This window comes from Myotis myotis, unplaced genomic scaffold (genome assembly GCF_014108235.1).
Source record: "Myotis myotis isolate mMyoMyo1 unplaced genomic scaffold, mMyoMyo1.p scaffold_m19_p_32, whole genome shotgun sequence".
Taxonomy (NCBI): Eukaryota; Metazoa; Chordata; class Mammalia; order Chiroptera; family Vespertilionidae; genus Myotis; species Myotis myotis.
This window is the reverse complement of record NW_023416338.1, coordinates 1,119,153-1,180,100: the sequence shown is the minus strand read 5'-3', so window position 1 is coordinate 1,180,100 and position 60,948 is coordinate 1,119,153. Positions and strand designations below refer to the sequence as shown.

Here is a 60,948-nt window from a genome sequence, read left to right as displayed (position 1 = left end):
TTGAAAAGATAGTACAGGGAGTTCCCTTATCTTCTCCACCCAACAGTTTCCATTATTATTATTATTATTATTTTATTTTAGATGGGGGGACTGAGAGCTTCAGGGAGGAGCTGCAGGAGAACCTGACATCTAGTGCAGGGGTTCAACCTCACGTGGGGAGCATTAAAACATGCCATGCTTTAGGCCTGAGCCTGTGCCCAGGGACGCCGATGTCATTGATCTGGGGTGCCACAGAGGGAATCAGAATTTCCAAAAGCTCCCCTGGTGATTCTGAAGTCCTGCTAAGTTTGAGAACCACCTGGAGAGCAGGTTTGTCGAGGAGGAGAGTCCAGGCTGTATGCACAAATGGTTGGAATAGAAGTGGCCGCTCTCTGGCTCTCTCTTGGGCAGGTTACTGAACCCCTCTGAGGCCTGTCCCCTGATCTGCAACTGGGGGTAGTGATAACTACCTCATGGGGGTGTGCAGTTCAGATAGAAGTCAGCGAGCCTGCAGGGCAGGAGGCATACCTAACAGAGCCACAGGGGCCAGGGCAAGCATGTATGGATATTTATTAATTTATTTATTTAATATATTTTATTCATTTTGTACAGAGAGGATGGGAGAGGGATAGAGAGTTAGAGAGAAACATCGATCAGCTGCCTCCTGCACACCCCCTACTGGGGATGTGCCTGCAACCAAGGTACATGCCCTTGACCGGAATCAAACCTGGGACCCTTCATTCTGCAGGCCGACGCTCTATCCACTGAGCCAAACCGGTCAGGGCCATGCATTGATTTTTAAATCACTCGCGCGGCTCTGTGCTCACCTTTTAAAAATGGCAATGAGCTTACAGAGCGGCAGGAGTTGTGGGCAGCGGTGCCAGCACCCTTTGAGAAGAAAAGAGGGATCAGCGTGCTGGACAAATTACTGCTGAAGACAGTAGAGAATAATATTAATTACAATAGTAACAGGTATGCGCTTTAATCTCCTGTGGGGTCAGCAGAGCTAGGCGTTGTTTAGCTAAGGAGGCCAGGCTCAGAGAGGGAGAGGGGCTGGCCGGAGCACACACAGCGGCCCAGGCACACAGCCCCCAAGGGGAGCAGCGGGCCGAGGAGCCCACGCGCGGGAGCTGTGGTCACTGGGCCTCCCGCACCCACGCCTTCCCGGGGCCTCCGCCCAGGATGCGGACGCGGGCCGGCTCCAGGGGTGCCAGGAGCGAGTCTGGGCTCTCAGGGATGTCCAGGTCGCCAGGTCTCGGAGGGCTGGGGAGGCAGCAGGAGGCTGGGGCTCGGAGGCGCGGCTTTGCGCGGGGGGCGGGGGCAGGACGCGAGAGAGCCACCCACCCCGCCCACCTCAGGATCCCCCTCCTTCTGCAGACACGCGGTGCGCCCTCTCCTGCGCTGCAGCGGAGTCCGGGCGCAGGGGAGGCGGGGGGCATCCCTGAGGGGATCCCTTCCCCTCCCCCGGCCGCCCGGCGCCCCGGCACCCACGTGAGCGCACGGCCGGCGCGGATCCCACCGGCTGCACAGCGCGTCCTGGCTCGGCACCCGTGCCTCCGCCGCCCGGGTCCCCACGCCGGCACCGCGCTGTCCCTGCCGGGTCCCCGCTGCCCGAGCCGGGCGCTTGGCGGGGCTCCGGCTCCTGCCACCGGGACGCAGCGTACAGGCCGAGGCGCCGCTCCAGACGCGGGTGAGTGGGGACACCACGGCCCGCACGCGTAGGGACGGTCCCGGAGGCGCAGGGCAGGCGGGATCCCAGGCGGGTTTGGGCCACGCCGAGGTCAGGCGGGTGGGGCGCCATGTCTGGCCGCTCGTTCAGTTCCTCCCTGCCCCTTAGAGCCGCTGCCGCCGCTCACCTCCGGGTCGCCCTTCTGAGCTTCCTGCCGTTCGTTACCGAGCCCGGGTCTCCCTGCCCCCTCCCCGCCCCCATCCCGTCCCTCTACCTGTGGCCTCCGCTCCTGGGCAGGTTCCAGCTCTGTGTCTGATGCCTTGACCCCTAACAGAGCTCGTCCCTGGTCTATCAGAGGGGTTTCCTCCAACTCGACAGACCTGGCTGTGACCGAGACAGGTCACGGCTGCAGGGAGGCGAGGTCCAAAGATGGGTGGGCGGTGGTGGTGATGGGTGTGTGTGTGTGTGTGTGTGTGTGTGTGTGTGTGTGTGTGTTTGGGACAATTTATGGGGTTGCCTTCCCAAAGGAAGAGGTGTGTGTGGCTGGATATTTAGACGTGGGGATGAATGTGAATGTCTGAAGTTTTTCCGTCTTGTGTCCCAAGTTGTGTGTGTGTGTGTGTGTGTGTGTGTGTGTGTGTTTGGGACAATTTATGGGGTTGCCTTCCCAAAGGAAGAGGTGTGTGCGGCTGGATATTTAGACGTGGGGATGAATGTGAATGTCTGAAGTTTTTCCGTCTTGTGTCCCAAGTTGTGTGTGTGTGTGTGTGTGTGTGTGTGTGTGTGTGTTTGGGATAATTTATGGGGTTGCCTTCCCAAAGGAAGAGGTGTGTGCGGCTGGATATTTAGACGTGGGGATGAATGTGAATGTCTGAAGTTTTTCCGTCTTGTGTCCCAAGTTGTGTGTGTGTGTGTGTGTGTGTGTGTGTGTGTGAATTGTTTGGCGCTGCACGTCCGGAGCGTCATTTACAGAGGGGACTTGTGTAGGGCCGTGAAGGTGTGTGTGGGGTTGCGTGTTCGAAGAGGAATGGGGGGCTGTGTGGTGGATGGTGTGCAGGAATGTGGCAAAAGTGTGCGCACACGTATCTCTGTGTGTAAATATTGTGTGACTGATGCTGCATTGAGTGCAGTTGCATTTCTGAAGCTGTGTCTGGGGCTGTATGTCTGAACAGTTCTCTGTATGTGATCGTGTGTCTCTGTGTGGCGGCGTATGTGTCAGTTGCACACAAGAGGTGTGTGCGGTTGTGTGTCAAGTGTGTGCGTGTGAGAGATGTGTGTGATTTCCTTCTTCTCTTTTCCCTCACTCTTCCAGTTGGGCCAGCAGAGGGTTGAGATAAAATGTATGGAAAGCCATCTTGCTTTGTCTACCGTAGTTTGTTTCACCTTTAGAACATAAGAGACTTTCCTTTTCCCCTCGGCTCCGAGGGCCACGAGCACATCTCATCGGAGCCTGGAGGTTGGGGGAACCAGTGGGGAGATGGATCCTTGAATCTCTGCAGGGACATGGGGGACTAGAAGGGCCATTTTCCTGAGCAGGAAGCCTAAGAAACAGGGTAAGAGAACACCTGGGACCAGGAGAGACTAGAAAAGAGAGAAGCCAGGCTGAGGGGAGAAGCCCCAGGCGTCCAAGAGACACTGAGGAAGGCCCAAGTGGAAGCCAAGGTCCTGGGAAAACCATTTCAAGTCAAGTATTGCCTGACAAGTGATGCAGACAGGACTGAGAGAAATGGGGAGGAAGACATTCTCTCGCTTCAGCGGTTTTCTCTGTCCTCAATCACGAGTCTGTTGGGTCTCTGCTTTATATGAACCACAGTTGGCATCTATTTCATGCTCGCCAGGCGCTGTTCTCAGCATCACCTGAACTGGGCCGTCTAAACCACATAGAAGGACACCGGTTCCTGCAAGGCGGAGCCGGGTTTGAAATAAGGGCTCAGGGATGCTCTTCCAATAGGCCAGGGTTGAGCAAAGTTTTTCATTAAAGGGCCAGAGAGACTGACTGTTTTGTAGCCCATATAATCTCCGTCCCAGTAACTCACCTCAGACATTATAGCACATAGACAATACATAAGGAATGAGTCTGGGTGTGTTCCAATAAAACTTTATTTACAACAACAAGCAGGGGGCTGGATTTGGCCCTCAGGCTATGGGTTTGCCCATGCCTGCTCTATGCCATACTATTTTTTTGGAAAGAAGAGAAAAAAGAGGTCGCGGCCCACAGGTTGAGAACCGCTGGCTTAGAGAGTTGTTTTTTTTTAAAAAAATAGATTTTTTATTGATTTCAGAGAGGAAGGGAGAGGGAGAGATAGAAACATCAATGATGAGAGAGAATCATCGATCGGCTGCCTCCTGCACACCCCACACTGGGGACCGAGCCCACAACCCAGGCATGTGCCCTACCAGGGAATCAAACCGTGACCTCCTGGTTCATAGGTTGATGCTCAGCCACTGAGCCATGCCTGCCGGGCTTGGAGAGTGTTATCTAACAGTGAGGTGAATCTGGTGTATCAGTCAGGGGACGAGCACATTGAAAAGCGTTTAAGATAAGGACTATTTACAAAGGTCTGAGCAGGGTTAAGGGAAACCAGCAAGGCTGGTGTAGCACTCAGGGACCAGCATGAGTGGAGATTCGCAGGAAGGGAGCAGGAGAGGGACCCAAGGAGAGTGGAGGCTGTAACAGAGGCTGTAATTTTTAGAAATTGAAATATATTTGACAGATAACATTGAGAAAATTTAAGGTGTACTGCATGCTGTTTGGTACATTTATATATTGTACTATGATTGCCATTATAGTGAGAGTTAGAACCTATATTGCGTCAAGAGGTCCAAGAGCACCCATAGGGGAAAGGACAGTCTCTTCAACAAATGGTGTTGGAAAAACAGGATAAACAAATGCAGAATGGTGAAACCAGACCCCTGTCTCACACCACTCACCAAAATTAACTCGAAATCGGTCAAAGACTTAAACATAAGACCTGAACCATAAAATTCCTCGGAGAGAACAGAGGAAAGAAGCTCCTTGATATTGGGCAATGCTTTTTGGATATGACACCAAAAGGACAGGCAACAAAACAAAAAAAATAAACAAGTGGGACTACATCAAATTTAAAAGCTTCTGAACAGCAGAAGAAAGCATTAGCAAAGCAAAAAGGCAACCTGCAGAATGGGAGAAATTTTTTTGCAAACCATATATTGGAAAATGGGTTCAGATTCAAAATACATAAAGAACTCATACAACTCAGTAACCAAAGAAACCTCCCAAATCCAATTAAAAAAACGGGCAGAGGAACTGTATAGACATTTTTCCAAGGAAGACATCTGGATGCCAGTAGGCAGAGAGGATTGTCTGATGGGAGCTGTGGCCTTAGGTCGAGGAACACAGCCACTGCCAAACAGGGCCGTGGCAGGGGGAACGGGGAGAACCAACGTTCCACCCCCTCCCGCCCTCTACTCTCCTGTTGCCTTCCACTGGCCTGACCCAGCGGGGAGCCAGTGGGCAAGGGAGCCTGGGCCAATGTCATCTCTAGTGGTCAGCCTTTTACCTGGGAGTGAATCTAGAGCAGCGGTTCTCAACCTGTGGGTCGCGACCCCTTTGGGGCTTGAACGACCCTTTCACAGGGGTCGCCTAAGACCATCGGAAAACACATATATGATTACATATTGTTTTGGTGATTAATCATTATGCTTTAATTATGTTCAATTTGTAACAATGAAAATACATCCTGCATATCAGGTATTTACATTACGATTCATAACAGTAGCAAAATTACAATTATGAAGTAGCAACGAAAATAATTTTATGGTTGGGGGTCACCACAACATGAGGAACTGTATTAAAGGGTTGCGGCATTAGGAAGGTTGAGAACCACTGATCTAGAGGAATAACAGAATTCCAGGACCCACTTTTTTTTGCTGTAAGATCAGTATAGACAAGGCTGCCTATCCTTCAGGAACTGGAGGCCCAGTGCCCAGGGTGCATGAAGCTTTTAGGAACCCACAGAAATTTTTTACTTCTTTTAAAATCAAAAGAAAGAATTATGTATTTTAATACATAATATGAGGTGAAATCCACATAACAGAAAACCAACCATTTCAAAGTGGCAGTCAGTGGCATTTGGTACATTCACAATGTTGTACAACCATCACCTCTACCTAGTTCCAAGATTATATAGTCATCTTTATATCAATGCAGTTGTGAAATACAATTTTAATATATTTTTTTAATGGAGGAAGGAGTCCACAGAGGTAAAAGTTCCTCAGGCCCATGGAAGTCACAATTTCTAAGCTGCCCTATATATGTAAGGCAAGCATGTCAAACTTGTGGTTGTGGGCCACAGGCCTCATTTAAATAAACTCCCAAGCTGGGAGTTTGACATGCTTGATGTAAAGTGCTTAGTTGGTAAAAGGTTAGGAAGGTGTTTATTTTTATATGTCTTTTATTTAATGTGTATTAAGACATAATTAGCTGGGATAGGGGCAGGGGCGGGCTAGAAGAGGTCAGTGGGGAAAAGGGGGACATACCTAAGACTTTCAACAATAAAGATGAAAAAAACATGATTAAAGACCCAATATATCTAAAGTTTCCATTTGAGATACATTTATTTAGAATATAAATAAGATTATATGGATATGGCCAAATTTAAAGAGCAGACACAAAAGTCTGACGTAGGGAAACAGTGAGATTCTGAACATCACATTTCCCTTCAAAGGTGGCTCCTAAAGGACCACCGGGGTCAAGGATGATAACCATTTCCTTCCCAAGAGGCTCTTCTCCCGTCCTGTTGCTCACCCAGGCACTCGGCAGAGCAGCTGCATTTATTGGGCACCCACTGTTTGCCAGGCACTTGCTGTCATCGATCTTGTTGTTGAAAGGCCATTTGTGAGCATCTCCAGGCCAGACACCAAACCATGTTTAGGGCCCCGCATGCGGTGGCCTTGTTAGGTTGGCTCATTAGATGGGACAGCCACCAATTGCTTGTGATGATCTTACTGAATAAGGTCAGGGCTGGAGTCAGGGAGTGGCAAAAGAACCTAATATATCGCGGTCTCCTTCCCTGCCTCTTCCCAGACAAGCAGGGAAGCAATTCTGAGACCCTCACTCTTTTCTGCCAAGTCGTGACCCTTGAACCCTAGGCAGAGTCCTCAGGTGTCCCAGCCTGGGCACATCCCAGCAGATGCCCCTCCCCTGCTGTCTGGATTCTCTTCGAGTTTCTCACCCGCTTCCTCCACCCTGCCACCCTCCCTCTGCCCACATCCCACCCTGTCCTGTTCCTCACCAGGCCCAGGGCCCTCTGTTCCCCGCAGATAGACGATGAGCAGCCACGCCAACAGCCTGTTCCTGCGGGAGAGTGGCCAGCGGCTTGGCAGGATGGGCTGTCTGCAGCGGCTGCAGGATAGCATGCAGCAGAGAGCACTGCGCACGCGCCTGCGCCTGCAGACCATGACCCGCGAGCACGTGCTGCGCTTCCTGCGCAGGAACGCCTTCATCCTGCTGACCATCAGCGCTGTGATCATAGGTGAGTGGGCTGGGAGGGCGGGGACTTCAGGGAAATTCCTTGCACTCACGTATCTTCATTCCACCAACTCAGTCTCACCTGCACACATTCACATCTTGTCCTACCAGTGACCGTTCCTGTGTAGAACACACACACAGATAGTGCACACTTATGCAAAAACAGCTCTGTGCCCACACAATGTCATATGTATGTGTGCACATACATGCGCACACTATACAAACACACTTTCTACATATGAATACACAAACATGAACACATTAATTTATGCATGCACGGAACTTACATTTGCAAAGACGTAAACTCACACAGTTGCACACAAACTGGAACTTGCATGCACATTCACACACCACACACACACACACACACACACACACACACACACATTCCTCTGCACACACTCTGAGCTTAAATACACATACACTTCCATGGAGCCGTGGGACCTGCCTCTGTGCTGCACACGCAGCATCAAGCCCCCGCTCACCCATGTGTGCCCGCTGCGCACACAGCCTTCTGGTGATTGCTCGTTACAGCGTGAGTGTGTCACGACCACATAGGCTTTTATTATATAGGATAAGTCACACCTCTATACACACATGGGAAAAACATGTGCATGGGTTCACATATACAAGTACAGACACATGCACAAATGAGTGTATGCTGTCACATATGCATGCATGTGTGCAGATCTTTACACACAAATTTACACAGTATCAACATAACATAAACCCATTCATTTTTACAATGTACACACACACACACACACACACACACACACACACACACACAGAATGTTTCTCTTTCTCTCACCTCCATCAACACACACCCTTCTTGGGATGGATGGCTCCTGCTTGGGGCTGAGTGACCCAAACTCCAATCCCTAGGGGTCAGCCTGGCCTTTGGCTTACGCCCGTACCAGCTCACCTACCGCCAGATCAAGTACTTTTCTTTCCCTGGAGAGCTTCTCATGAGGATGTTGCAAATGCTGGTGCTGCCGCTCATCGTCTCCAGCCTGGTCACAGGTGAGAGAGCCCAGGCCAGTGCTGGCCTCCAAGACCCACCCTGCAGCCCAAGCTTAAACCTGGAGCCAAAGTGGTCCCAAGCATGGGACCACCTCCCTAATTTAGGACCTCAAACATGGAGTGTTCACCTAGCCCAGAGTTCTTGGCCAAAGCCCAGATCCTGATCAGACCCAGGTTCTGGGCCCTGTCTTACCTATACCACTTATCTCAGTAACTTTTCCATACTTTTCACTGGAGATAAAATACCAGCATGCCAGGAGCTGAGTATCATGCAGAAGTGAAAGGAAGGCTGTGGTGGGACAGCCAGGGAAGGTAGGGGGGATATGGCATGGATGGTCAGGGAGTGTGACTTGGATCAGGTGTTTGAGGTAGAGGTGACAGGATGGTGGGTGAGGGTGGGATGGACTATGCAGGGGTCAGTACATTTTTTCTGTAAAGGACCAAATAATAAATATTCCTACCTTAGGGGCCATATGCTCTCCTTCGTGACTATTCAATTTTGCCATCTTAGCGCTAAAACAGATGCAGATGAATATGTGCATAAATGGGTGTGGTTGTGTTCCAGTAAACCTTTATTTACAAAAACAGGGAGTGGGCCAAATTTGGCCCTTGGGTGGTTGATTGCCAATCTCTAGATTTTGTGATAGGCATGAAGACGAAGGCATGAAAAATGCTTTCTTGGGTTGGGTTTTCTGGAAGTAGAGCATGAGATATTTGCACAAGTAATTTATTCAGGACTGCTTTCAAAGAAACCTATGAGGAAGTGAGGGAAGAGGGTGAGGTGAGGAAAGAAACTAAGCCGAGAGGTTCCAGAAGACTGGCCTCTGGAGGGAGCTCTGGAGCATGAGCCACACCACAGAATTGTTCCTCTTAACTCTGGTCCCATTGGAGTCAAAAGAGCTGAATTTTTGAATCCTTGTACCAGACACTGACTGTAGGTCTGCCTTGGGGCCTTTCTGAGCACAATTCTCAGGGGAAGGGGGCAGCATGAACTGTTAGCAGCCCACAGCTATTTTTATTTTATTCTTTTTTTGAGGCAAAAAATTGAATGGAGAGTGGAACAAAAGTGAGGTTATAGTACACAATAGGGGTAAATGGCGGATGGGATGGGGTTGAAAAGGTTAGCTTGGAGTAGAGGGAAGCTTGGTTAAGTGGTGCTTGGGTAAAGGATGGGGAGGAAGATGTATATGGGAAATAGAATGGGGGTTGAAGAATGATGATATGGGTCAAAAATGATGGTGTGGGTGCTGGGTGGGTGTAAGAGGAAGGGATGCTTGGTGGAATGGTCGAGCTGGTGGTATGGGGAGAGAGGAGTGGCTGGATGGGAGAGTGGGTGGTGGGGTGTGAATGGAGATGCTTGGGTCTGTACCACCTGTCCTCCAGGTATGGCGTCCCTGGATAACAAGGCAACAGGGCGGATGGGGATGCGGGCAGCTGTGTACTACATGGTGACTACGGTCATTGCGGTCTTCATCGGCATTCTCATGGTCACCATCATTCATCCTGGGAAGGGCTCCAAGGAGGGGCTGCACCGTGAGGGCCGGATTGAGACCATCCCTACAGCTGATGCCTTCATGGACCTGGTCAGGTGATGTCCTTTCTAATTTCGATGGGAATTCTGGCCCTATGTGCATCAATGTATACTCAAGGAGAGACAAAGGGGACAGGCTGGCCCAGCCTGAAAGTGCAACATCCAAGTTGGGCCTAGTTTTATTGATGTCCATATTCTGGCTTGGAGCTTTGCACAAATTCTCTGAGAGCAGCTGACTCCTAGGATAGGATATTTTGACCCTTAGCTTAGGGAAGCTATATCTTGGGATAGGCTCAGGACAGACGATGTTTGCTGCTCCCAGGATCTGTTGGAGGGTGAATGAGTCTCTGAGAACAGCAAGATTTTGCCAGCCTAATTAAGGCTAGCCTTAGTTCTGCCCTAGCTGCTGACTTGGGGGGAGGTGGAGGAGTGCAGGAGCTGAATGGTTTATTTTATCCTTTTTTGAGGCATCACTGGCACATGTATATGAATTGAAATCCCTGTATATGAATAGTGTCCTACTATAGGATTTAGACCGACCTGAGATGGATTTGAGGTCCATCTGTATGCCTTAGCAGCTATGTAGCTTTGGGTAACTTACATAAAATATTTTGTTCTGTGTGTGTGTGTGTGTGCGCGCGCGCGTGTGTGTGTGTGCGCGTGTGTGCGTGTGTAAAATGGGGACACCAATAGCACTCGCTTTTAGGGATATTGTCGTGTTTAAATCAGAACATATAGGTAAGGCACTTAGCTTACTTAGCTTGGACTAGGCAGTGGTTCTCAACCTTCTGGCCCTTTAAATACAGTTCCTCATGTTGTGACCCCCAACCATAAAATTATTTTCTTTGCTACTTCATAACTGTAATTTTGCTACTGTTATGAATCATAATGTAAATATCTGATATCCAGGATGGTCTTAGGTGACCCCTGTGAAAGGGTCGTTCGACCCCCAGAGGGGTCACAACTCACAGGTTGAGAACCGCTGGACTAGAGTAAGTGTTCAAATGTTGGCTGCCATTATTGCTGTTGCCTTTGCTAATATGATTACTATTATCATCCTAGATGCCTTTCTAACAGCTAATCTCTTCCCTTCATCTGATGTTTTTCTGCAGAAATATGTTTCCGCCCAACCTTGTGGAGGCCTGCTTCAAACAGGTCAGGGAAAAGCACAGTTTGATCAAGGAGGGTTGGAGGGCGGTGGGGACTTGCTGCTGAGCGAACGGACTAGGGATCAGGGGTGGGAAGACGGGCCTGACAGAGCAATGGTCATTGGCATGATGTTCAAAGGAGGGTTAGAGAGAAGGATATAGGCCAAGGGCTTCCTGGGGATGGTACTAGAGGAGGAACCAAGACTTTTGACTGGAGACAGGCCCCCAAATCTGAGCATTGCCCAGGGAGCTTGTGAAAAATGCAGACTCTACTCATTCTTTGATGATTTGGTCATTCACTCTCTCATTCTCCTATTCATTCACTCATTCTTCTATGCATTGGTCAAATCATTCATTCATTCATCAGACCTGTTGAATAAGACTCTCCAGGCTGTGGGAATCAGGAATTGGTATTTGAAAGACATTTCTTCAGGTGATTCTGATGCATCCATTGAGTCAAATTTGGCCCCAAATCTCTCCATATTTCAGTTCAAGACGCAGTACAGCACGAGGTTGGTAACCAGGACCGTTGTGAGGACAGAGAATGGATCTGAGCAGAGCGCCTCCATACCTCCTCCATCGTCAATGGAGAATGGAACCAGCCTCCTGGAAAATGTCACACGAGCCTTGGGCACCCTGCAGGAGGTGCTGACCTTTGAGGAGATTGTGCCTGTGCCTGGCTCAGCCAATGGCATCAATGCCCTGGGCCTTGTGGTCTTCTCTGTGGCCTTTGGGCTGGTCATTGGTGGCATGAAACACAAGGGCCGAGTCCTGCGGGACTTCTTCGACAGCCTCAATGAGGCTATTATGAGGCTGGTGGGCATCATTATCTGGTGAGTGCTGGACTGTATAGAGTGAGTGTTGATGGCATAGGGAAGGATGGAGCCAGGGATGGGAAGTCAGCCAGTTGGGCAGCTGCTGATAAGGTCATCAGGACCATTTGGCCAAAGTCATTTATATATGTATTGGTTAATTCACTCTCTCATTTACTCATTTGATCACTTATTTATTCACTCTTTCCTGCAATGATTTATTCACTCATTTACTCCTGGATTCATCTGTGCATTGGTTAATTCAATCATTCATACATTCATTATTCATAAATTCATTCATGAGCTCATTCATAATTAATTAATTTACTTACTTATTCAGTCATTTATTCATTTGGACCCACTTATTCATCTCTGCATTTATTCACTCTCTCAGATATTTCCTGCACTCATTCATCCAGTTACTTAACACACTCATTTGTTCACTCTCCCTCTCATTCATGTCTCATTTACTCATTTTTTTACTCATTTATCCACTCACTAATTATTCCTTAATTGATGCATGTATTCATTTATCCTTTAAATCCCTTCACACCTTCACCAATTTCTTCTCTTATTTAGCAGACATTTCCCAGGCTGACTTTGTCTCGATTCTGGAACAAAGATGCATTAGTCCTTGTCTTCAAGGAGCTTACAAAGTCTTGGGAGAGATAGACACATACTAGATCAATATAATACAAGCTGGAAGGTTCTATAGTAATGGGACGTTAAAAATGTGAACATGGAGAAGGGAGCCAATGGAGGGATATGCAGTGAGCTCTTTCTGGGAAGGTGAGGAGGGAGTAATGAAGAAGGTCACCTATTAGAAGGAGACCTTATAAGATTGCATGCCATGGGCCTTGAGAGGTGAGTAGGAATCCAACAGGACAGAAAGAGGGGAGAGGTACTTCAAGCAGAGGGAAGAGACCATGCAAAGCTGAAAAAACCTGAGTTGCTTGGAGCATGGTGAGGAGTTCAGGAAGGCAGGAGCATACAGCAACTTGGGAGTTGTGATGAAAGATGTTAACAAGGCTCTCTGGTTCCAAATCAAGAAAGACTTAGTATATCATCCCATATGATTTTAAAGTTGTCTAGGGGGTTAGAGGTCAATTTAAGAACTTGGAAAAACAGCTGAGGGGGAAGGGAGGGGGAACTTATCAAGGATAAGCAAGAAGATTGACGGGTATTGAAGGCTCAACTGAGTTGAGAACCATGAGTTTATAGTGGTGTCCTTGGCATGGTTGGGGGAAATATCCATATGTGCCAGGTGGCTGAGTACAGGAGGAGAGAAGTGATATGCAATTGATTCAGAGTTAGGAATTTTATAGAGGATGAGTTGGAAGGATGGAGGTGAGAGAGCTGGGAAAGGAGTTTGCAGAGTAATCAGAGATAAGTGTAGACCTGGAGATAAATCAACAACCACTGCCCAGGGCTAACCCTGAGACCAGCCTGAGTTGTCTGGAGAAGACCCTGCATCATTATTCTCATGACTTAGCTTCAGTTTCATGATTTCTGACCCAAGTTATTGAACCACATTCCTGAGAGTTCCTCACCTCCTCCAATACATCCACCATGACAATGGCCAAGCATAGCCTTCAGTTTCTAAAGAGAGAGGAATAACAGTTGAAGCCCAGGGATGGGTGAATGATGGCATCGCTGGCAGACACTCACAAGACTAAGCAATGGGTTAGTTTGTGGGGAAAATAGGTGAGCCATTGAAGAACTCACTTCTGTCTCCTCTACTCTCCTTTTCACTCACTGAAAGATTAGGTGTCCCAGCTAATTGGTCTTCTTTCTGCTCCTCCAATACTCCCAGTTCACGCTCCTCTCAGGGTCTTTGCACTATGCCTGCAATGCTTCCCCCTCAGAAATACATGGTTCCTTCTCATGATTCAGGCCTCAGCTTAAATGTCACCTCTTCAGATAAGCTCTTTCTGACCTCTCACATTTAAGCAGCCCCAGTCAATGACTATTTTTTGTAGTTATCACCACCTGAAGTTCTCTTAATGACATGTTTCTATGTGTACTGTGTAATTTCCTCATTTGAGTGTAAGCACCATGAGGTCAGGGACTATGTGACTGCAACACAGTAGGTGCTCAATAGATATTTATGGAATGAATGAATAAACAGATGATTTGATAAGATAGGTTATTTGAAATGTCTGTGGGAATTCCAGGTGGAATAGCTCAGGGCTGGTGAATGAGTGAGAATATGCACTTATAGGCAAGAGAATAGGGGCATGGAAGTGAGAGGTGTAGAACAAAGAGTTGGGGGCAGTGAATAGGGAAGTTAGAGGGCCAGAGCTAGGGATTGTCTGGGCAATGTTTTGAGAAAGAGCCCTGAAGAGAGTAATTTTGGGGAGGGGGACTTGAATGGGGGTGTGGATGAAGGAGAGACCTTATAAGATTGCATGCCATGGAGTCGTAGGAACTTTTCTGCTGCCTGGGGTTGACCTGTAGGTAAGCAGGAAGAGCAGCTAGGACATGCTTGTGGGTGGTGTTGAGTGCTGAATGCTGGGCACTGTCTTGCTCTAGGGTCTTATAAGGGCAAAGCCTTGGGACGCCAGCTCTGGGCTTGCAGTGGAAGTCATGAGGGAGACCTGACTGGTGTCTGGTTTGGCCCAGGTACGCACCTGTGGGCATCCTGTTCCTGATTGCTGGGAAGATCCTAGAGATGGAAGACATGGCCGTTCTGGGGGGTCAGCTGGGCATGTACACCCTGACTGTAATTGTGGGCTTGTTTCTCCATGCCGGTGGTGTCCTGCCTCTCATCTACTTCCTCATCACCCATCGGAACCCCTTCCCCTTCATCGGGGGCATGCTGCAGGCCCTTATCACTGCCATGGGCACGTCTTCCAGGTATGACCTTGTCTGCCAACACTGGTACACTTCCTAGGTTTATTTGTCTACCATGGGCTCTTCTGGGGTACCTGCCCTCCCCCTGCTGCAGAACATCTTTTGAGTTGTTCAGTAATGTCAGGGGGTTCCTGAAGGTGGCTTATCTGGGCACTGTTTTTGTTCTGGGCTGTCTCTCCTGACCCTTTTTCTCCTTTCCTGTGTCTCTATTTTATGTGGAGAAGAACCAGCTGCCACTTAAACAAATATTTTTATTGATTTCAGAGAAGAAAGGAGAGGGAGAGAGAGATAGAAACATCAACGATGAGAAGAGAATCATTGATTGGCTCCCTCCTGCACGCCCCCTACTGGGGATTGAGCCTGCAACCCCAGCATGTGCCCTTGACTGGAATAGAACCCGGGACCCTTCAGTTTGCAGGCCGATGCTCTATCCACTGAACCAAACCAGCTAGGGCCAGCTGCCACTTTTGGGGTTAGGATGAGGGCTCCACCATACCCCATGTTCCCAGTCATTTTCTAGCTCAGAGAGTCTCACTCTCTTTGAGATGGTGCCTGAAAGCTCTCTTGACTTCCTTCTCCTTTTTGGGGGGTTTCAGGTGGTTAATAAAGAGCTACCCTTTCCCTCATTCAAATTCAAAATAATTTTAGATGTATCACAAACACCAACCAGGTGGAAGAAAAGTATCTTTTTTTTTTTTTATTGCCCATAATGCTGATCAGTGAATGTGCCTTTTGATCTGTGGCCAAGTAGGACTGATGCCACTGTACCCCAGAATTGAACTCACCTGGGCCAGAGATAGGGCTTGTCTGGGCAATGTCTAGGGAAAGAGTTCTGAAGAGAGTTTATTTTTTGGGGGGGACTTGAGTGGGGCTGGACACCCAGAGGCCCTCTACGTGTTCAGGTTTTTCCCTGCATGACCTAAAGCTGACCAGACGGAGCACATGTTTTGTGGGCAGGCTGATTCCCTAATGAGATGCCCACTCTTTGGACAAAACTCACCAATCACTCTTCCTCCTCTAGGGAGTGGTAGGGAGAGAGACTGAGAGGATTAGTGTAGCTGAGGTCGCTCCCTGACCAAACACGGGGAGTGAGGAACGGTGGTCCTCTATAATACCCCTGTCTTAGTCCTGAGAGGAGAACAGCCAGAATACCTTTAGTCCTCCCTTTCTGGGGGTGGATGGATAGAGTGAATTAGTGGCATGAACCAGTGTAGTAATTATCCTTAAGCTATTGGCTTTAACTGGGACAAGGAACCTTTAGCCTGGAGGACACCATTGCTGTGAGCTCCCTGTGTTGTGAGGAGTCCCTCTTCCACATGCAGTTATCAGCCTCTGAAATGTTAGACCCCTGCCATCTGCCCCTGGCTCTGGCTTCCACCTGGCCTTCCAGTGTTCTCAAGGGGAACCCTCCTTTGACCTATTGCTGCTCCAGCCCCGCACCGCCATCCCCTCCTCTCAGCCCCTGGGGCTCTCTCTCCCAGCTCTGCGACACTGCCCATTACCTTCCGCTGCCTGGAGGAGGGCCTGGGTGTGGACCGCCGCATCACCAGGTTCGTGCTGCCTGTGGGGGCCACTGTCAACATGGACGGCACTGCCCTCTACGAGGCCCTGGCAGCCATCTTCATTGCCCAAGTCAACAACTACGAGCTCAACCTGGGTCAGATCACAACTATCAGGTGAGATAGTCTTTGTGGGACCTGCCAGCAGTTGAGACCTAAGAAGTCATTAGTGTGGCTAGGGGAGGAGGCAGCTCAAGGTCAAGGGAGGCTTTGGATGCTAGCAGGGAGATGTGGGTAGAGGCCAGTCACCCATGCCAGATGAGGTTCAAGGCAAGTCTGCAATCTGAGACTGTCAGGAGCTGGCCGGGTGTTCCAATCAGATCTCCTCTCACATGCTATTGTGGGAGACCCTTTGTCTCCAGTATTTTTCAAATGGCCTGAGGTTCTTGTTATAAATATGGATTCCTGGGCCGCATCACCCAGAAGTTCTGACTTAATCATTATAAAAATAGTGCAAATGCTATCACCTCCTTCAGGTCTATGCTCCAATGTCACCTCTTCAGGGAAGCATTCCCTGAATACCCTATTTAAAATTGCATGTCTGGGCTTTCTTAGGCTGAACCCGTTCTCCATGGTACAATCTGTTTTAGTAAATATTTTACTGACTCATTTGCTTATTGCCCGCGTCCCCTACTGGATGGTAGCCCTGTTTGGGCAAGCCTTTTCTTCTATGGGAATTTCTACTAGTTATATAATACATGGTAGATGGCCAATAAATACGGGTTGAACTAGTTAATTTATTGAAGGCTCTGTAAATTCTTAAAATGCCTTTGTAAAATGCCTTTGTGCCCATTTGCTTGATTCCCACCATACCCCATGAGGTGAGTCAAATAATTGTTTTGGAGAGGAAGAAATGAAAATTGAGGCAGGTTAAGTTACTTGCCCAAGGTCACCTAGTGGGAAGAGGTGGAGAGTCTGGTAAGTGCAGAGCATGGGGGGGGGAGGAAGCTGTGTTAGGAAGCAGAGGCATGTATATGTGGGCAGTAGTTTCAGATTCTCTTGCCCATGGGAAGGGGTTGAGTCACCAGACCTGCCTTCTTCTGTCCCCCACTCAGCAACCCCATGCTGCCTTCATGTGCACAGGAAGTACCTGGAGCTCATGGGGCTGGGGTTCTCCATTTCCTGTGGTTCCGGTAACAGGTCTCATAAGTATTTACTATTAGGGAGTAGCCTCTTGTCCAATCAGTCAGCAAATGTTTATTGTAGTAGTACTGACTTGGTTCCAGGAGCTGGGAATATGGCTGTGAGCATCACACTCATGGTTCTGCACTGCGTCTTTTGAAATCAGATGGCACAGCTGACTCAGGGTCCTGGGAAGGTGCCATTGAGGATTTTCATCATGGCTTGGGCTGCTGGTAGTAAGGACTCTGCATGAACTCCCAGCAAAGGCTGGCTAGAATGTGCTGGATACAGCTCTGCAAGGCTCTTCTCTTATTCAGGGATTTTTTTGGAGGACGACGACACTCAGTGTGACTCCTGTGCTGATAGAGGCCTAAGGCCAGTTTCTTGACTGGTTGGGAGATCCTACTTTGCACCTGATCTGAGCTTAACCCAAAGAAGTTTGAGTTGGCTTCTTGGATCAAGCTGGAATTAGCTCATCCCATTGAGAGTGTGCTATGTGCCTCTCCAGGGCACCCACATGCCAGGGCTGGTGTTTAGGGGAGATAGTCTCTCTTATTTAGAATAATGGTAATAATAGCCCTTCCTGAAGCCCCATTCATGAAACACTGTGCTCTTCTACCCTCACAATAACCTATAAGGTAGGTATACATCTCCCATTCTACAGATGAGGAAATAGAGGCTCTGAGTTTATGTACAAGGTCATATGGCTAATGAATGGAGTCTACTGGGCCCCAAAGTCCATTCTTTGTCCACGAACCCAAGTGCTCAGTCACTGTTCTGATAGAGACATCATGCTGGCTAAGTGTCCTAAGTGGCCCCATGGTCACAATTATAAAATTTTGTAAGGGTCTTCTAAGGCCACCAGATAGAGGGGTGTAACTTCAGGGCACTAAAGCCTTTCCTGGCAAGCTCAGTGGTTTTAGAATTCTTCTTAGCACCCCATACCAGGCAATCAGAGTTGATGTAGGAGCTAAAATCTAGCTTACCCGTGATCTAGTCAGACTTGTACCTGATGTTGGGCCACTATCTCTTTTATTTTCCATGGGTTCTACCTTTTAGTTTTTCAAAACCATGTGTAATTATTTTTTACTTGCTCAGCATCATAGACAATTTCTTCTTTTGGTTCTAAACTTTGCCCCTCTTCCAGAGTTCCATTCCTGGCAGCTGTACCAACCTACCTATTTCCAATATATGTGCATACAGGGAACTCAATCACCTGGTCTATGGCTGCTGCCTGGGGTGATTCTTCTGCCCTCTTCCAGCCCACAAGGCAGTTCAGTTAAACACCTACTCTTGCACCTACAATATGAGTTGTCTAAATGTTCAAAAGTCCATCTTAGATGGACTTCCAAAGAGATCCCAGCAAAGGATGAGAAGACCCATCTGCACTGGCACTCCATGAGTCACACTGGATTTGCCTTTTATTTGGGGGGACTTTAATTTAAGATGCCCTGGGGAACTCACTTCTTTCCTTCTGCATACTCTTTCTCACTATCTTTCTCATCTCTCCCTTTTCGTCTCCTGCTTCCCTGTGTTCTCTCTCCATTTGCAGTATCACTGCCACAGCGGCTAGCGTTGGGGCTGCTGGCATTCCCCAGGCAGGTCTGGTCACCATGGTCATTGTGCTCACATCAGTCGGCCTGCCCACTGAAGACATCACGCTGATCATAGCTGTGGACTGGTTCCTGTGAGTGTCCTTCAGACCCTGCTGCTATCTCTCCTCAAACCCCTGCTTTCCATTCAGGATCCCCCAACCTATGAGTCCTCATTCTAGCAAGGACACAGAGTTCTAGAATTTTAGAGTGAAAGGGGTCCTTGGGAATACTCCTAACCATGGCCTGTGGATCCCAAAGTCCATAGAATTAACCTTGGGAAGTAGGGCAAAAAGGAGATAAGTGATGGAGGTTTTACCCATCAACCAGAAAGGCCCCCTTTTTATCTGTTTTATGTAGAAGTCACAAAAGGTGATCTGTGGGACAGAGCTGGAATGCAAATATATTTTTAAAAGTCTCAACTTTAAAAATAGGAGGGTTACATAAAATAAGTCTGGACTTCCTCATTCTGTATGCTGTTCAGCTCATAACTCCTTATTTTCTATATTGAATATTTACATCCTTAAAAAATTTGTGTTGCTGAGATCAAATGTGAGCATATCAGAGCTGACCTTAATTGCTCATTCCCCTCCATTCTCTTTCTGTTAGGAGGGGAACTGAGGACAGAGAGAGGAGGAGACCTGCTTGGTCTGGAATTGGATTGGAATGTGAACCCCCCAACTCTCAGACTTAGGGAACCCCCTCTGCCATATCATCTCCCCTCCGGTGCTCTTCCGGCCTTGGTTAATGGAAGTTAATGGTTAACGTTCTCTCCTCTCCCTTCCCCAGAGATCGACTTCGCACAATGACCAATGTGCTGGGGGATGCCATTGGAGCAGCCGTCATTGAGCACTTGTCTCAGCGGGAGCTAGATCTGCAGGAAGCTGAGCTCACCCTCCCCAGCCTGGGGAAGCCCTACAAGTCACTCATGGCACAAGAGAAGGGGGCATCTAGGGGACGGGGTGGCAATGAGAGTGCCATGTGAGGGATGTCTTGGGAAAAACCCACTGCCTGAATGACCCACACCCTGAACACATATTCTGTCCGACGTGTTTGAGGGAAACTAAGATAAAGGAGCAGGAATGAAAGGATGTCCACAGTCTTCATTTCTCTCTGAGCCTATACTGAGAACTCGAGGGAGGTTGGGCAAGGGTGGAAATCGGAAATGTTTTTCCTGGGGTTGTGGGTATAGGAAGCTTCAGGTTCAACAAGGTGAGGGGTCATCTCGTGCTCCTTATTTCCTTAAGGAGCAGTGTAATTGAAGGAGGTAAAGGGAAACCACTATTTCTTATAATAAAACAATATCCATGGCCTCTGTGTTGGGAGGTTCTCAAGACCACTTTCAGGTTCCATGATTGGTAAAGAGGACTTACAAAACTCAGCAAAGCTGTGATGCTCACATTTCTGGTTTATTGCAGTGAAAGGACACAGATTAAAATCAGCAAAGGCAAGTAGCTCATGGGACAAGGTCCAGGGAACATCAGATGTGAGCTTCCAGTTGTCCCTTCTTAGTGGAATTGCGTGGCTGGCACTTTTTCTGCCACCATCAGTGCATGACAACACATAAAGTATTGCCAGCTAGGGACTCTCACCTGACCCTTAGTGTCCAGGGTTTTTATTGGGAGTTTTGTGTGCAGGTATGGAGTGCCTGCTGATCTTAGTTACTCATTCTTCAGTTCCCCCAGAGGTCAAACTAATACAGCATTGCCCAGTGAACAAAAATAGGCATTTGCTGTAAATTACACTGTCAGCATAGACTACCTGGTATAGCGCAAGACTCCAGGCATACAAAGACACTTAAAAAAATGAAAAAGTTTTTTTTACCCTAGTCAGTTTGGCTCAGTGGAGAGAGCATCAGCCTGCTGACTGAAGGGTCCTGGGTTCGATTCTGGTCAAGGGCACGTACCTTGGTTGCAGGCTCCTCCTCAGCCCAGACCCTGGTTGGGACATGTGCAGGAGGCAACCAATCCATGAGTTTCTCTCACATCAATATTTCTCTGTCTTTCCCTCTCTCTTCCACTTGTTCTAAAAATCAATGGAAAAATATCCTCATGTAAGGATTAAGATAAATAAATAAATTAATTAATTAATACATTTTCCTATGATTTAAAAATAATGTAATTGTTAAAAAAATGTTTTTACTGATTTCAGCGAGGATAGGAGAGGGAGAGGCAGAGGGAGAGGGAAAGGGAGAAGAGGAGAGAAAGAGAGAGAGAGAGAGAGAGAGAGAGAGAGAGAGAGAGAGAAACATCAATGATGAGAGAGAATCATGGATCAGCTGTTTCTGCATGCCCTCTACTGGGGATCGAGCAATCCAGACATGTGCCCTGACAAGGAATCAAAACCATGACTTTCTGGTTCTTAGGTCAATGCTCAACCACTGAGCCACACCAGCCAGGCCAAAGACACTTTTATCAGGCAAGATATCCCAAGGGCTCAAAGGTCACCTCCCAGGAACCAATAAAGATCCAATCTTTTCTTTGGGATGTGCAGGCTTTGAGCACCCCTAGCCATCTGACTTAACCTTTTATTTCATACACTCCACAGTTGAAAATAGAGGAAGCAGCTTCCAATGGGATGAGTAGCCCCAACTCTTGATTCTTGAGAGCAATTGGCCTAGGCACCCCACCCCCATGCTAACCTCAGGGGGCTCTGTGTCTCCTAACTACACAAGGGTAGATGTTGGCCTTTTAGCATTATTTTCCTGCAGGTGGGACATTAAATGGGACTTTATTAAAGGTTTGGAGAAAACACCTGTGAAGTAAACAAAGAGTAAAATGATTCTACCTCTCAGGTAACTCAACTCCATGGCCCTTTTGTCCAGGAAACATGACATTATTTTTTTTTTCTAAGTTAAATTAAGCTTCACTTGAGCATCTGTCCTTTCCAAGGGATATTCAAGCACAGGTATGTTTTGGAATGCCCCCATCCCAACTTTTGGAATCCTGAGAGAACCACTGGACATAAATAATTGAGAGAACTTGGAAGAGAATTCTAGAATTCTTTGATCTATTTGTAGTTACCATGGAGACATTTATGGTCAGAGACAAGAAATAATTCATGCAAAGGCAAGAGCCTCTTCTGCTTATTGTTGACAAAAGTCCCCAATCTGAGGTGTGGAAAAGAGAGGTGAACAGTTTGGTGAACAGTTAGGTGAACAGTTTGCAACTAGGGGAAATGCAGCCTCTGGTGGAAATGGAAAGTGTGTCTGCTGAGGCAAAGGGAGTCTGCCTTTTACAGAGAAAGTTCCTGCCCTGGTTTCTGATTGGTCCATTTTTAGGTGAATGAGGAATCAAGTGGGCACAGTTTGATTGGTCCAAAGAGCACTATCCTGATTGGTCAGCATCATGTGTTCTGATTGATCATCATGGAGCTGCTCTGATTGGTCAGTGTAGATGCACATGAAGATGTTACTGTGTAGTTGCAAGATCAGGCAGATTTCAGCCCACGGATTGGAAGATGATACCAGGAACTCCCTTATAAGGGTAAACTAAGATGGCAGGAACACAGTGCAGAAGGCTGGCAGCTCAGCCTGAGGCTTTTCCCTGAAATGCACAGTGCAGGGAAGGCCTCTGACAGCAATAGGTGCTAGACTCTGGTTATGAATTTGTGCCCAGTTAACCACAAGGAGACCTTCTTGCCAGATATAGTCCTTCTGGAGGTTTACAGTGTAAAACGTCCTACTCCACATTTGACCCTGGGGAACTTTGCCCGGGATCCCAGACTCAAACCAGAAATTCAGCCTCTGGCCTCACACCACCCCATGGTCAGTGGTCTGTGCTTCCAGTGTGCTCCTTGTAGGAGCAGGGTATATGACTTTGCCAGGGCTGCATGACAAAGTCCCACAGACTGGAAGGCTTAAATAACAGACATTAATTTTCTTATACTTTTGGAGGCTGGCAGTCTGAGATCAAGTTGTCAGCAGGACTGGTGTCTGTTGAGGCTTCTCTCCGTAGCTGGTAGATGGCTCTCTTCTCTTTGCATGTTCATATGATCAATATATTTTTACATATTGATTTCATATTCTGCAACTTGACTGAATGTCACATAACCTCAGGAATCATCCCTGTAAATGAGTTTGCAGGGCTTCCAAATTAGGTACACATCGCATCACTTCTGAGGATACATTTTAAAAGCTTGAGATATTTTTATGAGCGCTCTATTTTGTCTTATTGGTTAGTTGACATCAATTCCAATTTAACTCTAATAACATTGACAAATTCTTATCAAAAGCAATGTCAGAGGAAAAAGGTTTATCATTGCCTCCTTTAATCTTTCAAGGAAAATAATCTTAAAAGTTGACAAATTTTAAAAAAATGTCATCTTATATCTCACATTTGGAAATCTAGACGGTAGGCTACAAAGAGACGTATAGGCACATGATACGTGTATTGAAATGAGGCTGTCTTAATGAGTTACCTGGGAACCAAGGGAACCTAGACATCACATCTGCAGGTTAATGCAGCTGCCTTAGGAGTGATTCTGGCTCAGCAGGCAGCGCCCTGGAAACAAGCCAAGCTCTGTCTCCACCTCCATAATCCTGAACCCCTGTGACCAAAGCAGGGCACAGAGTCTCCATAGGAGATACAGTAGGAGACTTAATATTTTTTAAAAATCCAAACCATTACTTAAGATAACTGAGAAAGCACCAGGCTTTATTTATGTAAAGTTAAAATGACTAGTTGTAAAGTGAAAAAGAGAATCCAAGATATGACCTGAAGAAAAAATGGTGAGAGAACAAAGAAGACCCAAGGAAAGTTTTGCTTTAAAACATATAAACTTAAGAAAATGGCCTGGCCCTGGCCGACTTGGCTCAGTGGATAGAGCGTCAGCCTGTGGACTGAGGGGTACCGGGTTTGATTCTGGCCAATGGCACATGCCTGGGTTGCGGGCTTGATCCCCAGTAGGGGACGTACAGGAGGCAGCCGATCAATGATTCTCTCTCATCATTGATGTTTCTATCTCTCTCTCCTTCTCCCTTCCTCTCTGAAATTAATAAAGAAATATATTTAAAAAAAGAAAAAGAAAAAGAAAAAGAAAAAGAAAATGGCCTGGCCTGTGTGCTCAGTGGATGAGTGTTGAGCCAGGAACCAAGAAGTAGCTGGATCGATTCCCGGTCAGGGCACAATGCCTGGATTTTGGGCTTAATCCTCAGTAAGGGCTGTGCAGGAGGCAGCTGATGGATGTTTCTTTCTCATCCATGTTTTATTTCTCTATCCCTTTCCCTTCCTCTTTCTCTAAAAAATCAATTAAACATATTAAAAAAAGAAAAGAAAATGAAAAATATGGGATAAAAGAAGCCAGCATTTCTGGTCCTCAGTATTATGTGCTCAGTTACTCACTGGGGGTCCTGTAACTGCTTTATTCCTGACAGTTACCACCCTGATAAGGAGTTCCCCCAGGGCCCTCTTCATGTCCCTGTTCCGAAGACTGTAGATGAAGGGGTTCAGCATGGGGGTGACCATGGTGTACATCACTGAGGCCACCAAACTTGTCCTAGAGGATGAAGTGGCTGCAGCACTGAGGTAGACCCCCAGACCTGTGCCATAGAACAAGGAGACCACTGACAGGTGAGACCCACAGGTGGAGAAAGCTTTGTACTTGCCACCAGCGGAGGAAATCCTCAGGATGGAGGACAAAATCTGAGCATAAGAAAAGAGGATTCCAGAGAGAGGGAAAACAGCTAGGGCAATAGTCACAAAATATACCACCATGTTATTGACGAGGGTGTCAGAACAGGTGAGTTTCAGGACTTCAGGGAGATCACAAAAAACGTGTGGGATTTCAATGTTTGTGCAGAAGGACAGTCTCAAGACGGTCAAGGTTTCAAGCAGGGAGCCCATGACACTGATGCACCAGGACCCCAGAGCCAGCAGTCCACAGAACCGAGGGCTCATGATGACGGCGTAGTGCAGGGGGTGACAGATGGCCACAAAGCGGTCATAGGCCATGATGGTGAGGAGTAAATTGTCCAAGCACCCAAACACAATGAAAAAAAATATCTGGGTGATGCAGCCTTCATAGGTGATGGCTCTGCTCTGTGTCTGGATGTTCACCAGCATCTTTGGGATGGTGGTGGAGGTGAAACAGATGTCTATCAAGGACAGGTTGGAGAGGAAGAAGTACATGGGTGTGTGGAGGTGGGAGTCGGAGCTGATGGCCAGAATGATGAGCAGGTTCCCGGTAAATGTGACCAAGTACGTGGACAGAAACAGCCCAAAGAGGAGAGGCTGCAGGTCCGGCTTCTCTGAGAATCCCAGGAGGAGAAAATTTCTGACTCTTGTTTGGTTTCCTCTTTCCATGGAGCTGCTGGGTTTGCCCAGAAGGAGGAAAACAAACAAACAAACAACAACACAAATTTCACTTCAAATAAGAAATCCTTGGAATGATAGAAATATCCTTAATCCAAACCCAGGAAAATCATAGTCATTCATCTTAGGTAATGAATGGTTGGCCTTCTTTGCTGGCAAATTGTGGTTACTGTAGTTACCTGGGAAAATGTCTGCCTCTAGGTCCAGTGGTTCTCAAGTTGTGGTCCCTGACCAGCATCACTTGGTAAGCTGTTAGGGATGCACATTCTGGGGCTCACCTGGCCTATTGAATCAGATGCTTGGGTGTGGAGCCAGTGTCCGTGCTTTAACATGCCCTCTCAGGAACTCTGATGCTCGAAGTCGAGGACTACTTCTTGAGCAGTGGTTGCCTGCATCCCTAAGCAGTCATCCCATTCCCAGCATCTCTGGCACTTTTTGCTCAGTACTTGTAGGATAGGGGGTTTTCCTAACTCTAGGCAGACCTTCTAGTAACTAAGAGGTTCCTTTATTGTGCCGTGGTTTCTGTATATTAGATTGTCTGGACCTTGGGTTCTCCTGCTAACAAAAATAATAACCCATGTTATTATTAATCATAGTCTACATTTCATGTATATTACTAGTGTTCCTAGATAAAATAAAAAACGGAATTTCTAAATATAATCTCCTAATGCTTCTAAACATTCAGTTTGTTTTTCACATGAGTTCATCTTTTCTTTTTAGCTTTATTGAGGTATAAGATTTACAAAACTTTGCACCTATTTAATGTATATATCTTGTTAAGTTTAAACATATGCATACAACCATGATACCAACACCACAATCAAGGTAATAAACATAACCATCACCTTAAGAAATGTTCCTGTATTCTGTGTGTGTGTGTGTGTGTGTGTGTGTGTGTGTGTGTGTGTGTTTGTGGTAACCTATGATCGATCCTCTTGACACTTTAAAATACACAATACTGCACTATAGCAGATCTCTAGAACTTACTCATCTTGCATAACAGAAGTTTTTTTTACCATGGGCTGGAGATAACGAATTGGCAGCTGAAAACCTTTTTTAGCTGTGTATAATTTTAGTAAGGCAGTTAACACAGAACAAATATGTAAACCAGTAGCCACTTATTTTTATATTTATTTATATTTATTTTTAAATAATCACTCGAGGATATTTTTTTGTTGTTGATTTGAGAGAGAGAGAGAGATATTGAAGTGAGAGAGAAACATCAATCAGTTGCCTCCCAGACACACCCCGACCAGGGATCAAACTGCAACCTACGTATGTGCCCTGATGGAGAATTGAACCGACAACCTTTTGCTGTATGGGTCAAAGATCCAGCCAACTGAGCCATCTGGCCAGGGCACCAGTAGCCATTTTAAAGTGGAATTCAGTGACATATAGTATTTTCAGAATGTTTTGCAACCATTGTTTCCATCTAGTTCCAAAACATTGCATCATTGTGGGCACTCACTGTACTATCTTTGTAAGTTTTCTATAAATCTAAAATTAGTCAAAAATAAAAAATAACAAAAAGTGGGTGCAAGGGAAAACCCCCCAGCAGTGTTTACATGTCTAGGAAAATCTCTTAGAAAATAGATTACAATTATTTCACATATTAACAAAAATTTAAATGTCTTGGAACAGGGACTGGAAACTTGCAAATACACAAAAATGAGAGTGATAAATTTACTAAATTAGCTAAAGTTTCTTGAGGCTTTCCATGTGTTGAGCACTTGTGCTATATTTTATATGCCTTGGCTTATTTTATCATCATCACTCTTTTTTACCACTATTTTTTGATTTAACAATGAATATTTGCTTACAATAATACAATGGTGACAATTAAAATGTATAGGTGTTCACTAGGTTATAGACACAAAAATCTTCCCAGTTTTTATCTTTTTAAATTTAATTCTCATATTATCATTATGAAGAGGATACTATCAGTAGTCTCATCTTACAAATGTGGAAACTAAGACACAGAAACATTAATTAACTTGAGATCATAAGAGGTATGAATAAACTTACCAGAATAAGTCCTCACTAGGCAGAATTCCAGGGAATGTTTCTTGTTTGAATGAAGGAGTGAGTAAATGACTGAATACAATTTTATAGATAGAAGAATATGGGTGAATCTTTGATAGAGGAACTTGTAGTGGCTCCTGAATAAATGGCTAAGATGGCTGGGTATGAAACTCTTGACAGATGTTGGGGGCAGAGAGAAAGTCAATTTCCATTAGGAAGGTCAGAGACCCTTAGAATTGGGTCCCAGAAGAGAGAGAGAAAAGGAAGCTGAGAGAAAGAGAAATTGAGAGAGACACAGGAATTGTATTGTGTAGAATGTTTTAAGTAAATGGATTCTCACTATTGTGCCTCGAGTGATTATTTAAAAATAAATATAAATAAATATAAAAATAAGTGGCTACTGGTTTACATATTTGTTTTATGTTAACTAAAATTATACACAGCTAAAAGAGGTTTTCAGCTGCCAATTCATTATTTCCAGCCCATTGGTATAAAACTTCTCTTACGCAAGATGAATAAGTTCTAGAGATCTGCTATAGCGCAGTATTGTGCACTTCAGAGTGTCAAGAGGGTAGAACCCCATCTGTACCATCAAAGTTCATCCTTTGAGAGCTCTGCCTGCCTCCATACCTGTTTCCCACAGCAGGTATCTGATGGTATTGCCGAACCACTAGTTTCCTTGGTCCTTCCTTCCCTGGGTGATGGATATTTAACCCAGCTCCAAGGAAGGGCAGGGAGGGGGCATCAAGCATCTGTGCTCTGAAAAGCAGAGTTGGACTCCCTCCTTCCTGGAATAGTTGATCTGTAGGTGAGAGACGTAAGGGACATATGTACTGTTTCTGGGGCTTTAGAGACTGAATTCTCACAAATCTTCATTAAATTAATTGTTCCTTGGTTGCTCTATTCTCTGAACAATTTGGTTCCCAGGAGTGAAGGAACAAAAACAAAACAGAACTTTTCCTTCTTCTAGTTTTGTACCCTTGGGGTCGATTTAGGTGCCAGCTACATTTATCCCATCTCTTTGTTGCTGGAGTGGGTTTGCCTCAGGCTGGCCTGTGGTGTGTGGGTCCTTGACTTCCTGTAGGAAAGATTTCACAACAGGAGTCCAGGCGGACTTGAGAGTATGTTCATTAACACTGGGGACAGTGAAACAAAGGAAGAAACAAGGGTAGAAGAAACAACAGGGGAGAGCCTGGTGCATGATTTTTTTTCTTTTTTTTTGGGGGGGATCATCTTAGGCTGTTTTATTTTTGTTAATTTATTTTTTAAATTAAATTTTATTGGAGTGGCATTAGTCAACATGAACATATAGGTTTCATGTGTGGATTACTAAGTTACAAAATCTGTATATAGCACCATGCACCCACCACCCAAAGTCAAATCTCCTGTCACCTCATATTAGGACCCCTTTCTTCCCCTACCCCCTCCCTCTGGCAACCACCACACTGTTGTTTGTGTTCATAAGTTTCAGTTTTATATTTCACATATGAGTGAAATCATATAGCTCTGAGCTTTTTATGTCTGACTTATTCACCTAGCATAATGCTCTCAAGGTCCATCCATGTTGTTGTAAATGATGCTGTTTCATCCTTTCTTATGGCCGTGTAGTACTCCATTGTGTACATGTACCACATCTTCTTTATCCAGTCCTCTACCATAGGGCACTTTGGCTGTTTCCAAGTCTTGGCCACCGTGAATAATACTGCAATGAACACAAGGGTGCATATATCTTTGCAAATAAATGATTTCGAGTTTTTTGGGTGTATACCCAGAAGTGGGGTTGTTGGGTCACATGGTAGCTCTATTTTTAGAGCTTTCCATAGTGGTTGTACTAGTTCACATTCCCACCAGCTGTGGATGAGGGTTCCCTTTTCCCCACAATCTCTCCAACACTTGTCATTGCTTGTCTTGTTGATAATGGCCACTCCAACTGGTGTAAGGTGGTGTCTCATTGTAGTTTTAATTTGCATTTCCTTGATTACCAGTGAGGTTGAATATCTTTTCATATATCTAATGGCTGTTTGTATGTCTTCTTGGGAGAGGTGGATTTTCAGGTTCTCTGCCCACTTTTTGATTGGACTGTTTATTTGTTTGGTGTTGAGTTTAATGAGTTCTTTATATATTTTGGAAATTAAACCTTTGTCAGAGCTACTGTTTGCAAATATCATCTCCCATCTGTTTGGCTGCCTGTTTGTTTTGTTGTCCATTTCTTTTGCTGTGCAGAAGCTCTTCCGTTTGATATAGTCCCATTCATTTATTTTTGCTTCTACCTCCCTTGCCTTTGGGGTCAAGTCCATAAAATGTTCTCTACCACCAGGTCCATAAGTTTGGTGCCTATATATTTTTTATGTTACTTATAGTTTCGGGTCTTATGTTTAAGTCTTTGATCCATTTTGAATTAATTTTTGTACATGGGGACAGACTGCAACCCAGTTTCATTTGTTTGCATGTGGCTTGCCAGTTTTCCCAGCACCACTTATTGAAGAGACTATCTTTACTTCAATATGCATTTCTGGCTCCTTTGTCAAAAATTATCTGTCCATATATGTGTGGTTTTACAGCTGGGCTCTCTATTTTGTTCCATTGATCTGTGTATCTGTTTCTCTGCCAATACCATGCTCTTTTGAGTATTGTAGCTCTGTAGTATATTTTGAAATCAGGTAGTGTGATACCTCCAGCCTTATTATTATTATTTTTTTTTCAGGATTGCTTTGGCTATTCTGGGTCTTTTGTGTTTCCATACAAATCTAATGATTTCTCATTCTATTTCTTTAAAAAATGACATTGGGATTTTGATGGGGATTGCATTAAATCTGTATATTGCTTTGGGTAAAATGGCCATTTTAACTATGTTGATTCTTCCAATCCGTGAATACTTTTCCATTTCTTTGTGTCTTTCTCAATCTCTTTTAATAATTTTTTATAATTTTCAGTATGTAGGTCTTTCACATTCTTTGTTAAGTTTATTCCTAGGTATTTTATTCTTTTGGTTGCTATTGCAAAATGAATTGTTTTCTCTATTTCTTTTTTTGAAGTTTTGTTGCTAGTGTACAGGAAGGCAATGGATTTTTGCACATTGATTTTGTATCCTGCAACTTGACTGTATTTGTTTATTGTTTCCAGTAGTTTTTTTTAGTAGAGTCTTTAGGGTTTTCTATATACAGCATCATTTCATCCGCAAAAAGTGACAGTTTGACTTCTTCCTTCTCTATTTGGATGCCTTTTATTTCTTTCTCTTGCCTTATTGTTCTGGCTAGAACTTCCAGTACTATGTTGAATAAGTGGTGAGAGTGGACATCCTTGTTTTTTTTCCTGATCTTAGGGGAAAAGCTTTCAGTTTTTCACCACTGAGTATGATATTGGCTGAGAGCTTATCATATATGGCCTTTATTATATTGAGGTACTTTCCTTCTATTCCTATTTTATTGAGCATTTTAATCATAAATTGATGTTGTATCTTATCAAATGCTTTTTAATGCATCTATTGACAAGATCATATGATTTTTATCCTTTCTTTTGTTAACGTGGTGTATTACATTGATTGATTTGAGAATGTTGAACCATCCTTGTACCCCTGGAATGAATCCCATTTGATCGTGATGTATTATTTTTTGGATGTACTGTTGTATTCGATTAGCTAGTATTTTGTTTAGGACTTTTGTGTCTATATTCATCAGGGATATTGGTTTGTAGTTTTCTTGTGTTATCTTTGCCAGTTTTTGGTATCAGGGTTATATTGGCTTCATAAAATATGTTAGAAAGTATTGCCTCTTCTTCAATTTTTTGGAAAAGTTTGAAAAGAATAGGTTTTAATTCTTCCTTGAACATTTGGTAGAATTCACTGGTGAAGCCATCTGGTCCTGGACTTTTGGTTTTTTTGGGAGGTTTTTGATGGTTGTTTCAATTTCCTCACTGCTGATCGGTCTATTTAGATTTTCCAGTTCTTCATGATTTAGTCTAGGTAGGTTATATGTTTCTAGGAATTTATCAATTTCTTCTAGGTTATTGAATTTGGTGGCATAAAGGCTTTCATAATGTTCTAGTATGATCCTTTGTATATCTGTGATGTCTGTGGTAATTTCTCCTCTCTCATTTTTGATTTTGTTTATATGGGTCTTTCCCCTTTTTTCCTTAGTGAGCCTAGCCAAGTGTTTGTCAATTTTATTAATCTTTTCAAAGAACCAGCTCTTTGTTTTATTGATCTTTTTAAATTAAATCTTTATTGTTCAGATTATTACATTTGTTCCTCTTTTTCCCCCCCATAACTCCCCTCCTCCCAGTTCCCGTCCCACCCTCCGCCCTCACTCCCCACCCACTGTCCTCATCCATAGGTGCACGATTTTTGTCCAGTCTCTTCCCGCATCTCCTTCACCCCTTTCCCCCCCAAGAATAGTCAGTCCATTCCCTTTCTATGTCCCTGATTCTATTATAATCACCAGTTCATTCTGTTCATCAGATTATTTATTCACTTGATTCTTAGATTCACTTGTTGATAGATGCATATTTGTTGTTCATAATTTGTACCTTTACCTTTTTCTTCCTCTTCCTCTTCTTAAAGGATACCTTTCAGCATTTCATATAATCCTGGTTTGGTGGTGATGAACTCCTTTAGCTTTTCCTTATCTGTGAAGCTCTTTATCTGACCTTCAATTCTGAATGATAGCTTTGCTGGATAAAGTAATCTTGGTTGTAGGTTCTTGGTATTCATCACTTTGAATATTTCTTGCCACTCCCTTCTGGCCTGCAAAGTTTCTGTTGAGAAATCAGCTGACAGTCGTATGGGTATTCCCTTGTAGGTAACGGAGTTTCTTTCTCTTGCTGCTTTTAAGATTCTCTCTTTGTCTTTTGCTCTTGGCATTTTAATGATGATGTGTCTTGGTGTGGTCCTCTTTGGATTCCTTTTGTTTGGGGTTCTCTGCGCTTCTTGGACCTGTAAGTCTATTTCTTTCACCAGGTGGGGGAAGTTTTCTGTCATTATTTCTTCAAATAGGTTTTCAATATCTTGGTCTCTCTCATCTTCTGGCACCCCTATAATTCTGATGTTGGTACGCTTGAAGCTGTCCCAGAGGCTCCTTACACTATCCTCGCATTTTTGGATTCTTTTTTCATTCCGCCCCTCCAGTTGGGTGTTTTTTGCTTCCTCGCATTTCAAATCATTGACTTGATTCTTGCGCTCCTCTGGTCTGCTGTCGGGAGTCTGTATAATATTCGTTATTTCAATCCGTGTATGCTTAATTTCTAGTTGGTTCCACACTATAACATCGAGTGTCTCATTAGTTTTCTTGTAGATCTCATTAAGTTTATCGGCGGCTTCTAAACAGTTCTTGAGAGACCTTAAAAGTGTGGTTCTGAACTCTATATCTTCCATTGACAATTTTGTCCTGTTTCTTTGTCTCCACATTTTGTTATGCTTCCTTGGTGCACCCCCTAGTGGTCTTTGTGCGCAGTCTTGTAGTTAAGCCTTGATTGTTGTAGCTAATACCAGGGAGGGTTTGACCTCCAGGCCAAGTGGCTGTGAGAATCAGCTGTGTCTGCAGTGAGAGAACTTCTGTCCTCTAGGGAGGTGCTAATCTGGCGTTTGCCTGAGGCTATCAGGCAAATGGCTCTGTGCAGGGCTTGGGCGGGGTGGGTGGGTCACACGGGATCAACAGGGTGGGCCGGAGAGAGCAGTTATGGTGGCTCTCAGTCCTGTCCCCAGGGGCTCTGCCTCTCTGAGTCCCAGCAACCACTGCAAACCTCAGAGAGAAAGCTGCACTCGCTCTGACCGAAGCCAGACAGTCCCGCTTCTCCCGTTTGAGTCAGGGTCCCTAAAGACTCGCCCGGATCTGGAGCTCAGAGTCTGCGACTCCCTCCCGATTGAAAACGCCAACCGCACCCTCAGCCACCAGCCCGCTCTGCATGCACTCTGCACCTCAGTATTTGACTTCAGCACTGCGCCTCCTCTGAGTGTCGGTATGCGTTTCTCCTTCCTCCTAGTTGTAGGACTTCCACTCAGCCAGCGTTCCTGTGGTTCTGGGTGATGTCCGTTCCGTCTTTTAGTTTCACTTTTGAAGTGGTTGTTCGAGGCAGCAAACTCTGGCGTTAACCTATGCCGCCATCTTGGTTCTCTCTGATTTTTTGTATAGTCTTTTTGTTCTCTATTTCATTTAATTCTGCTCTAATTTTTATTATTTCCTTTCTTCTGCTAATTTTGGGTTGCTTTTGTTCTTCTTTCTCTAGTCTTTTAAGGTGTGATATTAGGTTGTTTACTTGGACCTTCTCTTGTTTCTTGAGATAGGCCTGTAGTGATATATAAACTTTCCTCTTATTACAGTTTCTGCTGAATCCCAGAGGTTTTGATATGTAGTGTTATCATTCTCGTTTGTCTCTATATACCTTTTGATCCCATCTTTTATTTCTTCTTTGACCCAGTCATTTTTTAGTAGTATGCTGTTTAATCTCCATGTATTTGTAGTTTTTCTGGTGGGTTTTTTTTTTAACCTCCTTTTTGCAGTTGATTTCTAATTTCAAGGCATCGTGGTCATAAAATTTGCTTGGAATAATTTCAATCTTTTTGAATTAGTTGATGCTTGTTCTGTGACCCAACATATGGTCTATCCTTGAGAATGTTCCATGTGCGCTGGAGAAGAATGTATAGTCTGATTTTCTGGGATGAAATGTTCTGTAAATGTCAATTATATCTATTTGGTCTAGTGTTTCATTTAAGGCCTATATTTCTTTATTGATTTTTTTATTTGGTTGATCTGTCTAGAGCTGTCAATGAGTATTAAGGTCTACAACTATAATTGTGTTTTGATCTTTTTGTCCCTTTAGTTCTGTGAGTAGCTGTTTAATATGTTTTGGTGCTCCCTGGTTGGGTGCATAAATATTAAGAAGTGCTATGTTTTCTTTTTTTATATATATATATATTTTATTGATTTTTTTACAGAGAGGAAGGGAGAGAGATAGAGAGTTAGAAACATCGATGAGAGAGAAACATCGATCAGCTGCCTCCTGCACACCTCCCACTGGGGATGCGCCCGCAACCCAGGTACATGCCCTTGACCGGAATCGAACCTGGGACCTTTCAGTCCGCAGGCTGACGCTCTATCCACTGAGCCAAACCGGTTTTGGATTTTTTTTTTTTTTGCAATGTTTTCTTGATGTAGTGTTCCTTTTATCATTATAAAGTGTCCATCTTTGTCTCTTGTTATCTTGAGATTTATCTTATTAGATATAAGTATGGCTACACCTGCTTTTTTATGGATTTTATTTGCTTGGAGAATCATTTTCCACCCTTTTACTCTGAATCTACCTTTGTCTCTGCTGTTTAGATGAGTTTCTTGTAGGCAGCATATGGTTGGGTTTTGTTTTTTGATCCACTCTGCTACTCTGTGCCTCTTTACTGGTGAATTTAGACCACGTATATTTAGGGTAATTATTGATGTATGAGGATTTCCTAGAGCCATTTTATCTTTTGTTTTCTGGTAACTCTGTGCCTCCATTGGTTTTTTTTCCTTTATGCTTCTATCTGTTGTTTTTGTTTGGTGGTATTCCATACATGTTTCCTGTTTTTTTGTTTTGTTTTGATTTTTTAAGCTATATGTCTTGTTTGGGGGATTTTTGTGTGTGATTGCCATTAGTTTTATAAAAAGTGAAGTTGCATATATACCATAGTTTTTCCCCTTTTGAGTGCATCTGATCTTCATCTTCCTTTGCCTATTCAAACCTGTCCCTCTTCCCCTTGTATGTTTTTATTGTCACAAACTATCCCTGTTTATGCTGCCAGTTTTTTTGGCAATCCTACCGATAGTGTTATGACCTTATGTTCTTTGTTTCAGGTAGAATAACTTCCTTGAGTATTTTCTCTGATGGAGATTTTCTAGTTATAAAATACCTCAGCCTCTGTATGTCTGGGAATATTGTTATTTTTCCTTCATATTTAAAGGATAATATTGTTGGGTATAATATGCGTGGCTGGTAAGTTCTCTCTTTCAGACATTTGAATATTTGGTTCCACTCTCTTCTGGCTTGCAGAGTTTCTGCTGAGAAGTCAGGTGAAATTCTGATGAGTTTTCCTTCTTTTCTGTGGATGCTTTGAAGATTTTTTTCTTTGTCACTAATTTCTGACAGCTTCATTACCAAGTGCCTTGGAAAGGGCCTCATTGGGTTGAGGTAACTAGGTGTTCTGTTTGTTTCTTGGATTTGAGGATCTAGTTCTTTCCATAGATTTGGGAAGTTCACATCCACTACTTGTTTTAATAGATTCTCCATTCCATACTCTCTCTCTTCCTCCGCCGCTATGCTTATGATTCTGATGTTATTTATTTATTTTTTTGTGTGGAATCAGAGAGGTCTCGTAGGGCTATTTCATACTTCTTTATTCTCAGATCTCTCTCTTCTCCCCTCTGCATCATTTCTTGATTCCTACCTTCAATATCACAAATTCTTTCCTCTAGCTGGTTGGTTCTATTTCCTATGCTCATCAACTCACTCTTAATTTCTTTAATTGCCTGCTTCATTTCCAGAACTTCTGTGTATGTGTGTTTCCTCACGTCCCGCATGGTTCAGGGTTCAGGATCTGGAAGAGGAGCCACACACAAATGAAAGAGACAAGACAAGAGATAATTTGGAAATATTGGGGGGCCAGGTGGGCAAGTCCAAGTCAAGGGAAAGGACTTCCACCTGTGCCCAGGCCTCGCCAGCCTTTTATTCAACCTTGGTTACACCTGAAGTCCTTAGCCACTCAGGTAATTGCAGTAACAGACAGGCTATCTTAAAGGTCAGTATATATTAGAAGGATTTACTCTAAGGCTATTTGATCAGGAAATAGCTTGAGCTCCCATTGACAGGACTAGACAATCTGTGCAAAACTCACGCCCTTGCCGTGGGTTCAAGGGTCACCAGCATTCCGGGATCCTTGTTTGCACTTCTCTGCTAGTGAAGACAATGGGCGGCCTCCTGCAACTTCTGCTTGATTCTTTTTTAAAATTTCAATTTCTTTGGAGAAATACTCATTGTGTTCATTGATTTATTTTCTGAGTGAGCTGAATTGCCTGTCAGCATTTTCTCGCATCTCATTGAGTATTTCCAGAACTGCAATCTTGAAATCTCTGTCATTCAACTTGCATAATTCCATGTGTTCCAGTCTGTTTTCTGGGGGATTTTTCCTTTTCTTTCTGGTCATCATTGTTGTTGTGGTTGTTTATGGCATTCACTGTTTAACCTTTTCCCATTTATCTCTGAGGAGGTCTTCCTATTTTGTTCCAGTAGATGGCACTGAACTGCAAGATTTTTATCCTCTGTGGCCTCACAGTTTTGAGCCTCTGTTGCTTGGGGGTGAGGTTTGTTTTTCCCCTGAGAGCAATGGCTACCCCTGATCTCCGCAGGTCCAGCCCAAGCACCCCTCCTTGGGATTCAGTCACAGAGGGAAATTGTGTTTCTGCTGCCCTAGCTCTTGGCCCGCAGATAATACACTCCTGGAGCCAACTCCAAGGGCAACGGGAAGCGAGATTTGGGAGTCTAATCAGTGGCAGGGCTCTGCGATTTCCTGTCTTTGCCTGAAACCCCGCAGCCAGGCCCCGCCGTGCAGAGCAGCTCTGTAGGGCGGGTGTCTGCTGACTCGCAGCTCACGCATGCAACTCAGACCCCATTCACAACACGCCCTCAGCTTCAGACTCTCACTGCTAGTGTGCACGACTACTCAATGCCGCTACCAGTGGCAACTCCAACAGCTAGCTAGCCACTTGCCCGGTTAGCTCTCTGTTCGTTCCAACCAGCTGAGGGAGGTGCCCATAATTGCTGCTGCCAGTTTCCAGCTGCGCTGCAGACACGCTGCTGTGCTGTAGCCGTGTTTGGCTTCCCTCCCTTCTCGTCTCCCCGCTTATTCCAAGGAGCCCACCGTCGCTGTTCCGGTGTGCAGGTCTCTCAGGCGTGCATTTGTGTTGAGCAGGGACTTCTTTATTGAATTGCAGGTGGTTATTTTGTTGAGATGTTAGGGGGAGAGGAGAGATGCGCCCTTACACCGCCATTCCTCTGACGAGGCTGTTTTCTTGGCTCTAGAAATGTTATAGGAAAGAAGCGAGCCTAGTGGGGCTGCTTTAGCTCCCTGAGAGGTCAGAGATAAAGGGGGCCTTGGAGACAGGATCAGGCGTGGAGCTACCACTGCCCACTGCTCCCCTGGCTGCAGGTCGCGTGGGGACCCTTAGAAATAAGTTCATGCCCGGGAAGGGGCATGGGTGTGCTCTAGGGCAAGCTCGCATTGAGCTTTTGTCCTGAGGGCTTTTTATCCTTTCTTTTTTTTTTTTTTTTTCCCCTGCAGGCAAGAATCTCAGGGGAGAATTTCGTAGAATAGTCATCAGCTCTCCAGGTGCGTTTTTAATATGCTGATGCATCAAAATGAGTGTATAGGGGAGTTTTGGGTTGTTTATTCTTTGGTCTGATTTACTGTTTTACTTTTATCTTAGATCTGTCTGGCTTTAATCGGGTTTTTGCTTTTTGTTCCTCTGACTTCATTTGTCCTTGGGTTTAGCTGGCACAATGGCTTTAATTGGGTCTTTGGTCTCTGTTTTCCTAAGCCAGCAAAGCTATGTTATTTACAATAGCTAAGATTTGGAAACAGCCTAAGCTCCATCAGAAGATGAGTGGATAAAAAGCTGTGGGACATTTACACAATGGAACACTATGGAGCTGTAAAAAAGAGGGCTCTCTTACCCTTTGGGACAGCATGGATGGACCTGGAGACTATTATGCTAAGTGAAATAAGCCAATCTGAGAAAGACAAATATCACATGATCTTGTGGAATCTAGTGAACAAAATGAATTGACCAACAAAATAAGGCCTGAAGCATGAAGGCATGGAACAGACTGACATACCTCGATGTGGGGATGGGAGGACGAGAAGAGATAAACCAAAGAACTTACATACTTATATGCATAGCCCATGGACACAGGCAATAGAGTGATGAAGACCTCGGTAGGGGTGGGGGGTAGAGGCTGGGAGAAAGAAGGTAAAGGGGTTGGGGAAATGGGAGACATCTGTAATCTATTAACAATAAAAATATATATTAAAAATAAAAAATCAGAAAAAAAAGAATTTTAAATAAATAAATAAACATAAGGGTTTTTTTTTTTTTTTTTTTTTTTTTTTTTTTTTTAAAGTCTCTTCTTCAGCCAGTCTTCAGTTGCTAATTCATAGTGAATGCTCCCCAGTTTAGTTTTATTTCCAGTTTGGATCTGAGAGGAGGTGCACTAAAGATCCACCTACCCCACTGCCACGACCTTCGAGGCAGGGTTCAGGATCTGAAGGAGGGGCCAATGCACAAATGAAAATGCTATAGAAGAAATATGAATTTAGAAGGCACTGGGTTCCTTTTTCTCCACATCCTCTCCAACACTTGTGGTTTGTTGATTTGTTGATGATAGCCATTCTGACAGGTGTGAGATGATAACGCATTGTCGTTTTGATTTGCATCTCTCGTATAATTAGTGACTTTGAGCAGGTTTTCATATGTCTTTCGGCCTTCTGTATGTCCTCTTTCGAAAAGTGTCTATCTAGGTCCGTTGCCCATTTTTTTATTGGATTGTTTACCTTCCTTTTGTTAAGTTTCATGAGATCCCTGTAAATGCTGGAAATTAAACCCTTATCGGTGGTATCATTGGCAAATATGTTCTCCCATGCAGTGGGTCTTCTTGTTGTTTTGTTGATGGTTTCCTTTGCTGTGCAAAAGCTTTTTATTTTGATGTAGTCCCATTTGTTTATTTTCTCTTTAGTTTCCATTGCCCTAGGAGCATTATCAGAGAAGAAATTTCTTCGGCATATGTTTGCGATTTCGCTGCCTGTGGATTCCTCTAGTATTTTTATGGTTTCCCGTCTTACGTTTAAGTCTTTTATCCATTTTGAGTTTATTTTTGTGTATGGTGTGAGTTGGTGATCTAGTTTCATCCTTTTGCATGTATTTGTCCAATTTTCCCAACACCATTTATTGAAAAGACTGTCTTGACTCCATTGTATGCTCTTGCCTCCTTTGTCGAATATTAATTGGGCATAGTGGTTTGGGTCGATTTCTGGGGTCTCTATTCTATTCCATTGATCTATATGTCTGTTCTTGTGCCAGTACCAAGCTGTTTTAAGAACAGTGGCTTTGTAATACAGTTTGATATCTGGTATTGAGATCCCACCTACTTTGTTCTTTCTCAGGATTGCTGCAGCTATTTGGGGTCTTTTTTTATTCCAGATGAATTTTTGGAACGTTCGTTCTAGATTTGTGAAATATGCCGTTGGTAATTTAATGGGGATTGCATTAAATCTGGAATGCAGACTGGTGCAGCCACTGTGGAGAACAGTATGGAGCTACCTCAGAAGACTAAAAATGGAACTCCCATTTGACCCAGTGATCCCACTTCTAGGAATATATCCCAAGAGACCAGAAACGCCAATCAGAAAGGATATATGCACCCTTATGTTCATAGCAGCACAATTCACCATAGCTAAGATTTGGAAACAGCCTAAGTGCCCATCAGCAGATGAGTGGATTAGAAAACTGTGGTACATATACACCATGGAATACTATGCTGCGGTAAAAAAGAAGGAACTCTTGCCTTTTGCAACAGCATGGATGGAACTGGAGAGCATTATGCTAAGTGAAATAAGCCAGTCAGAGAGGGATAAGTACCACATGATCTCACTCATTTGTGGATTATAGAGAACAACATAGACTGATGAAAAGGGACAGACCCAAAGACTGAGAAACAGCGATCAGGCTGTCAATCCCCAGAAGGAAAGTAGGGGAGGGCGGGGGTGGGGGGAAGAGATCAACCGAAGGACTTGTATACATGTATATAAGCCAAACCAATGGACATGGACAGCAGGGGGATGGGAGCATGAGTTTGTGTGTGGGGGGGAGGTTGGAGGTTAATGGGGGGGATGAGGACACATTTGTAATACCTTAACTAATAATAAAAACAAACAAACAAACAAACAAACAAAATGATCCTATTGCAAGAAATTTAGAAACCATAGATCTAGGAAGAGGGGTAGTTAGACTGACCTCTACTCCTAGAATTTGGTGCTTTTGATAATTACTTCACTTGTCAAATAGAGGGTAATGTGTTTGGAAAGGCATTTTTTAATATAACATATTTTGTGGCAAAAAAAAAAAAAAAAGAAGAAGGCACTGGGGGCCAGGTGGAGACCTCTTTCTTGAAGAGGCACACAGACCTCTGGACTGGTCTGTTTTTTATTTACTTGAATACACATTTGCCCTTTAGCAATGCATACCGGCAGGTCAAAGGTAAAATTTGGTAAACAGTATAAGGATTATCAGGTTAGGGAATTGCCTTGAGCCACTGAGCCCACAGCAGGGCAATATTATGCTGATTTTTAGCCCTGCTGAATATCAAAGTCCATTGGCCTTCCAACGTTTCTTTTTGCATTAATATGCTAACTGCTGTTTGCTTTAGCCTCTGGCACCTCATTACTATCTTGAACACCCTTGGACCTGGAGATTATTATGTTAAGTGAAATAAGCCATTCAGAGAAAGACAAATACCATGTGATCTCACTTATATGTGGAATCTAATGAACAAAATAAACTTAAGAACAAAATAGAAATATTGACATGGATGTGTGGAACAGACTGATAGCTGTCAGAGGAGAGGGGAGAGGGGGGACTGGAAGAAAGAAGATGAAGGGATTAGCCAAAAACATATATGCATAACACATAGACACAGACAACAGTGTGGTGATAGCCAGAAAGAAAGGGGAGTGGAGGGTAGGGGGAGGTGGGCAAAAAGGGGGGAAATGGAAATGAAGAGACTTTGTTTGGGATGATGGGCTCACAGTGTAGTGTGCAGATGATGTTTTCTTGAGTTGTACACTTGAAGCCTGCATGGTTTTGCAAACCAACATCACCCCAATAAATTCAATTAAAAAATATAATGGGGATTTCATTTTTTAATTTTTTGAGGAAATTCCATACTGTTTTCCACAGTGGCTGCACCAGTCTGCATTCCCACCAGCAGCACGAGGGTTCCTTTTTCTCCACATCCTCACCAGTGCTTGTCATTTGTTGATTTATTGATAGCCATTCTGACAGGTGTGAGATGGTACCTCATTGTTTTGATTGTCTCTCCCAGGATTAGTGGCATTGAGCATGTTTTCGTATGTCTCTTGGGCTTCTGTATGTCCTCTTTTGAAAGGGGTCTATTTAGGTCCTTTGCCCAGTTTTTGATTGGATTGTTTGTCTTCCTTTTGTTAGGTTGTATGAGTTCCCTATAAATTTTGGAGCTTAAACTCTTATCGGATATACTAGTAACCTTGGCAAATATGTTCTCCCATGCAGTGGGCTCTCTTGTTTTGTTGATGGATCCAGAGACATAGAAGCATTGAACAGACCATCCAACCTCATAGGGAAGGTGTGTGGGAGGGTGGTGCGTGGTGAGAGATCAGCCAAAGGACTTGTATGCATGCATATAAGCATAACCCATGGACACAGACTGTAGGGGGGTAAGGACATGTGCTGGGTAGGTTGGGGGGGGGGATGACTGGAGAGAGGTCAATGGGGGAAAAAGGAGACATATGTAATACTTTAAACAATAAAGAATTAAATTAAAAAATATAATGGGGGGACATAATATGACTGACTGACAGAACTGACCACAGAAAATTTATAAAATGCACACATTCCCCCAATACATCTACACATATATAAGATAATACACTGTCAAACACTAAAAAACTTTGTCAGAAACTCCAATGTTGTTTGAAAGTATGGAATTCAAAACCACAACAAGAAACCAGCTCTCCCTCTATAAACTGTGTAAAGAGCTTGCACAATTTACAGTGAAGTAAAAGGCTTTAACCCTAAATATAAACATTTTCACCAGGAATAAAATAATTGCAAAGTAAAATTATCTAGTATTCTCTTTTAGACTTATTAAATAATATGTTTATGTGAATAGTCAATGAGATGACACTGTGAAATATTTCTCTCAAGAATGGATATGGCAAGGTAGTAACTGCTGCCATAGATCTCAATCTTTTTAATGAATACAAAACAGCTACTACATAAGCACTCATGTGGCCCCACCCATAAGGTTCCCCTTTTATTTTTAACTAGAGGCCCGATGCACAAAATTTGTGCAAGAGTAGGCCCTAGTGGCCCTGCCTGCCTTGTAGCCCCGTCTCCCGCCCACTGGTCGTTCCAGGTCATTCTGCTGTCCAGTCTAATTAGCATATTAGCTCTTTATTATATAGGATTTGATTTAATTATTTTGTTTTGGAACTTGACATATATGCAATTTTATTTTTAATGAGAAGCAATTTCAATATGAGCAAAGGGAGAAAGTTCACATTAGACAATGGATATATTGAGGGAGCAAAGTTTATTTGGAATTACATATAGAATTTTTGTGAATTTTACACAAGAATTAACATATTATAAAAGTCCCCTTGTAGAAAACCCTGAGTAACCTAGATAACTGACCATATGGGTGACCCTGCTTTCCTTCCTCTGCCCTAATTCCAACTCCTATGTTTCAAATAAAAAGCAAACCCACAAAACCCTAGCCATCTGCCTTTGGCCTCCAGTAAAGGCAGAGCCCTTCAGTCAAAGTCCATTTTCTCTCCCTCTGTCTCTCTCTTTCACACACACACACACACACACACACACACTTTTCTGTACGGCTTTTGGGCTTGCAGGACCTATGAGTAATAACGCTTACATTTTCATAGCTCTATGATGGTTGTTTCAATTGTAATAAGGATCAAAAGGGTCCATCTAGTCACAACATTGACTCTGGTCTGAGGAACAAGTAGTGGGACCCAGGCCAGTGCCCAGGCATTCCTATCCTATTGCATCGCTGTCAATAGATGGAGACTTATAGGGAACAATCATAAAGTCTACAGTATCAGGAAGATCAGTTAAGGTACCGATGTACAAAGAATGAGGGACACATGGTGACCACAAGAACAAATTAGTTACAATGATATAAGTCATTTGAGAAGAAATTATTGTTAAGACATCAATGTTGCCAATGAAGTAAATGAAAATATCCAAATATTTCTGATCACAGTTGGAAAAAAAGACAAAGGGAAAAACTGTCTACATAATAGGCAACGCAGAAAGCTTAATAAAATGGTACCTGAAATTGTATAGAGAAGTTACAACAAAGATAGGAAACTCAAGGACAGAAATAAAAGGAGCGAGTCTGAAAAACCTCAGTCTGATTAAAGAATCACAATTTCTAATTTTGAGCCTTGGAGCCTCAAAATCAAGGCCACCTTTTCTACCTCAGGATGATTGTCTCCTTTGTACCTGCCATTCCAAAAAATCTTTTCAGAGCCTTCTTTATGTCTTTGTTTCTCAGACTATAGATGAAGGGGTTCAGCATGGGTGTGACCACAGTGTACATCACGGAGGCGGCTGCACTTGAGTGAGAGCTGTGGGTAGCAGCAAAGCTGAGGTACTCACCTAAGATTGTACCATAAAATAAGGAGACAGCCGAGAGGTGAGACACACAGGTCGAAAATGCTTTATACTTCCCCTGAGCTGATGGCATTCTATGTATGCAGGACACTATCTTTGAGTAAGAGTAAATGATACCAGCGAGGGGACCAGCACCCAGTAGCACAGTTAGAAAATACATCACCATGTTATTAAGAAAGGTGTCAGAACAAGCAAGTTGGACCACCTGTTTAAGTTCACAGAAAAAGTGGGGGATTTCCAAGTCCGTACAGAAGGACAGCTGCAATACCATTGTGCCTTATAACAAGGAATTCAGGGCACTCATGATCCAGGACACCAGAACCAGCAGTCCACAGAGCCGGGGGTTCATGATGACCATGTAGTGCAGGGGGTGGCCGATGGCCACAAACCTGTCATAGGCCATTATGGTCAAGAGGATGTCATCCAACATTGCAAAGAGTATGAAAAAATTCATCTGGGTGATGCAACCTTTATAGGTTATGATTTTGCTCTGTGTCTGGATGTTGACCAGCATCTTTGGGACGGTGGTGGAAGTGAAACAGATGTCTACCAAGGACAGGTTGGAGAGGAAGAAGTACATGGGTGTGTGAAGGTGGGAGTCTGAGCTGACAGCCAGGATGATGAGCAGGTTTCCAAACATAGTGATCAGGTACATGGACAGGAAAAGCCCAAATATGAGGGGCTGTAATTCTGGTCCTTCTGAAAATCCCAGAAGAAGAAATTCTGAAATTGGGGTATCATTGCCTCGTCCCATGTGGTGAAGGTGACTAGTAGGAAAGAAAAAATAGCATGATTAGCTTTTATATAAATGGCCATTACAAATATAGTTGAAATGCTACAATTATATTTTGCAGTGAAGTAATATATACTTTTTGTATGTATCATGGCCTTTAAGACACAACCCAACCCATGACAACTCTGATTAGGATTTTCTGTCTTCCTCAGACCTTTTCCCCAAGGTGGTCATGGATTACACAGTGTTTTATTTTGTTTACATATCTTTATTGTTGAGAGTATTATAGATGTCCCCTTTTCTCCCCCTATTACACCCCTCCACCCAGTTCCCACCCCACCCCAGTCCTTCACCACCCTACCATTTGTGTCCATAGGTAATGCATATATGCATATAACTTCTTTGGTTAATCTCTTCCTGCCCCCCCCGCCCCACTTCCCTCTGAGATTGGTCAGTCTGTTCCATGTTTCCATGCCTCTGGTTGTATTTTATTCATCAGTTGATTTTATTCATCAGATTCCTTGTTCATTTATCTTGATTTTTTAGATTCAAATGTTGATAGATATGTATTTATTGCCATTTTATTGTTCATATTTTTTGTCTTTTATAACGTTTTTGTTGAGAAATCAGTTGACAGTCGTATGGGAACTCCCTCATAGGTAAATAACTGGTTTTCTCTTGCTGCTTTTAAGATTCTCTCTTTGGGTGCACTCTCTGGGTGTTTTTGTTTCCTCATATTTCAAATTGCTGATTTGATTCTTGGCGTCCTCTATTCTACTGTTGAATCTCTGTAAATTCTTCTTTATTTCAGTTAGTGTATGCTTAATTTCTGACTGGTCCTTTTTCATGTTTTTGCTGTTCTCACTAAGATTCTTGAAATTGTCACTAAGGCCCTTGAAGCTCTCATTAAGATCCTTGAGCATCCTTATAACCATTGTTTTGAACTCTGTATCTAGTAGTTTGTTTGCTTCCATTTTCATCTAGTTTGTTTTCTGGCGATTTCTTCTGCTCTTTCATTTGTGACATGTTTTTTTGTCTCTGTATTTTGGCTGCTTCCCTGTGTTTGTTTCTATGTATTAGGTAGAGCTGCTATGTCTCCTGGAATTGGTTAAGTGGCCTTGTATAGTAGATGTTCTGTAGGGCCCAGTGGCTCAGCCTCCTCGGTCACCTGAGCTGGGCACTCTAAGTGCAGCCCTGTGTGGGCTGTGTGCATAGTCATGTTGTAGTTGAGCCCTGATTGCTGTTGAAATCACTGGGAAGAATTGAGCTCTAAGCCAATTGGCTGTGAGGACCAGCTATTTCTACAACAGAAGAGTTGCTGTGAAGGAAATACCCCTGTGGAGCAGGACTTGCTTCAGTGGGGCTTTGGTGCTCAATGAGTCTGCCCCATGAGTGTGTTGTTTGTGGATGTGTAGAGTTGTAATCTGCTGTGGTCTGAAGCTGTCCACTGGGTGCACTGGCTCTGAGTCCTCCTGGAAGGTGCAAAGTTAGCCATTTCCTGGGGCCACCTGGCAGGAGCCACAGAGAGACCTGCAGATGGCTGCTACTTGTGTTGGGCTTACCAGTGCCTATGAGAGGCCAAACTGTGAAGCAAGGCAGGCTGCTGCTAGTGCCAGGCCTTGGGCCTTTTATTGAGAGGTACAGGGCATGCTGATTGCAGCTGCTGCTTGTTTGAGAGATTTTAGAAAGTCTGAAGCCTGGCTTTTTATATGGAAAAGCTGCAGAAAATAGCTTGGGTGGGGCTGCAAATTTGGTGGGGTGAGGTCTCAGGGAATCAACAGGGTGGAGCAAACAGTGTGCTTCAGGCTGATGGAGACTCAGATATGGCTGCCAGTCAGCTCTGTGATGGGAGTGGTCTCAGCATATGAATAATGAACTCTGTGAGCACCCCAGTCTGAGAGATACCCACCCCCAAGTTCTTTCCCTGATGCCAGACAATCCAATTCTTCTCTGTATGTCCCATGATCCCCTCAATCTGCTGCCCTAGTTCTGGGGCTCAGAGGGAGTGAGTCTGGGTAAGTTCATGCTTTGGCCCTTTAAGAGGAACTCTGGGACTTCCACAGCCTCCATGCCACTCAGCCACAATTCCCACTGGTTTTTATAGCCTGAAGTTATAGGAACGTTTCTTCCTGTCACTGGAACCATGGGCTGAGGGGCCTGGTGTGGGGCTGAGACCCCTTGCTCCTCATGGGAGGCCTTCACAGCCAAGATATCCACCCCCCCTGCTCTAAAAAATGGCACACGTGGTGTTAGACCAGCCCATTCAGCCCCTCTGCCCATCCTACCAGTCTCGGTGTGCTTTCTTTAGTTGTAGGACTTCTGTAGTTGTAGGACTTCCATTCAGACAGCTTTCAGGCACTTCTAAGTGATGGTTGTTCTGTATTTTAGTTGTAATTTTGATGTGGTTGTGGGAGGCAGTGAGTACTGTGTTTACCTATGCAACCATCTTGGTTCTTCTACACAGTTTTAATGAGAAATGTTTTCATGCACTTGAGGAATATATGTTGAGTAATGGCCATCTCTATTGAAAGGGTATAGGATGCTGAGGAAAAAAATCCTTAAAATATAATGGTGATGAAAGAATATACACAAAATATAGGTCATATATACCATGCCATATGGTGTCATGTGAAGAAAAAGAAAGTAGGTATAAAATAGAGTGGATGGAATGTTATTTTATACTGGGAGTTCAGGAAGCCCTGCAAACAAGGTGACATTTGAAAAGGGACCTCAAGGAAGACAGAGTGGGAGACACAAGGTTATTAAGGGTGCAGGAAAAGAGTCAGTGCAAAAGCCTGAGATGACACTTGTTCCCGATATTGAAGACTCAGAAAGGATCCAGCATGGTGAGGGGAATAATCAAGAGGGGAACAATAACAGAGGGTGTCAGAGAATGTGAAGGAACAAGGTGGCCTCCGTGCTCACAAAGAACCCCTTGTTCACATGTTGTTCTCTGCACTTTATTAATTTTGTTTCAAAAAATATTGTAAATACTAATGGATTCCCCTTTTATATTCATGTGTTGGTTAACATTCTGGCATCTGTATTTTAACCAGTTAACTGCCAATGTATTTTGAATTTAATTAAAAACGGTCCGCCGCTTGTGTCTATAGATGCTTATGGTGTACAAATGGTTAAGGAACACATTTTGGAGTCTATGGGCTCAGATCCAACTGCCCCATCACACACACACACACACACACACATACCAGAGTGCACTATGAATTACTTTCTGGGGCCATGTTATCACCAGGCTTTTCTCATCCCATCATAATAATTAGAAAAATAATGATACAAGGAATGATGTCAACACCAGTTTATCTTTACCCTGAAGAGTATAGAAGTAGTATCAAAAGAATATAGAAGTAGTATTACAGTTGTTAAGCCTCTTGTGGACATGTAAACAGGGGACTCTATTTTCTTATGGCTATGTTGTGTACCCTATTTAAAGAAACGTTAAAAATTGGTTAAAAAACAGAGAAAAATGGACATAAAGGGGGAGAAGATCTAATAGCTCAGATGGTCCCTGAGTGACTGAGATGAGGCAAAGCTCATTGGTTCTGGCAGAATTCCAACCGCAGTTCTGTCTCTTGATGCCCAGAATAACTAATGAAGCAAAAAAAGCAATTTATCCAAGAGAAAGGAGTGGTATTTTACATTGTCAAGGTGCTGTGCAGATTGAACATTCCTTTGGAAAAAGGAACAAAGGAAACAAACACATTCTACATCAGCAAATACAACATACAATAATGGGGGTTATTAAAGATGAAGTGGAAAATAATATCTGCCAGCCTTTTGTCATTCAATGACTGGCTTTTCAGTTTAACTACCACATATTAGCTGTTTAAACTTGCAGGCCATTTGAACCATTTCATTTCTTTAAATTAATTATATTTTTTGGTACAGCCTACATGATTTTTACATGCTTTCTTTATTTTTATCAATCAATTAATTAATTTTTAACATATATTTTTATTGACTTCAGAGAGGAAGGGAGCAGGAGAGAGAGAGATAAAAACATCAATGATGAGAGAGAATCATTGATTGGAGATCTTCTGCATCACCACACCAGGGATGGAGCACGTATCCTGGGTATGTGCTCTGACCGGGAATCAAACTGTGACCTCCTGGTTCATAGGTTGATTTTCAAGCACTGACCCACACTAGCCAAGCTAATTTATTTTTTGTTAATCCTGACATGAGAATATTTTTTTCCATTGATTTTAGAGAAAGTAGAAGGAAGGGAGGGGAGAGAGGGAGAGAGAGAAAGAGGGATAGAGAGGAACATTGACGTGAAAAACACAGATTGAGTACCTCCTGCACCTGCCCCAACCTGGGGCCAGGGAATGAACTTACAACCCAGGTATGTGGTCTTGACTAGGAATTTAACCCATGACCCTTGGGTGTGCAGGAAATACCCTACTACTGAGCAACACTGCCACAACTAGAACTATATGCCGTGTTAAAAAATGAGATAACATTGATTTATGATACTATCTAAGTTTCAGGTATACAGCCCAATAATTATTAATATCCTCACCTGATGGTGAAGATTGCAGCATCCACCGCTTATGATGATGGACAGACAATCAATATACTGTATGTAGAGAGCTTATGTACTTCCTTCTTGTTGGTAAATGAATGGTTACCACTGTGATGGGATGAGGCTGATTATTCTACCTCTCAAATGTCTTTATTGCTTCCCAACACCTGGGTCTCCAATTCCACAGACATATTTCAGTTCCCTGTCATATCTACCATCTAACAGGCGGCCACCCCTTTAGCCAAATACTCACATTGACTCAGAGAGAACTTTAATGCTGACCACTGAACTCTCTGATTTAAATTCCTCCCCTAGTGATACCTCACTGGAGATAGAGGCCAAAATTCCGTAACTTCCAACATGAGGCTCAAGTGTCTGTGAACTTTGGGCCAGCTCCACCCTCACAGAGCCCTGGCCTCCCTCACACTGGTCTCCTCCACATTGAACTTGACTCCAGCTTCACCTGACACCGCAGCTGCAGGGCTTAGAGCCTTTATGGGCTCACTGTCCTCTGCTTGGGGTTGCCCCACTGGTCTTTTGGAATTTTTTATCCCCTCTCCATCCTCCAAATTCCAACTCCTCTTTCAGAGAGACTGGATCCTCTCCTTCATGAACCTTTTATTTTTCTAGCATTAGCACAGGAAAAGGTCACTTTCTCATGCTCTTAATCTAAGTGTTAGGGCACCCATGGGGAGATTTTTATTTAATCCATGTCTTCGTTCCTTGCTTGACTGTGAGTACCTGAGGCATATAGCGTGTTATACAAACACCTTCTCTCCCTCCAATTTAGTTTAGTGTGGCTGAACAAACATGTATTCTATGACAGGATTCTATGAAGTTAGGTGTGGAGGACATGCTTGAGGAGTGCTCTCAATGTTCTGAGATCAGGAGCCATTAGGGTGTCAGATTACAGTTGTAAGAATGAAACAGAATGGAATCAAGGAGGCACAAAAGAAAGTATTAGAGTGTGTCATACACAGTGAGGGTCCATACATAATCATTTCATGGTTCCCTTTGTTCACTCATGCATGCGTGTGCGTGTGTGTGTGTGTGTGTGTGTGTGTGTGTGTGTGTATGTGCCTGTGCGTGCAAAAAATGCTGGATCACAATGTAAAAGGCATGTCTTATTCTGGGACACAGTGAAACAAATCTGGAATTCAACACAAGAAATGCAAGAACTGCTTAAAAGGCCATTTCCAGATAATGAGGGAAAAATAAGAGTGAAGAGCCCAGCAGAGGGCCAGGTGCAGAGAGAAGAGGGACCCAGCGTGGGTGCTGAAGTTACCTCTGACTTAAGGGACCACACACTGACTGGACCTTCACTGCTCCACTGGCCTCATCACAGCGTCTTCCCAGCCTCTGATCTAATTGTGATTCCTGCACCTAGTCCATGTTTATTAGATCACTCTGGTGTTTATAGGGCTCAATAGCATCTTTCCTTTGCTATTTTTTGCTTTGAGTTTTGATCTCTTTTGTGACACAACTGATGGGTGGGCACTAGTGCTGGTTCTATTTCTTGTCAACCTACAAATCATCCCCGAACATTTTCTTAAATAAAATCCTGCTTATGCCACAACAATTGATCCCCTTCCTTCACATATTTATCCCTAAGAATATGATATCATAGCACACTTATTTCATTATACTGGGCCTTCTTTGTATAATGCGAGATCAAATGAGCAGGGAGCTCACTGACTTTGTTCATTTATGTAGTTTTATAAATCTGTGGTTTTTTATGGAAAATTGTTAAAGTATGAAATATTCATAATATAAAAATGGCAGGGAAAATAAACATGGTTGAATATTGTGTAGTCACATAATGGCTTTAATAAAATTGAATAAAACTCTAAAAGTAATTTCAAAAGAAAAGGAAAAAAAGTATAAAACTTTAATCACATCAATATAGGTCTTCAATTCCAGATATATGTGTAAGGATGTGGAAATAAAAATACAAAAATATACATTTAAAAGGAAGTGGAGAAAGCAGTATCTACAGTTATAATTGCTATCTACCTAAACATAAATTGTTATGCTTAGAAAATGGATAGAAAAGATTATTAATTGAATGCAAAAGAATGTTTTCCCAAGGTGAAAGACGTAGAACTTTTTACATTTAAAATAGGAGAAGACACAATCTGACAGACTGATAGAATTGACCACACAAAATTAATACATTTTCATCCATTTCCCTAACTCCATCTATACATATATAAATTCTATGCCAAACAGCAATGTTTTTAGGAGAAAACTAATTTAGCATACTAAATGTACTAACTACATATTCGCCCACCTAGCACACAGATATGGTCGTTTCTCAGCTCTGAGCTTTCCTGGTTAGGCTCTCAGGTTACCTCAGGGAGAAATTCTGGGATGCACTCCTTGAATCTTCCCACAGCATCTGCTGCACTCTCAGACTCACCTGGTTGGGCCTCTGAAAGGAAGGGCTCCTTGTAGTGTCTGAATTGCTCCCTGGATGGTTAATGTTAGAGACTGAAGCTCTGGTCTCAGGCAAAAGAGCAGGAAGGAGTCAAGCATTAGTCTCAGAGTCAGACTTAAGACCCCAATAGAAACAAATACGTTCCGTTCCAGCCTAACGTTGCACATGTTGGGAGTCTGCTGCAGAGGAGATATTACTCCTCCTTTACCTGCTCATTAGATACCTGCTGGCATTGTTGCTCCCACCTCTGAGCACCCGGTTTCCCTGTGGACACACTGGTCTGAACAGAATGGAAAATGTTCCTGCTGATTCTTTGTTCCCAAGGGATCAGGTTAGAAGTTAAGTGAATCCTGTTTTTGTTACTCCTTCTTCATGACCCTCTTGAGGTCTCTTCTCCCAGCACCTTTCCCAACTTCGAGTTACATTTTCTCTAAAGTCCAAGACTGAAGAAACTGGCTTGACTAGGAACCTTGGATTTTCAAAGTACTGACCTGTGGTGAGGCACAACCCATGATACCTCCAGAAAATTGCTATTTCTGTCTTCAACCAGGGAGAGGACTGTGTGACTTTGATGTAAAGCTTGGGCACCACCCTCCTTGGCTTCATGGCACATTTGCCAAATCAATGAGAAATTTCATACTTATATCAGCAGATAAGAGCTGCTGTTTAATCCCACATTGTAAGACCTTTGTTAATTATGGGCCATAGTTATGTAACTTATGCCCTATCATCTGTTTTTAGTACAGTGGGGCCTTGACTTACGAGTTTAATTCATTCCGTGACGGAGCTCGTAACTCAAAATCCTCCTATGTCAAATCAATTTTCACCATTACAATGAATTGAAATGCCATTAATCAGTGTGGCGTTCACTGTGATGTTCGCTGCACCAACTAGCGGTGGGGTATCTGAAGCTGGCTTGTAACCCGAATTTTAGCTCGCAACTCAAAGCAAAAAATCGGCTGAGAGAAGGCTCGTGTCTCGAAAAACTCGTTAGTCAGGACACTCGTAAGTCAAGGCCCCACTGTATCTTACAGGCTTTGTTTGATTAAAATTTTAGAAAAGTCCATTCTATGAACTTTCTTCTCCATTGCAGGAATGGGGCTTGAAAGGGTTTAGTGATCTACCCAAAGTTATAATTGGAATAAGGCCGCGGTCGGCAAGCTGCGGCTTGCAAGCCACATGCGGCTTTTTGGCCCCTTCAGTGTGGCTCTTCCACAAAATACCACGTGTGGGTGCGCACGTACAGTGCGATTGAAACTTCGTGGCCCATGCGCAGAAGTCAGTATTTGTGGAAGAGCTGGTATTTTGTGGAAGGGCCACACTCAAGGGGCCAAAGAGCTGCATGTGGCTTGCGAGCCGCGGTTTGCCGAGCCGCAGTTTGCCGACCACTGGAATAAGGAATAGGTGTGGATTGGAATTCTGTCTGCACACTTCAACTTTTCCTTTCCTTTTAAAAAATATGTTTTTATTGATTTGAGAGAGAGAGGAAAGGAGAGAGAGAAACATTGATATGAGAGAGAAACATTGGCTAATTTTTATGCAGGTTTCAAGTGTACAAGTCTATGATACATCCTCTGTATTTTATATTGTGTGCTCACCACTGAAAATAAGTCTCCTCCTGTCACCATATATCTGATCTTCTTTACTCTCTTCTACCTACCCCCACGTCCTTTCCCTCTAGTAATCACCGTACTGTTGTCTTTGTCTTTGGGTTTTGTTTATTTGTTTTTTGTCTTGTTTATTGCTTTCAGTTTTATATCTCACATATAAGTGAAATCATATAGTTGTTGACTTTTCCCATCTTACTTATTTTGCTTAGCACGGTACTCTCAAGATCTATCCATGTTGTCACAAATGTCAGTATTTCATTGTATATATGTACCACATCTTTATCCAATAACCTATCAAAGGACACTTTGGTTGTTTCCATGTTTAGGCCACTGTGAATAATGTTGCAATGAATATAGGATACATATATCATTGCAAATAAATGTTTTCAATTTTTTCAGGTAGGTACCCAAAAGTGGGGTTGGGTACAGGGCAATGCTCCAACTAACTGGGCCACCCGGCCAGGGCCTATTCATTTATTTTTGTTTTGCTTCTCTTGACTTTAGGGTCAAATTCATAAAATCCTCTCTAAGACCAAGGTTCATAAATTCTGTACCTATGTTTTCTTCTATGTATTTGTGTTGTCATAAAATTTTGAATAAAAAGTGTACAGTGTACCATTCAATGATGGGATACCTTCTCAAAATGCATCATTAGGTTAGGTGGCATCATAGCGTCACTGACACACACCTAGATGGCATAGCCTAGAGCACACCTAAGCTATGTCTATAGCCTACTGCTCTGTAGAGGAGGAAAAATAATTTTACCTCTTATTTTCTGAATTCTTGACTGACACATCCTTATAATAAAACACATTAATAGGGGAAAAACTAATAAAAGTTTAATAACATGTATACCCTCTGTATACCTGGGACAGACCTAGGAAAACTAACTCCTTGAAATGCCTGAGCTACCCCATTAACTACCATCTTTAGCTGCAGACAGAAGAAGCTGTTGGAATAGGAGACAGTCAGTTATTGGAGGTTACCTGGAAAAAGCCCAGTAAATGGGGTAAAGTTGTTGTGCATATTTAAGTCGTTGTGTTTTGCATTAATGAGGTCCCCTCCCCCACTCCTGGTATGGCAAGGGAGACATCCTCACAAAAGGAGATTTTTCTTACAAATGTAAATGCCTCTTACAGAAGGCAACTTGTATTTCTACCATGTCTGCTGTTTCTTAAAATTAACCAGCTTAAATAATTGTTATGCCAAAGAGACATATTCTGGGGTGACAAACTCTGTTCCCCTACAGCTCCTGGGCTATAAACCTGTTTAGCATGTTACTGTACTGAATACGATAGGCAACTGTAACATGATGGTAAGTATTTCTCTCAAGCATTGCATTATGAGGTTACCTTCGTTATAATGTCAATAGGTGATGGGAATGTGTTAGCAACATTATAATCTTACAGAATCACTGTATACATATAGATGTGAGCCAGACTAATTTCAATGCTGTGTGCTGCATTTCATTTGATTTTTAAGTTTCATGCTATGACTTTTGACTAACCTCACTGTCCTTAGTAAGCATATCAAAGCTTTCTAATTTCTTAAAATATAGCTGTGAATATTTTTGTTAATAATAACTGGAATGGCAGGACAACTGAGATAAATATCAATCTGGTGATAGTATTGATTATAAACAATCATCTATCACAAGACCACCAGGAGGTGTGGTCCCTGACAATCTTTGGCCCTTTGTCTTGTCAATCATTAACATCCTAGTTATACTATAAAAATCACTTAATGGGTCTGTTAGTGGAGAGTAATCTGTGCAAAATTTCTGGGTTGTCTCTTCCACTCCAACCCAATCTTCTGTAATAAATTACCTTATACCTAAATTCTGTTATATTCTTCAGCATTGCCTGCTTTGTTTCTTCATCTTCAGGTAATTTCTCCTTATGGTGGCCATTGCATCTTTGCCCCACCATCTGGCAACCACCTTCTATACATGGTCCGTCATTGACTGAAATGACCCAGAGGATGTGATAAATGCTGTGTTTAGTTATTTTATATAAGTATAGATAAAAAAGGCACCACATACTAAACCTGACAAGCTCAGGGGAAACCCACATGGTGGGCCTTACAAGCCCAGAGAACAAAGTAACCACATACATGGTCTGAATGTAAATTTTTTTTACTAAAATGGGGGCATGATGGGTAGTCATGTCCTAGGCCTGTAGCTTCCTTGACATAAGTCAATCTTGAACTTTGAAATTGTCTATGGCCTTTGTGCATTTAAGATAGCATACCTTTGAAATGTCCATGTAATCTTCTTTTCCAGACCCCTCAAGGAACAACCATGGCACCAGACCACAAGATCACATAGTTATTTTGTTGCCCACATGCCATCCCTGTGCTGTAAAAGTCAACTATCATGTCCCTACCAATGTAAAAGAGTGTGTGTCTGTTTGTCTTACTTTTTTATCCAATCTCAGAGACTTCTCTGATTTGCTTTCTCCCATCCCCTTAATCTACCAGCAATGGATTACCCATAACCCCCTGACATCTCATCCTTTGATTCTAAAGTATAAAATAATCTGCAAAATTGCCATTCTCTGGAGCATTTTCTCAATCCCTTGAGATTTTTCTTCCCAGCAATTGTCAGTTTGGCTCAAATAAACTCATAAAAATTCCAAAAAATTAGAACATTGGTTGTGACTATGTAGGTGGAAATCATGTAATCACCGTGGTCATAGAACATGGAAGACTAGTTGAAATCAGAGGAAAGATGCTACACTGCTGGCTTTGGAGACAGAGAAGGAATGCTTGGGGCAGTGAGAAATTGGAATGGAAGAAGAACTGGATTTTCCCATGAAGCTCCCAGAAGAAACTGAGCCCTTCAGACATTTTGATTTTAGTCCATTGACATGCATTTCAGGCTTCTGATCATAAAGAGAGTAAAAGCATAAAATTGTTTATTTTGTGCCCCATTGCTGTAATTAGTTATAGCAGCAGCAGGAATAGAACACATTTATCAAATAACAATTTTTTTGAAAAAATGAAATTTTAGCTCTTAATTTGTTCTATTAGCTTTCTTTGGTAAGGGCATTTGTGTTGAGATTTCACATTAAGAAGAAGAAAAAAAAATCCAAAGTCAATTTGGTGATTCTGCTCCATTAACAGATCCAGTGAATTCCCAATTTCATAAAATTGAAACCAAGCCAGAAACCCTTCTCCATCAAATCCCATACCCCCAATGTCTCACTTGCAAGGAAACAGACCTGAGTACCTTTTCCTTATAGTCACCAAAGTAACTTTTTCAGACATAAATCAGGGCCTTGTGGCACTAGTCCCCCCTCTGGAATCTTGATAACATAGTGACACATACCTTGAGTTGGTTTCATAAGAACTAAAATGTTCTACCAGATAGAAAACCCCTGACTCTCATGGACCACAGTCACATAAACCCCAGACTAGCTGATGTTGGATGACTGATGATCAGAACCCCTAAAATAGCTCATTGTAACACCAGCTCCAACCAATCAGAATATACCCATGAGCTGATCACCCACTGACGATCCCTACCCCCAATTTCACCCATTAAAACCAATTGCCAGTAAAGGAACCAGGAGTTTGGGTTTTGAGCACTAGCTTTCCCATTTGCCGCGCACAGTGCTACCAATAAAGTATCTAATCTCTCCACTACAAATCTCATGTTCAGTGTGTGTGACTCCCTGGGTAGATGGTGGACAAACTCTTCAGTTACAGAAGTAAATGTGGTTCTGATTTTGAGGTCTTCGTGCATTAATATAAGAAATGTAATTCGTTACTAAAATTAAGGTCAACCTTCTATGTTACATCGTTTTATCTAAATCTCTAAATTATTTGTTTCATATTAATTGAATCGTTCATTCCTTAATTTCTATAGTCACCAAATTTCTTTAAAATTTTCTTTCAACATTAAAGGTGAGAATATTAGTGTGTGTGTTATGTCTTTGTGTGTTGAGTTTATTTTTGAAAGAAAATCACATACAAATGTACATACATGTATATGTACATACACTTCCTACCTATGGAAGAGTTATTAAATATATTCTATGTTTAAAAAACATTTTCTTTATTTCTACCAAAATCTACTGGAATTAGGTTTATTATTCCACATCACCAGCTGAAATAAAGAAACAGACGATCAGGCTAATTACATTTTTTACAACTATATAATGAAGATATTAAAGGTTTTGTGAGTTTTTTAAAAAATATATATTTTATTGATTTTTTACAGAGAGGAAAGGAGAGGAATAGAGAGTTAGAAACATCGATGAGGGAGAAACATCGATCAGCTGCCTCCTGCACACCTCCTACTGGGGATGTGCCCACAACCAAGGCACATGCCCTTGACCGGAATTGAACCTGGGACCCTTGAGTCTGCAGGCCGATGCTCTATCCACTGAGCCAAACCGGCTATGGCAGTTTTGTGAGTTTTTTGAGTTATTTATATGAACCTGTGCAGTATTACTCTTAATTTTTGCATAACTCCATTAATTCAGAAATATTGCTGTTAACTATGTTCAGTTTATTTTAAGTTATTATACTCTAATAAATTATTTTAGAAATGTCTCAGAACCAATAAGCAGGTTCAATAATGATATATGAAATAAAATAAATACATAATAATCGCTTGCATCTATATGAAAAGTCAGAAGAGAAATTAAGAGCACAATTCCATATCTAATTGCATTAAAAAGAATTAAATACCTAGCAATCAAGTAAAACACATTGCTAAAAATATTGAAAAAAGGCACAAATAAATGGGAAGATAGTCTGGGTTTATGGATATTCTGTGTTTAATACTGTTAATGTCCATACTATTGTTAAAGAAAAAACCATATGCCCAATTTGGCATCACTCCAGTTAAAAACCCATGATGCTAAGTCTAGATTTCATACTGGATTTAATGGAAGTTTCCACCTCTCCCAGAAGCTTAATTTTAATCAACCAGCCTTGAATTTTCTGGTCAAATACCAGTAAGGTAATCTGTCATGTGGGCCCTCCCCATCCCCCACGGAAAGAAGAGGGAATCTGTCTGATAGAAATCCTTCCCATCCTCTTCCCCCAAATAAAAGATGTCATGGCCCCCAGATAATCCCCCTTTTCTCTGTTTTTATAGCTCCTTTGTCCTTCCCTCTTTCCTATAAAAACCTTCTATTTTGTACACCCCTCTGAGCTCCCCTTTAGTTGCCAGATAGGAACTTTTATCTCTCCCTTAAAAAATTTGAACTTTGAGTCTTTCCAATAATAAGAGTTATCATCAGAGATTACATTTTGTGACCTATATGGAGGGCAGGGCAATTTTCTAATTTCCGAACATCTGCTCTTCTTATTGTCCGACATACAATGTCCTTCCTCCCTTCTGTAGCTCCAGGTGCTTTCCCTCATCTTTAGCTCAGAATGTCATATAAACGGCACCTCGCCGTCTCTTTCTGTCTCTGAACCTCTCATGTATGCCTCCAAGTAGATTCCACTGGGAGAGAGATATTTGATAATCAAGTTTTGCCAGTAACTATGGTAGCTATGATTGTTCCCTATAAATCTCAGTCTATTGATAATGATGTAATAGGAAAGGAATGCCTGGGCACTTGTCTGGTTCCTACTACTTTTCCTGAGACTAGAGTCAATATTGTGACTAGATGGACCCTTGTGGTCCTTATTATAATTGCCACAATTGGACCCTCAGCTAAATAAGACAATAAAACCTGAAAATTATGTATGAAATACAGTAGCATGTTTGTAGCACAATTACCTCACGTAGGTTTTTTTCAAAGACATCCAACTCAGATAATCATATTGGCAAATGTATGACACTGCTACTATATAAGCACTCATGTTGCCACCACCCATGAAGTTCCCCTTTAATTTTAATTTAATTTGTAACTTGAAATACATGGAATATTATTTTTAATTAGAAGCAATTTCAATACAAGCAAAGGGAGGAAGTTCACATTAAACAAGGGGTATACCTAGGAAGCAAAGTTTATTTGGAATTAAACACAGATTTTTAGTGATTCTTACACAAGATTAACATATTATAAAAGTCCCCTTGTAGAAAACCCTGAGTAACCTAGATAACTGACCATTTGGGTGATCCTGCTTTTCCTTCCGCTGCCATAATTCCAACTCTTATGTTTTAAAGAAAAAGTGAACCCACAAAACTCTAGCCATCCTGCCTTTGTCCTCCAATAAAGGCAGAGCCCTTCAGTCAAAGTCCACTTCCTATCTCTCTGTCTGTGTGTCTGTCTCTCTCTTTTACACACACACACACACACACACACACACACACACATACACACACTCACTCACATTCCTGTGTGGCATTTGGGCATGCTGGACCTGTGAGTATTAAATTTGCATTTTCATAGCTCCATGATGGTTGTTGCAATAAATGTAATAAAGACCATAAGGATCCATCTAATCACAACATTGACTCTGGTCTGTGGAACAAGTAGTAGGACCCAGGCCAGTGCCCAGGCATCCCTATCCTATATCATCACTATCAATAGAAGGAGACTTATAGGGAACAATCATAAAGTCTACAGTATCAGGAAGACCAGTTAAGGTACTGATGTACAAAGAATGAGGGACTCATGGTGAACATAAGAACAAATTACTTACAATGATATATGTCATTTGAGAAGGAATTATTCTTAAGACGTCAATGTTTCTAGTGAAGTAAATGAAAACTTCCAAATATTTCTGATCAAGGTTGGAAAGAACTTTGTGAAGGTAAAAAGACAAAGGGAACAACTGTCTATGTAAGAGACAAAGCAGAAAGTTGAATGAAATGGTTACTTAAATTGTATAGAAGAGTTGAAACAAACAAAGGAAATTCAAGGACAGAATAGAAATAACAAGTCTGAAAACTACAATCTGATGAAAGAATCTCAATTTCCGGTTTTGAGTCTTGGAGCACTTTTTCTACCTCAGGATGATTGTCCCTTTTCTACCTGCCATCCCATAGAATCTTTTCAGGGCCCTCTTTATGTCTTTGTTTCTCAGACTGTAGATGAAGGGGTTCAGCATGGGTATGACCACAGTGTACATCACTGAGGCTGCTGCATTTGAGTGTGAGCTTTGGGTAGCAGCAGAGCTGAGATACACTCCTAGGACTGAACCATAAAATAAGGAGACAGCTGAGAGGTGAGATGCACAGGTAGAAAATGCTTTATACTTCCCTTGAGCTGATGAGATTCCACATATGGAGGACATTATCTTAGTGTAAGAGTAAAGGATACAAGCGACTGGACCCCCACCCAGTAGTGCAGTTATAAAATACATCTCCATGTTATTAAGAAAGGTGTCAGAACAGGCAAGTTGGACCACCTGTTTGATTTCACAAAAAAAGTGAGTGATTTCAAAGTCTGTACAGAAGGACAGCTGCGATACCATTATGCTTTGTAACAAGGAATTCAGGCCACTTATGATCCAGGACACCAGAAGCAGCAGTCCACAGAGCCGGGGGTTCATGATGACCATGTAGTGCAGGGGGTGGCAAATGGCTACAAAGCGGTCATAGGCCATCACGGTCAAGAGGATGTTATCCAACACTGCAAATAGTATGACAAAATACATCTGGGTGATGCATCCTGCATAGGTGATGACTTTGCTCTGTGTCAGGATGTTCACCAGCATCTTTGGGATGGTGGTGGAGGTGAAACAGATGTCTACCAAGGACAGGTTGGAGAGAAAGAAGTACATGGGTGTGTGGAGGTGGGAGTCTGAGATGACGGCCACTATGATGAGCAGGTTTCCCAACACAGTGATCAGGTACATGGAGAGGAAAAGCCCAAATATGAGGGGCTGCAGTTTTGGTTCCTCTGAAAATCCCAGAAGAAGAAATCCTGAAATTGGGGTATCATTGCCTTGTCTCATGTGGTGTAGGTGACTAAAAGGAAGGAAAAAATAGCATGATCAAGTTTTAAGCAAATGGATATTGCTAACATAGTTGAAATGGTATAGTTATATTTTGCAGTAAAGTAATCAATATCTTTTTTTTGAACATATCATCCCCTTTAAGACGCACACCCTAACCCAT

The 60,948-nt window shown here is 43.1% G+C and overlaps 3 protein-coding genes and 1 pseudogene across 10 annotated transcripts; 1 reads left to right on the top strand and 3 right to left on the bottom strand.

Moving 5' to 3' along the window:
* The first annotated feature begins 1,335 nt into the window (after nucleotides 1–1,335).
* SLC1A6 (solute carrier family 1 member 6) lies at nucleotides 1,336–37,712 on the top strand. 8 transcript variants are annotated; one of them, XM_036302628.1, is made up of 10 exons: nucleotides 1,336–1,669; nucleotides 6,925–7,161; nucleotides 8,043–8,180; nucleotides 9,564–9,768; nucleotides 10,824–10,866; nucleotides 11,349–11,692; nucleotides 14,294–14,527; nucleotides 15,984–16,200; nucleotides 37,431–37,478; nucleotides 37,687–37,712. In XM_036302628.1, exons 2-9 carry the CDS (start codon nucleotides 6,957–6,959, stop codon nucleotides 37,461–37,463), a joined length of 1,419 nt encoding a protein of 472 aa, XP_036158521.1. In that variant the 5' UTR covers nucleotides 1,336–1,669; nucleotides 6,925–6,956; the 3' UTR covers nucleotides 37,464–37,478; nucleotides 37,687–37,712. The 8 variants fall into 8 exon arrangements, 7 of the variants coding, with proteins under 7 accessions (XP_036158521.1, XP_036158520.1, XP_036158522.1 ...); XR_004966669.1 differs by lacking the exons at nucleotides 37,431–37,478; nucleotides 37,687–37,712 and adding exons at nucleotides 18,758–18,892; nucleotides 19,587–19,726 and having other exon boundaries at nucleotides 1,338–1,669; XM_036302629.1 differs by having other exon boundaries at nucleotides 1,338–1,669; nucleotides 16,006–16,200; nucleotides 37,687–37,702.
* Nucleotides 24,128–25,099, bottom strand: LOC118652542 (olfactory receptor 7C2). Its single transcript, XM_036302440.1, has one exon. The coding sequence runs from the start codon at nucleotides 25,097–25,099 to the stop codon at nucleotides 24,128–24,130; it is 972 nt and encodes a 323-aa protein (XP_036158333.1).
* Nucleotides 37,713–43,396: 5,684 nt separating the features above from the next.
* Nucleotides 43,397–44,356, bottom strand: LOC118652609 (annotated as a pseudogene).
* Nucleotides 44,357–59,831: 15,475 nt separating this feature from the next.
* On the bottom strand, nucleotides 59,832–60,791 carry LOC118652607 (olfactory receptor 7A10-like). The gene has a single exon (XM_036302599.1). It carries the CDS (start codon nucleotides 60,783–60,785, stop codon nucleotides 59,832–59,834), a length of 954 nt encoding a protein of 317 aa, XP_036158492.1. The 5' UTR covers nucleotides 60,786–60,791.
* Nucleotides 60,792–60,948: the final 157 nt, after the last annotated feature.

Excerpts from the sequence above, each read along its gene's own strand:
- LOC118652542 (XM_036302440.1), bottom strand. The coding sequence starts at position 25,099 with ATGGAAAGAGGAAACCAAACAAGAGTCAGAAATTTTCTCCTCCTGGGA.
- SLC1A6 (XM_036302624.1), top strand. The coding sequence starts at position 6,957 with ATGAGCAGCCACGCCAACAGCCTGTTCCTGCGGGAGAGTGGCCAGCGG. Across the intron at positions 9,769-10,823 it reads GCCTTCATGGACCTGGTCAG|AAATATGTTTCCGCCCAACC; the intron begins GTGATGTCCTTT and ends GTTTTTCTGCAG. Across the intron at positions 14,528-16,005 it reads GCCATGGGCACGTCTTCCAG|CTCTGCGACACTGCCCATTA; the intron begins GTATGACCTTGT and ends TCTCTCTCCCAG.
- LOC118652607 (XM_036302599.1), bottom strand. The coding sequence starts at position 60,785 with ATGAGACAAGGCAATGATACCCCAATTTCAGGATTTCTTCTTCTGGGA.